The sequence below is a fragment of the Crinia signifera genome, chromosome 2 (assembly GCF_055691185.1).
Source record: "Crinia signifera chromosome 2, ASM5569118v1, whole genome shotgun sequence".
Lineage (NCBI taxonomy): Eukaryota > Metazoa > Chordata > Amphibia > Anura > Myobatrachidae > Crinia > Crinia signifera.
This window is the reverse complement of record NC_139218.1, coordinates 369,280,217-369,332,975: the sequence shown is the minus strand read 5'-3', so window position 1 is coordinate 369,332,975 and position 52,759 is coordinate 369,280,217. Positions and strand designations below refer to the sequence as shown.

Below are 52,759 nucleotides of genomic sequence, written 5' to 3'. Positions count from 1 at the left end.
TTGGAGACTCCCAGATTATATTCTAGACTCCCCCGAAGCCTTAACAACCATTTCAAAAACGATCTCCTCGTACCTAGAATTCAACTCCCCAGCTGATACTTCCATCCCTACTCACTGGTGTGCCCTAAAAGCGGTTATTAGGGGTGTTGTTATCCAAACGGGAGCCAGGATGAAGAAACAACGGTTAGCAATACAAGAGGACTTGGAGCTGAAGCTACTCCAGGCAGAGTCCCTTAATAGATCCCGCCCCTCACGAGCGTTGAAGCGGGAAATAGTAGCCATTCGGAATCAACTCCAAAAGCTTTTCTTAGATCGACTAAAATATACGTACGCGAAACTACAACAGAAATTCTATTCCCTGGGTAATAAAGCAAGCAAATTCCTAGCTCACAAAATCAGACTCCGCCAAACCAGGAATAGAATTAAATTTATTCACTCCCAAGATGGGAAAAAAATCTTAAACCCCCCTGACATAGCTGAAGCATTTGCTAAATTCTACAAAAATCTGTATAACCTTCATTCAGACTCTGCCACCCCCCAACCTTCCCCCGCATTGATTACTTCCTTTTTGGAAACCCTACCCTTTCCCAAGGTGTCCTCAGCAGACTTAGATGCACTTAATACAAAATGGACAGAAAAGGAAATTTTACAAGTAATAAAATCCCTACCCCGAGCAAAAGCCCCCGGGCCAGATGGCTTCACCAACACATTTTACAAAAAATTTAATACCGAACTAGCCCCCTCCCTATCCTCTCTATTCAACTATGCCACCGAATCCGGCTCCCTCCCGGATGAAATGCTACAAGCCCGCATTATTACTGTCACGGCTAAAGGGCTGGATGGAGTCGTGTGGTGCACAGGAACTGGAGACGGACCAGGAGGAGTAGGATTGAAACGTGCCGGTTTAATAACGGATTTCATAAATGATAAACTTCACTCAAATACTTCTTTAAGTGACAGTTGGATAACTTAAATAGAGTCCAGCACAATACTAATAACGGGCAGGTAAATCTGGAAACGTATACTTGATGAGCCAGAGTACATAGAGGAAGATCCGGAAAGAGGTTGATTTGATGATAGAAGAAATGGATCCGGATGACTGAAAGATGATGGAATGAATGAGTTGAATGAAGGAGGACAGCGGAAAGCTGAGCAGGGTAATTCTGGGACACAAGCAGGAACAAGCACTAGGTAGGACTTGCAGCATTGGTGTCAGGAGAAAACTTCCTTGTAGAAAGATGCAGGGAGCAAGGCACCAGAGTCAGGAGAGAAAGAGCCAGGATCCAGGAAACAGCTAGGAGTTGTGAATGACTCCAAAGACTCATTGCACTGACACTGAACAGCCTAGGCAGATCCCCTATATCCCCAGGGGGCGGCTGCCATTGGCTGACAGCGCAGGAAGAGGAGGGAACCTCCACTCTGGGCCAATCTGTCTCCTGCCCTCAACCAAGATGGCGACGCCGGCCTCCCCTGCTGCCATCCCTACCTGGAGCTGCCCCTACTCGCACGCCGCAGCCTGGGACCTGCACACGCTAGCCGGCGGCGGGCGCGGACGGGTGAGTACTGTACCCGCCGCGCTCCGTCGCGGCTACGTGTGACAGTACCCCCCCTTTTCAGGGTGACCCCAGGGCGCCTATGGGCCTTGTGAGGATTTCTCTGAAGAAATTGCTTTATCAGCTTCGGAGCGTGAAGATCAATGGAATCCACCCAAGAGTTCTCTTCGGGACCAAACCCAACCCATTCCACTAGATACTGGGTACGAGATTTGCGGCAGCGAGAGTCTATAATGCGTCTTACCTCGAATTCAGCCCCACTCTCGGAGTTAATCTTGGGCGGTTTGGGAATCCTATTTTGATAAGAGTTCAACCTTAAAGGCTTGAGGAGGGACACATGGAAGGAATTCGAAATCCTTAGGGAAGGAGGAAGTTGAAGTCTATAAGCGACCGGATTAATGACTTGGATGATAGGGTATGGCCCAATGAACCGAGGAGCCAGCTTCATAGAGGGCAGACGGAGGCGTATATGGCGGGTAGACAGCCATACCCGGTCTCCGACTTTCAATCGGGGCGCTGCCCTTCTTTTTCTGTCTGCCATCCTCTTGTATCGGGCGGAAGATTTAAGAAGAGCGGTGTGGACTTCTGACCAGATTTTAGCAAAGCGTTGTAATGAAGTGGTTGCTGCAGGAACTTCGGAAGAGGATAATTCTGAGAAATCCGGAGACCGTGGATGTTTGCCGAATACTGTAAAGAAGGGAGTGGTTCCGGAGGAAGAGTGATAGGAGTTGTTATGCATATATTCTGCCCACGGGAGAAGATCCACCCAGTCATCTTGGGAAGACGAGACAAACAGTCGGATAAAGGCCTCCAAGTCTTGATTCACCCGTTCTGTCTGGCCGTTGGTCTGGGGGTGAAAGGCAGTGGAAAACTTGAGTTTGACCTGTACCGCGGCACAGAGAGCTCTCCAGAACTTTGCAACGAACTGTACTCCGCGGTCGGATACAATCTCTTTGGGCAGTCCATGGAGTTTAAAAATGGTTGAGATAAACAGCTGGGCCAGTACTGGAGCAGAGGGGAGACCTTTTAGTGGGAAAAAATGGACCATTTTAGAGAATCGGTCAACCACTACCCAGATTGCAGTATGACCTTTTGAGGGAGGTAGTTCACAAATGAAGTCCATTGACAGATGGGTCCATGGTTCTGTGGGAATGGTTAGAGGGCGGAGAGGACCAGCGGGAGTTATTCTGGGCACCTTATGCTGAGCACATCTCACACAAGAGGCGACGAAGTTGGTTACGTCGTGGCGGATGGTTGGCCACCAATAAGAACGTGACAGGAACATCAAGGTCTTTTGTGCTCCTGCGTGCCCTGCGAAGCGGGAAGAATGTGCCCATGTCAATATTTTCTTGCGGAGTTCGGGGGGAACAAACGTTTTACCTGGAGGAGGAGATGGCTGTATGGTTACTTGGGCGAAGACCACCGGATCGAGGATTGGACGAGGAGGTGTCTCTAGGTCAGAAGTCGTCTCAAAGGAGCGGGATAGAGCGTCCGCCTTAGTATTCGTGGTTCCAGGTCGGAATTTAATTTGGAAATCAAAGCGTTCAAAAAACATCGCCCAACGGGCTTGGCGGGCAGTAAGGCACTGAGCCTGTTTAAGAAAGGACAGATTTTTGTGGTCTGAATACACGGTGATCTTATGCCGTGCCCCCTCCAGAAGGTATCGCCACTCCTCTAACGCAGCCTTGACTGCAAGCAACTCCTGTTCCCCGATGGGGTAATTCCTCTCTGCCGGAAGGAATTTTTTGGAGAGGAAGGCACAAGGGTGTAATTCTTGATCCTCACCTTTTTGTGACAAGATGGCCCCGATCCCTTCCGAGGATGCGTCCACCTCGAGAATGAAGGGCCTGTCGAGGTCTGGTTGGAGGAGGATTGGTGCCGTCACGAATGCTCTTTTTAACTGCTGGAAGGCAGAGGACGCTTCGGGCGACCATCGGCTTGGATCAGCTCCTTTGCAAGTGAGAGCAGTGAGGGGAGCAGCGATAGTAGAGAAGTTCCGGATAAATCGCCGGTAATAGTTTGAGAACCCTAGGAATCTCTGAATTCCTTTGAGCGTTGTGGGGGCTGCCCAGTCTTGGATGGCTCTCACCTTCTCTGGGTCCATCTCTATCCCAGTGGCGGAGAGAATGTGACCCAAGAATGGAATGGACGTGACCTCAAAAACGCACTTCTCCAACTTACAGAACAGTTGATTTTGGCGAAGACGTCGTAGGACTTCGGACACTGTCTGTCTGTGAAGTTGAAGATTTGGAGAGAAGATGAGTATATCGTCTAGATAGACTACGATGGAGTGGTACAGCAAGTCCCGAAAGATATCATTTACAAACTGTTGGAAGACGGCGGGGGCGTTACAAAGGCCGAAGGGCATCACCAGGTATTCATAGTGACCGTCGCGCGTATTAAAAGCCGTCTTCCACTCGTCACCTGGACGGATCCGGATCAAATTGTAGGCCCCTCGCAGGTCCAATTTAGTAAAGATTGCCGCCCCTCTGATCTTGTCGAATAGTTCTGCGATAAGGGGTAAGGGATAGCGGTTTTTAATGGTGATGTCGTTCAGGCCCCTATAGTCGATACATGGCCGAAGACCGCCATCCTTCTTTTTCACAAAGAAAAACCCGGCCCCGGCCGGAGAAGTAGATGGTCGAATGAAACCTTTGTTTAAGTTCTCTTGAATGTACGAGGACATGGCCTCAGTCTCGGGTAGCGACAGAGGATAGATGCGGCCACGAGGAGGGAATTTCCCGGCCACCAGTTCTATCGGGCAGTCCCAAGGACGGTGAGGAGGCAGGGTGTCGGCACCTCCTTTACTGAAGACATCTGTAAATGAACGGTATGGTGCGGGTATAGACAAGGGTGGAGCTGAAGAGGATGAAGGACAGTTATCCTCATGTTGTGGATGGGTCTGGTAGACAGGAAGGATCTGAGGAATGCAGGTAGACTGGCAATCTGTTCCCCAGGCCTTGACCTCCATATTGGTCCAATCGATGTGTGGGTTATGTTTAGAGAGCCAGGGAAGGCCCAGGACCATTGGATGTGAGGACTGTGGAAGAATGAAGAATTCGAGGGTCTCTTGATGTAGAGCTCCTATGAGCAGTGTCACCGGGGTGGTCTGATGGGTGATTTGTCCACTACGAATTCGACTCCCATCCACTGCAGTGAGGACCAGCGAATGATCCAGGGGTTGCACCGGCAGGGCATGTTGGGTGACAAAAGAAGACGAAAGGAAATTTCCCGCTGCCCCAGAGTCCAATAGGGCCTGAACTCTTTTTCTCCCTTGGGGACACACAAGGGTAACCGGAATGGTGGAATCAGAAGAAGAGGGAGATGGAAGCAAGACTCCTAATCGGGCCTCCCTCGTGGAGATTAGGAGCGGTCGTTTCCCGGCCGCAGCGGGCAGGAAGCCAACAGGTGAGCTGAGGAGCCACAGTACATGCACAGATTCTCTCGCCGTCTTCGGGACTTCTCTTCGAGAGAAAGACGAGAGCGGTTGATTTGCATGGGCTCATCTGTTGACACCGCAGGAGGCGGGGTTGGTCTGGAAGCGGGTGCGACATTGGAAGGGAATCGAGGGCGAAGGCGATCAGAGCGATTCCTCTCAAGTTGGCGTTCTTGGAGTCGCAGATCGACCTTGTTACATAATGAAATGAGTTCAGCCAGGGTGGAAGGAGAATCGCGAGTTGCTAACTCGTCCTTGATGCGGCCCGCTAGGCCGTTCCAGAAGGCAGAGACGAGAGCCTCTTCGTTCCATCTGAGTTCGGAAGCCAGGGTTTGAAATTGCACAACATATTGTCCCACTGGGCGACTGCCCTGACGAATTCTTAGGATCTCCGTGGCTGCGGAGGACACTCTGCCAGGCTCGTCGAAGATGCGACGGAAGGAAGCCACAAATTCTTCATAGTTGTTGAGGATGGGATCCGCACGCTCCCAGAGGGGGGACACCCACTCCAGGGCTGGGCCCGCCAGTAGGGACACGATGTAAGCCACCCGAGTCTTGGGAGAGGGGAAATTGGAAGGCTGGAGGGTAAAATGGACGTCACATTGATTCAGGAATCCTCGACACCCCCTTGGGGACCCGTCATATTTACTGGGGGTTGACAGCTGCAGATGGTGAGGAGCAGCTGGCCCCGGAGAAGCAGCAGAGGCCGAAGCTCCGGAGGTAGGTGCTGCCGAAACTGAGGGAGCCGCCTGAGGTGGTGACAAGGTCTGGAGGAATTGAGCCACTTGACGCTGGGTAGCCTCTACTTGTTCCAAGCGAGCCATGATGCCTTGAAGAACATCCGTCATGGAGGCCTGTGCTTCACCCGATTCCATCGGGTCAGTGCAAACTGTCACGGCTAAAGGGCTGGATGGAGTCGTGTGGTGCACAGGAACTGGAGACGGACCAGGAGGAGTAGGATTGAAACGTGCCGGTTTAATAACAGATTTCATAAATGATAAACTTCACTCAAATACTTCTTTAAGTGACAGTTGGATAACTTAAATAGAGTCCAGCACAATACTAATAACGGGCAGGTAAATCTGGAAACGTATACTTGATGAGCCAGAGTACATAGAGGAAGATCCGGAAAGAGGTTGATTTGATGATAGAAGAAATGGATCCGGATGACTGAAAGATGATGGAATGAATGAGTTGAATGAAGGAGGACAGCGGAAAGCTGAGCAGGGTAATTCTGGGACACAAGCAGGAACAAGCACTAGGTAGGACTTGCAGCATTGGTGTCAGGAGAAAACTTCCTTGTAGAAAGATGCAGGGAGCAAGGCACCAGAGTCAGGAGAGAAAGAGCCAGGATCCAGGAAACAGCTAGGAGTTGTGAATGACTCCAAAGACTCATTGCACTGACACTGAACAGCCTAGGCAGATCCCCTATATCCCCAGGGGGCGGCTGCCATTGGCTGACAGCGCAGGAAGAGGAGGGAACCTCCACTCTGGGCCAATCTGTCTCCTGCCCTCAACCAAGATGGCGACGCCGGCCTCCCCTGCTGCCATCCCTACCTGGAGCTGCCCCTACTCGCACGCCGCAGCCTGGGACCTGCACACGCTAGCCGGCGGCGGGCGCGGACGGGTGAGTACTGTACCCGCCGCGCTCCGTCGCGGCTACGTGTGACAATTACGATCCATAAACAAGGGAAAGACCCCTCACTCTGCCAAAATTATAGGCCAATAGCCCTTCTCAACACTGATCTCAAACTCTACTCAAAATTAATTGCGAATAGATTAGCCCCCCTTGTACCCAGCCTGGTCCACCCAGACCAGGTTGGCTTTGTGCAAGGTCGCCAAGCATCTGACAATACTAGAAGAGTATTTGACCTTGCAGAATATGTTTCCCAGTCAGGACAGGAAGTCATTTTCCTAGCCCTAGACGCCGAAAAGGCCTTTGACAGGCTACACTGGGGTTTTCTCACGGACACATTAACAAGGTTTGGCCTCAGTGGACCGATCCTGTCGTCTATTTTAGCCCTATATAGCTCCCCCAACGCAGTAGTGTTCAGTAATAGCTTCACTTCATCCCCATTCAAAATCTCTAATGGGACTAGACAGGGTTGCCCCCTATCTCCTATTATGTATGTACTAGCCATAGAACCCCTTGCTATGGCAATTCGCCAATCACCAGCATTTCCTGGAATTAGGGTTGGCTCGTCCCTTCATAAGATCAGCATGTTTGCGGATGACATTCTCCTTTTGGCATCAAAGCCTGATTCCTCCCTTCCGGCCCTCCATGAGATTCTTGATCGCTTTAGCGCGGCTTCTTTCTATAAACTAAATACCACGAAGACAGAAACTCTGCCATTTAACCTGTGTGAAGCAAAATTATCCTCTTTTAAACAGAGATACAAATATAACTGGAAGAGAGATTACATAGTTTACCTCGGAGTTAACATTCCCAATACATTATCCACAATCTATGAAATTAACTTTAACCCACTAATATCCCAAATAGAAGCATTATTGAAAACCTGGTTTAGCCTAGAAATATCTTGGCTGGGACGAATAGCAGCTTTTAAAATGTCAATCCTCCCAAGACTGATGTACCTCTTCCGGGCTATTCCATACTTAGTCCCACAGAAAATCATTACCCAAATCCACTCTTTAATTCGGAAATACATTTGGAAGAATAAACCCCCTCGTATAGCATATAAGAAACTGACAAGACCGCGAAAACACGGAGGACTCGCCGTGCCAGACCTTAAAAAATACCAACATGCATGCTTAGTGGCCCAAATAAACGATTGGTCCCTCTCCGGAGGCAAAAAACAGTGGGTGGATTTGGAGAGCCAACTAGTCCCCCAGATGCCCCTACTAGATCTCCTGTGGACCCCTGCCCAACAGAGACCCCCAATTCAATCTTCCTCGCGGGCGATATCTGACTCCCTTCTTGCGTGGGACATGTTGGTTGTATCGACCAAAACAGTCTCTCTACCAGCTCGCAACCTATCCACACATGCACTATTAAAAGTATTAACCAATATGAACCTCTCCTCCTGGACAAATTGCGGCATTGACTCCATAGCAGCCTTGATAGATGGTGTCTCCATTACCCCGTTTAGCTCCCTACAGGACCAATTTTTCTTACCAGATAAAGAGCTCTTCAATTATCACCGAATTGTCCACTGGTTAAAGAGCGTGGTGAGAACCTCAGGACCTATCCTTCTACCCCCCCCCCCCCTAGAATACTAACAAAACTATCCCTTGGTAATTCAAAAGGCTCAATAAGCTTCTGGTACTCAGAGAGCCAGACTGTCACCTTAGAGGATAAGCCCCCCTCTCAGCTCAAATGGGAAGCTGCCCTGGAGTGTTCTTTCTCCCAACAACAATGGGAAAGAATTTATCTTACTTCACATAAGATATCTAAGTGTAGTAATCACCTCGAAATGCACTTCAAACTCCTACATGATTTATACTTCACCCCTGCTAAACTCCATAGAATCTGGCCTTCATCTTCGGATAAATGCTGGAGAAACTGTGGTGAGATAGGAGATACCTATCACATTTTCTGGGCATGCCCCAAACTAAGACGAATATGGGGAGAGGTATTTAGTCTAGCCTCCAAAGTCATGGGAGCCACGATTGAGGAGTCCCCTCTCTCTGCGCTGTTACACCTATACCCTCCGACTCTCCCAAAGACTAAATGCTATGTATTAGGACATTTATTTATAGCCTCAAGAGCAGCAATAGCCCAAGAATGGAAAAATCCATCTCCCCCGTCTATTAGCAAAATTATTAAGAAACTACATCACTCGTTCCAAATGGAAACCATGGGGCTTCCCTCCTCACCTAAAGCCTCCTCTCCTCTAGCGATATGGTCCTGTTGGCAAGAATATGTGGCCTCCCCAGATGGGGCAACAATACTCTATGACATGGCCTAAGTCATTACTATATCCATCTAGCCTACTCCACTCTTATCACTAGTCAATCCCTGGTATGTTGTGACACCTCTATACTCACACAGTAGGATTTGAATGTACTGTAATTGATCTTTGGAATGATATATATTGTCGTATGTTGGAATGTAACCCCCCTCCCTCCCTATCCCACCCGTCTTCTTCTTTCTGTACCCCCCTTCCCCTTCCGTATAATGCGGAACAAAAAACTTTAATAAAAACCATATTGTTAAAAAAAAGAAGGAGTCGATAAGATCTATACTTCCAAACCTAAAAAAAAGGGGCATGCGTGACATCCATAGATTTAAAGGATGCCTATCTGCATGTCCCAATTTTTCCAGGTCACCAAAGGTTCCTTCGTGTGGTATGGTTTTTTTTTTTGTGGCAGGAAAAGATTACCATTCGGCCTCTCCGAGGACTTTCTCCAAGATCCTTATCATAGTAATAGCAAAACTAAGACAGGAGGGAATTGCTATCTGGATGACCTCCTAGTAGTAGCGGACACCGAGGAACAGGTCAAAAGGCATACCGACAGAGTAATTGTCTCAAACATCACGGGTGGCTGGTCAACATTGGCAAAACTCATCTGACTCCCACAAGTATCTGGGGTGTATGATAGATTCTCAGAAAATGAGATTGAGTTTAACCAGCGAGAGCAATGTCCCGAAAGACAGTGGTGTCAGACAACTGCATGAAGATGCTGGGACTGATGGCAGCCGTGTTAGACACGGCTCCCTGTGCCAGGTTTCATACCAGGAAACTACAAAGGTGCTTTCTTGAACAATGGAACGGGGATTCCAAGGACTTGTTCCAGAAAATAATGCTGTCAAAAAGAGACTTGGTGTGGTGGCAAAACAGAAAGACTGGTGGAAGGGAAGTCTTTTTCGCCAGGCAAGCAGATAACAAGAACCACGGACGCAAGCAGCTGGGGAGCGGTATGTGGCTCTCGAACCACCTAAGGCACGTCAGAAGGGTGGAGCAAAAAACACTCAAACATAAGGGAAATGGCGGCAGTGGTGTTGGCGTGCCAACATTTCCAGGAAATACTGTGCAGAAAAGAGGTACAGTGATACGATTGGACAATCATTCGGTCGTGTCCTATGTAAATCGACAAGGAGGAACAAAAGGTCGGACTCTGATGGAAGAGGCAACAAAGCTGTTCAATTGGGCCAAACAGTGCATCACAAGCATCGGAGCAGTGTTCTTGGCCAGGAAAGACAATCAATGGGCAGATGGACTCAGCCGAGGAGCTTGCATTCCAACCGAATGGGTTCTCAACAAACAGGTATTTATGGAGCTGGTGCAAAGATGGGGTATGCCACAAGTAGACCTCCATGGCCACCTCAAGAAACAATCAGGTGCCGGTATTCTTCTCAAGGTACCAGGATTGCAGAGCAGCTCAGGTGGATGCACTGTCAACTCCATGGGACATGCAACTGGCATATGTGTTCCCTCCTTTCACAGTGATTCCAAAGGTTCTGCTGAAAATTCAGAGAGAAAAGGCTCTAGTCATAGCAGTGTTGCCATATTGGCCAAGGAGGGCCTGGTTCACAAAAGTTCTGCAAATGGCGATAGATGGAACAATGAGACTTCCCGACTTACCAGGTCTACTGTTCCAAGGGAAAGTCTGGCGGCCTCAGCCAGAATCCTCGAACCTGACCGCATGGCTGCTGAGTCCAGGAATCTGAAAGATCAAGGGTTTTCAGATAAGTTAGTAGAAACATTATTGAGGGCAAGGAAAGTGTCAACGTCTAGCTCATACTACAGAATTTGGAAGAAATTCAGTTTTTGGTGCAAGGAGGAAGGAAGCAATACGGAGGAAAAATGTACCATATTGTCTTTTTTACAAGCAGGGTTGGACAAGGGTCTGGCTTCATTAAAGGTACAGATCTCAGCGATAGGAGCCATCTTAGATAGAGACTTGGCGGTACTTATGTAATATCTGGGCTCCCATTTTTCTTATGGGACCGCGTCCCCTTGCGGAGCTCGCTGCGCTCGCCATGCTTCGGGCACGGTGGCTCGCTGCGCTCGCCACACTATATAAAATCAACTCCATGCGTAGTTGGATAGTAGGGGTATGAAAAAATGGGGTACATTTAACATGGGAGCCCAGATAATACATAAGTACCGACTTGGCTAATCGATATGTGAGAAGATTCGTACAGGCGGCTGGGAAGATCAGGCCCAGGACTAGGCAACCATTAGCCCCATGGCATCTAAATCTAGTACTCAAAGCATTGACAGAACCTCCTTTTGAACCATTGCAGGAAGTTCCAATTAAGTTTTTGATATGGAAAGTGGTTATTTTAGTTGCGGTGACCTCAGCAAGGAGAGTTTCAGAACTGCAGGCGCTGTGGGTGGAAGAACCCTTCCTTAATTTTTTTGAGGACAAAGTAGTAATGTGTACAAATCCTCTTTTTCTTCCGAAAGTAGTGTCCATTTTCCATATCAATCAAGAGATAGTTTTACCTTCCTTGTGTGCAAAGCCGAGAAATGGGAAGGAGGAGAGGCTACATACACTGGATGTAGTTTGGGTGCTGAAGATTTACGTTCAAAGGTCACAGGAAGACAAAAAGCTTGTTTGACCTATATTTCTACCCTCATTTAACACAGAGGGCCTCAAAGGATACCATTGCAAGATGGATAAATAGTTGTATCTAAAAAGCCTACGAACTGAAAGGCGAAGAGCACCCGAAAGGTTTGAAAGCTCATTCGACAAGAGCAATAGCTATGTCGTGGGCAGAGAAAGGATCTGTCACGGTGGAAGAACTGTGCAAAGCAGCAGGATGGGCGTTGGTACATACTTTTACAAGGCATTATCGAGTAGACGTCTTGTCCTCGGCAGATGCAAGTTTCGGGAGACGGGTGCTCAGAGCAGTTATCTGAGGCATTGCTCAAGAGAGACAAGATTTGTTTTTTTTTCAAATGGGAAATCTTTTTCGTTTTTGAAACATCATTATTTTTCATGGTTTGTATGAATTATCCCTCCCTATATTATTACTGCTGGGGTAACACCCAGTGTGTGGCTGCCATGGGGGGAGGTAGAGGAAATATCAGATTATTACCTGATAATGTTTTCCTCTACTCCTCCATGGCAGCATATATTCCGGCCCTTATGTGGGTTGGGGGAGTGAAGTGACTAATGAACTGTGATTTGTTTTAAAGCTGGAATACGGAAGACACAGACCAAGGGAGGAGTGACCCTTATATAGGGGATGTGTCTTTTTTTCCCTTAGAGTACTGCCCAGTGGGGAGGAACCCAGTGTGTGGCTGCCATGGAGGAGTAGAGGAAAACATATCGGGTAAGAATCTGATATTTTAAAAACTACACTTTATGGTGCCTTATAAATAAACTAACTAACTACTGGTTCCCCCGGCCAAAGCATTTGACCCCTGACTGGTCAGCCTGGGCAGGGACCCTGGATGAGGGCGGACCCCCCAATGAACAGTGGTGTAGCTACGTGCCAAGGTGCCCGGAGCAAGGGCATTTTTCGCGTCCCACCCATATTTATTTATACGTGCACCTGTGTGTGTGTATGTGTGTATATATATATATATATTTGTAGTTCGGTCCGGCACTCACTCTACACAGACAGCTGCCCCGGTGCCTGTCTCGGTAGACAGTGTAGATGAAGGAAATGACTGGCACTCGTAGGTCTTTTAAAGTTTGTATTTAGCAAACAGTGGAAAACAACCAACGTTTCGGGGCTGCGCCCCTTTGTCAAGGTGTGTGTGAACAAATTCAAAAAGAATGTGCTTACCTTAAATAGGGGTGAGTGAATAGGAGGCAGCGTGACATGCTGGGCCTGCTCCATCTGCGGGTCATAGCGCCGCAAGTGTCTCACAGGAAGTGGTCACTAAGCCGCATTGGGACGTAGTGTGGAGCGCAAGCTCTAACGGCGCCGGAAGTGACGCGGCAGGGGAAGTGTAGACGTTGGAACGCATGCTGAATTGATGCCATGGTTACTGTAGTAGTCCAATGGGACCCGGTGGGCGGCACTATGGCTCCAGTATCGCACGCTGCCTGGGGTGACAACATAAGTAAAAAAAACGTAATTACAAAGAAATGTAGATAAAAATCTAAAATTACATTTAAAATCGAGCACAATTTATCTATGGTATAGTGCTAACATTGTGTTTATAATGAAACGTGAAAACACGTGGAACACGTGGTGTACTAGGTTCAGCCAACAACTGGATCAGCATGAGTGCTGGGAACTTTATATGTTAAAGGGTGATTACCCTGGAGACCAAAGTCGTCACTATATGTGTCGACCCATGCGGGCTGTCAGTATGAGGTCTGTATAAGGAAAAAATTCAAAGGGACAGTGAGAAAGAGCGGAGAGGAAAGAAAGCACACTATATCAGCGTGATTGCACTGGTACCAAGAGATCATTGTATCACATAATATTTTGTACACTGGGAAGAAAATCAAAGGGACAGTAAGAGCAAAGCGGAGAGAAAGAAAAGCACACTCTAGGCGTGGGTACGCCTGGGGATCCTCTAAGGGTGAAAGCACACTGCTATAAACCCTTGCTGGTGGAGGTCCATATATCATAATACAGGTTGAGTATCCCGTATCCAAAATGCTCGGGACCAGGAGAATTTTGGATAACGGATTATTCTGTATTTTGGAATATTTTAATATTTCAATGATGTATTTTGAAGTATCTTGCATTTATGCTGTATAAACACATAAAATAAACACAAATATATTTTATTACCACATAAAATACACACAAATATATTTTATTTGTTCAAAAAACAAGGTTTCAAAACATGAAACAAAATTTGTGTACTATCTCAGATATTGAATTTGAATGCCAAGCAATCATTTTCTTTTACATATATAGTGCCAGTTACATATCATGTCCTCAGTAGTGCTGTAACATATGTCCCCAGTGAGTTTTTAGCTAAACCAATTTTTTTTTCCACTTTCTGGAAAGTATGGTTTTCGGAATAATTCGGATAACGGATATTCGGATACGGGATACTCAACCTGTATTCATATATAATCTTACACTGAGAAGAAAATCAAAGGGACAGTAAGAAGAAGCGGAGGGAAGAAAAAAAGCACACTCTGAGCGTAAATACGCCTATTAAGACTTCTAATGTTTGGACAAGCGATACTTAGTAGAGGTCCAGGTTCCATAAATGCATATATAATCAATGTAGAGGAAAATCAAAAGGGCAGTAAGAAGAAGCGGAGAGAAAGAAAAGCACACTATATAGGCGTGTATAAGCCAATAGGGTTACCTGAGGCCAGTGTCATAAGGCCTGTCTCATACAATTTATATCTACAATGGAAGAAAATCACAGGGATAGAAAGAAGTAGCGGAGAGAAAGAAAAGCACACAATATGGGGGCCCAGTCACCTGACAGTGGACTATGGCTCATGAATCAGATTATAGGCCTACTGTGTGGTCCCTGCCTTCTGTGTGGGATAAAGTCCATCCTGTCATCCACACGGGGACAGGGTGGTTCGGGGTGGCAAGGGCAACTTTCTAGGAGATTTTAGCCTAAAACATTGCTTATAGAAAGACATTTAGTGGCAGTCTATCATTGAATCCCCATGGTTTCACTGATTTTAGACGATGAATCCATCTGGTTTCAAGGCGTAGTAGTTTACCGCCTCTGTCACCTCTTCGCAGGCTCTCCGGGATGTGATCCACTGCCATATGTCTCAAATCGCATAGTTTGTGTTTCTCCTGTGCGAAATGCTTCGCCACGGGTTGCTCGTTGCCTTTACCCGTTAGGGCTTGGCTGATGGCCAAGCGATGTGGGGCCATGCGTTTCCTCATAGTCCTGATGGTTTTCCCCACATATGTCAACTTGCAAGGGCAAGTGATCACATATATAATGTGAGTTGAGGTGCACGTTAGTACCTGTCTGATGGGGAATTTCTGCTGGGTCTTCGGGTGTGTGAAATGGGTTCCAATGTCCATATGCTGACAGGTGGTGCATTTAATGCACCTGTAGCACCCCGGTGCTTTGCTGAGAAAATTACTCTTGATGTTGCCCGCAGTTAAGAAACCTGGGAGGCGGCAGTTTTATGAGAAGGGCAGTCTGGTCTCCTGATGCTCTCCAGCTCAGAAAGCCGGGGACGCGTCGGTCCGCACACAGTAATTGCAGTCCACTTACTTCTATGTACGGGCACATGCCCCCAAGCTCTTGAGACTGCTTCTGCAACAGCACCCACATGCCCACGCCTCACTGGTCCGTCTGGCTGGAAGTGGCAGGAGAACAAAGTGTGACTTGGATCACGCGCAGCGCCGGCGTCTCACAGCACCCGCCCAGCTGCTGAGCACTACAAATAGAGACTTGTGCCGTCTATCAATGTGCCTATATTCTCCCAGTTTATTGGGAAACACTGGTGAGCTCATCATCTCTTCTGCAAGACGGGGGAATGGAGACTGGGGACGGCCCCGATAGCCCCCACCAAAGCCATCGCCCTCATTCAATATATTTTTTAGGTGTCTTAGTATTCCTGTCAGTGACACGCCCCTTTTGGAATTGGGCACGCCCCATTTTGCCATTGGACACGCCCCCTTCGGAACATGTACCGATTTGGGTCTGTCAAAAGTTGGAGGGTATGTGTAGTGCACTAAATAGTAAAATAGACGTAGCGCTAATACGTACGTGGTCAGATTGCAAGTATGATCGGCCATGTCGGGTGCCGGATGGGATCACGACACTCGGCATCCCAACAGTCATTTACCCGACGTCGGGATCCCAACTGTTAAAATACCGACGGCCACCTCGTGGGGGGCCACTACCCCAATAGAGAGGGAATAGAATAGGTGGAGAGCGTAGTGAGCCACCGTACCCGCAAGGGGCTTTGTTGCGCTTGCCACGATGTCTGAGTCCGGCCAGTTGGGATTCCGACATCGGGCTAATGACTGTCGGGATCCTGACTGTCGGAACCCTGTACCACACCCGGCCAAAAAAAAAAAATACCCACTAAACCCCACAAATACTTTTTTTATTTTAGGGGTGGGGTAGATTGAATGGTTCTGGTTGATAGAGCTACAGTGTCTAGATAGACAGTGAATGGGCGGTATTCAATGCGAGCGGTGGCGAGGGGGGTTTGTATGGAGGGGATGGCTTTTTTAATGAGGAAGGGCCAGATGTACTAAGCTTCAAAAGTGATAAAATGGAAAGTGATAAACCACCAACCAATCATCTCTTAACTGCCATACTCCATGCTGTGTTTGAAAAATGATAGGCAGGAGCTGATTGGTTGGTGGTTTTTCACTCTCCATTTTATCACTTTTCAAGGCTTAGTACATCCCGCCCGAAAAGCCATCCTCGCCGACCAGCCCCCTCGCTGGTCACTCACCATATTCAACGTTCCGGGTAAATCCTCGCTGGATTGCCCGGGACGGTGAGGTTCGCCTCAAATGCACGGAACACGATGCATATAGTGGCGAGCCCTGCCGTTATGATGACCGCAGTCGCCATTTCCACCTCACCTCAGGGAGCAGGCGAGGTGGAATCAGCGAGTGAGGGGGGAGTGTTGAATACTGATGGCGCTGCTCGTCGCATAGCTCGCTGTCAGCCGCTCGCCCCCCGCGCATTGATTATACCCCAATATATCTACCCTAAAACGTCAACATGGAATCGTTCGACAGGGTCAAAATGCAGAAATGAAAAAGGTAGACACATGAGAATGACATGGTTTTTTAAAAACATTTTTTTTTAAAAGAATTGTTCTTCCTTCACCACCCATGTCGGCACAGAAGAAGAATAGTCTAGCGTGCTGAACGCAGCTAGGGACCGAGCCCGAAGCTTGCGGTCCATGGCCCTTATTCTGGTTGGCGCGTATATTTCCGAGTACTTTCGGATGGCGGTTTTTAGCCGACTGCGCATGCGTGGGGAGCGCTATGCGCATGTGCCACGCATGGTCTCCGTACTTGTACTCACTAATACCGCACAGAAATGTGCGCCGCAATCACTCGGGAAATATGGGCGTATTATGGGCGTCATTCGGAAATACACAGGGGCGTACTTTCAAAGTGGGCGAAACTGGGCGGAAACATGGGCAGACACGGGGGAGTGCACTTATTTTGGTAGGTGTGCATTTGGACAGCACACGGAATGCACGCGAACAAAAAGGCTAGAAATATGCGGTGTCCATAAGCAAGTATTGCTTTGCGGACACCACTCGTTCATGCGCTAGGCAATCGCTACGTCTAATCAGTACAACCAATGTCAGCTGAACACAACACAATACAATCCACTCCTTTACTCATTACTCATTAATTACACGCTTCTCACTGCTTCAATTGGAACCATTGCAGCTTAAATGGTCCATGACTAAACACACACATATGCTGCACTTTTCACACACTTTTACATTGCAAATAGTGGACACAACTTAATATTACTAAGAGAAATACACATGTCACTTCGACATGTATCAATTGAACCACACATTTGGGGGTGAAATAAAATATTTTATTACCAGAAGTTATAAAATAAAATGGAAAGCGGCCAAAAATAAAATGTACCATGCCAGGAATAAAATTAAATAATATATAATGAAGACATGATTTTTGCCCATACATAGCCACAGCAGAATCATTAGGAACACATCTGGTGGCTTCACAACAAAAGTATAGCACCAACACTTCAAGCACAGCAGACAGTAATGGTAGCCGAAAGAGGCCAACAGGGGAACCAAACATGACATTTGAAACGAGGGCAAATGTGGGTACCCTCGGCACGGAATTGGACACAGGAAGCTGACACACACAGCTCAATGAAAGATTTGGGAAGACATAAGGGTGGAGATTAATGCGGACACAAGTTCATTTGCGGGCACGTTTTCCCCTGGCAGGCTCCTTGCCACGTGCAGCAGCTCTTCGGCCACGGCCACGGTCAGATGCTGGCCCAGGTGGAGCAGATGCTGGTGAGGGGGTGGATGGTCTTCCCCCTCTGGCAGCAGGGAGTGCTGATGGTGGGAATGCACCAGAAACGGATGACATTAGGACCCTATTGCTGGCAACTAGCTCCACCATAAGCTCATTATGGTGGAGGAGGAGGTCGTTTTGCCGCAGGGCTTGATCAGACAGCACCTGCAGGCTAGCAGCAATTGATTGCTGGGTGGCAGCCATAGCCTGCAGGCTCCCAGCGATACTCTGGTGGCTGCTGACCAAACCCTGCAAGACCTCCTCGGTCCTACGCACCCGCTCTGATGCCGACTCTCCCTGCTGCTGAATATGGCCAAGCACCTGCCCCCAGCTGCTACATTCAGCCGCGGTCAGTGGCTGCTGCTGCTGCACGGGCCTGGTACTGGGGGCAGGTGGCACAGACTCCTCAACCTCCTTAAGAGATTCTTGACCAAGCGGTGGGGATGCTGGTGAAAGAGAACATTACAATTACCACACATTCAATGCAAAATTAGAACCAGCTACTTATGGCATGCCAAATAATTACCTTCAAGCAAAAAAGCCATGACTTCCGCTGGGGCCTCGCTGTCCATGGTGCTCATTGCCCGGACCTCCTCGACTGCAATGCAGCACTCGGCCATCTCTTCCAGGGGGGTGATGACAGCTTTGATGGCATGGGGCCAGCCCCAGAGGTGTGGCTGTGTTTTCACCGCCGGGTCAATTTCTTCTTGAGGTTCGTTTTGAAGTCGTGCCACCTGCAATCAAAGTTTATATATTAATACATGTCACTCCTCATGTTTGCTGTAGCACCCATTGCAATCTGCCACAGATTACAACATGTGCTTCATGACACCAAACTTACATGATATTAAATTTGAAAACCAACCCTTAGAAGATACACTCACAGTCACCCTACAATAACTATCAATTAAATGACATGGCAAACATGTCTGTGCCTCCAAGCAACGTGCCCGGCCATTGACCAACTCCATCTAACATCTAATGTAAACATTACTGGTCTTGTAGTGGTCAAATATAACACATATGAACTTGCCTCTTCTTAACGTGTTCCGCCTCACGAACTTGTGGAGCCACCGTATTAATCTCCGCCGTTATGTCCTCCCAGATCTTCCATCTCCTTGTGTGTGTCAGCCGGTCCTGTGGACACTCGATCCAATCCCGTGCCCGGGGCACCAGGATGGCAAGCTCCTGTGCTTCAAATGCCATGTTCCTGCTGCTTGGTTCCTCTGTTGGCCTCTTTCGCCCACGGCCACGGCCACCTGTCGCTGTACTCGAAGTGCTGGCCAGGCTACTCTGTTGGGAAGCCACCTGGTGTGATCCCAAAGATTCTGCTGAGGCTGAAGATGGCCCAGCTGGCGATTGGCCTGATGTAGATGGCCCAGCTGGCTGCTCTTCTCCCACTGGCTGGTCTGGGTTGAGGGGGACATAGGTGGTGTTGGACTCCATGCGGGCCAAGAGGTTCTGCAACACCTGTTCTTCCTCTGATTCTGAGCCAGCCATGTTTGCAATAACTTTTTGCCTTTCTAGCACAACTTTAAATACTATTTTTGTAATTGACGTAAATTAGCTACAACCTGCGTTCCGTGCGGCAGCGTCACGTACGGCAGCGTACGCCGTGGTGTGTGTGCGGCGCATAGGCCACGCCCATAGTAGCGGCAACTCGCTTGTGCAAAACCTGGCCTAACATCAAACTATAATTTAGGTGACCTGTTTAAAGATTTTTTGTAATTGACACCTGTAACGTTATGCAATCCTAAATGCTATCTGTAAATGTTCAGTAGTACTGTGCTATTGTTGAGATTGTCCATAAAAAGTAAGTAACCCAATCCATTTTGAAATCCGGCCCAGAAGTCATGCAATAGTGATCACTGATGTCATGCACAACACATGTTCTAGGCCTATAAATAGTGCCTTGCTGCTAGGTGCATTTGTCTCCAGAGCTGTATTGGGCCAGGTTCTAAGGTAAGCACTCGCATGGTCCAGATTGTTGGTACAGCAAAGTCTTGTTAGCATTACAGAAACATGTTACCTGCCCACCATTTAACTGACAGATGTTAAACCGGTGTGGCCCCATATAATGGTGAGCTACATGTCCCTGCATTGTTTGAAATGTTTCATTTTAGTTATTGATCAGTTGATCACACCTGTAATACTTACTTAGTGTTTAGTTGTTACATGTTTTAAATACATTTGTCTTTAAGAAGGTGTGTGGTGAGGTAATATTTCTGTAACTTCATTATAGATTACTATGGATCTGTGGGACTACACTGGGCGCCCAGGTATTGTACGTATAGTTGCATCAAATGTGACAAATGTTTGAGCATGACCAATCTTTGCATAGGTGTCTCCTTATTTATAAACCTTTTGTCATAGGTTGCTGAAGCAGTGATGCAGTATATGGGTGATAGGCTAAGGGCACTTGCGGCTCACCCCACTCGTCGGCCAAGGAGGCCAGGACGTGCTAGAATCTTCCGCACATGGGTGACACTCTTTGGGATGCCCGATGATGAGGTACTTACTAGGTACAGGTTACCCACAAATGTCATTCTAGATATACTCTCTTTAATTGAGAGTGATCTAGAACCTCTTCATGGGCTCACGACAGCAATTCCGCCTCACACTCAGCTGCTGGCGGTCTTGCATTTCTGTGCCTCGGGATCCTTCCAACAAGTAGTGGCAGTACTTGCTGTAATATCTCAGCCGGCTTTCAGCCGAATCTTGAGGCGTGTGACGTCAGCCATGTTTAGGCGCAAGGGGCACTTCATGGCCATGTCTTTTGCCCAAGAGACCCTTCACCGAAGCCAGCAGGCATTCCATCAAATTGCTGGCTTCCCTAATGTGATAGGGGCTGTGGATGGCACCCATGTACCATTTGTGCCTCCATCAAGAAGTGAGAAGATCTATAGGAACCGAAAATTGTTCCACTCACTGAACGTGATGGTGGTATGTGGCCCATCCATGGAAATTCTCGCCTTCAACTCAAAGTTTCCCGGAAGTGCCCATGACTCTCATGTTATCCGACAAACCGGGATTTGGCAAAGACTCCAAGAGCTTGAAGGCCGTGATGCGTGGGTTCTGGGTGACTCCGGTTACCCATGTACGCCCTGGCTACTTACGCCGTACAGCTCCCCAGAAACAGGCCCACAGGAGGCATTCAATAGGGCGCATGTTGCCACCAGGCAAGTGGTGGAGCGCTCAATTGGCCTGTTGAAGGGTCGATTTAGAGTGCTCCACCGCACTGGTGGTGACTTACAGTATGCGCCTGAAATGGTGTCGAGGATTGTGGGCCTGTGTGTTTGCTATCACAACATAGCTGTGCGGCGTGAGATACCCTTTGATGAGTGGGAGGTTCCATCTGAGCCTCAAGACCCGCCCCTGCGCCCATCCCGCTCACCCGAAAGCAGACATGGATACCAGCTGCGGGACTCTGTGGCCCTGAGATACTTCAGGTACATTTCTGAATGTTGTCCAGACCAAACCTCTTTCGGATCAATTATCCCCATCAAGGTTGACAATGATTTAAATTTAGTGTCCTCCTAAACATTAGGCAGCATGGCCTCTTAATGGCAATACCAATAGCACTACGTATTGGGTTTGAGGTGTATTCGTTTAAGCCCAATATTGCACGTATCGTCCATAGATTTGAAAATGTATTTTATGTTTAAATTTTTTTATCTGAGCTTATCATCCATGTCTGGTGAGTACATTGAATTTCATACTTTTTTCACCATGTATGTGTGGGATGTGGGTGTGATTATTTTATTTGGAGATGTAATTTTTATGATCACATATATATCTATATGTTTATTTGGGGGGTTTAGTTCAAAATATATAAGCAGTAGGAGGCAGGCAGGCAACCAGGCAGGTGTCCAATATAATGGTATAATCAGGAGAAGTGCCAGTATGTGTATGTGTTTTTTCTCATAAATGTACGCATACACATAAATGCATACAGTAAGTAATGCGAAGTACAGCTAAGCGATGCCAAGCTATAGCACGCGTTGCTTGGCGGTGCGATGTTATCGCCGATGGTTGGGCGCATACACAATGTCCATGTCAATATGGATAATAAAGTTAATACCAAATAGTGACCTTACCAACCAATCACAGGACATGCTAATTTCTCATACGCCACTCCTAAAATGGCAGCTTACCAAAGAGCCCAACCCTTCAGCACCGCGGAGCTGTTGTCTCTGGTGGCTGTGATGGAGAGGAGGCTGGGGCGTGCAGGCCCCTTCATCAGTAATGCAGACAAGCGCCGGGCGTACCTTGCTGCCCGGCGCCGGATACTCGCCCGCACCAATGTGCGGAGGACCGTCGCCCAATTGGAGCGGCGATGGTCCGACCTAAGGAGGCAGCAGCTGGAGCTGCTACAGCGGTTCAGACGCAGAATTGAACGGTGTAAGTTTTTTGCAATTCATTAATCATTAACATTAAGGGTCAGATGTATCAAGCTTCATAACGTGATAAAATGGAGAGTGATAAAAAAACAGCCAATCAGCTCCTGCCTGACATTTTTCAAACACAACCTGTAGCATGACAGGAAGGAGCTGATTGGCTGCCTGTTTATCACTCTCCATTGTATCACTTTTTAAGCTTAGTGCATCTAGCCCAGTGAGTGTGTTTATTTTCACATTATTGAATAATAAGATTACATGAGGTCAGTTGGGTGTTTATGACATAGAAATGCCATATACTATATGTGTGATATATAACACATATATAATGTGGTTAGGATATGTACTTGTTATAGTGATTACAATGTCAAATGACACTGACCCATTTTGTTTGGTTAACCCACAGCACGGGAGAGAGCCAGACAGGCCAGAGAGGAGGAGGGCCAGGAGGCCACAGAGGAGGGCCAGGAGGCCACAGAGGAGGGCCAGGAGGGCCAGGAGGCCACAGAGGAGGGCCAGGAGGCCACAGAGGAGGGCCAGGAGGTCCAGGAGGTCGCCCTGGAGGTGGAAGTGGAGGGCCAGGTTGAGGTGGAGGAGGAGGAGGCGGGACAGGTGGAGAGTGAGGAGGAGGTTGAGGGCCACCATGAGGTGGAATACCTCGCCTCCACCACCCCTACACACACCCCTCCCCCTAGCCAATCACCAACCTCCACTATCTACCTCCCCCCCCCCGTGTACCAAGAGGCCCTACCCCTCGAGGAGTTGCCACCGCCTCCAAGTCTGGAGGAAGAAGAGCCGGTGGAGGTGTCTGGCAGGGGTAAGTAGACGCAATGACTCATGACTAACTTAGGTACAGTTAGTTATGTGGCAAAGATGATGACATTTTGCTATAATAGAGTAAAGAGTAGTCCAAACAAATGGAAAACAACAGACACACTTTGGCCTTATAGGGCCATGCTGCAACCGTGCAATGTGGAGGCTCATGTAGGTGATGAGTGTTTCTTTAAGCAGGGTCTTTGTATAGAAGACAAACAAAACATCAATGGAATATGGGCAGGCCAGATTTCTAACGGAGTCTCAAGTGTCCAGTTCCCCGGGGCCCCCCTGTAGCCAGTGGTCCTGTGTTGTTGCCATGTATTTTTGAAAGGACTTATGTAGGATGTATTGAACTTAGAAATGGTTTGGTGTATGGAAGCAGATTAGTGCTGCACTTTCACCTGTCTGGCAATGTGACAAGGAATCATGAAGTAATAGGGTAGAGTGACTAGGGTAGCCTTTTAATGTGTCTGTCTATCTATCTATCTATCTATCTATCTATCTATCTATCTATCTATCTATCTATCATGCAGTTTAGCTATTAAGCACTAACATGCAGGTATATATGTATGGCTAAATGTGGCATGTTGTAGTGGGTGTAGGTTTCGAGTAGATTGGGGAGTGTTTGGCCAGGAGAAGTGTGAGTGATCCTCAAGTGTTGTTGTGATTTTGATATATACATTGTCAAGTGTATGTATGTGTGTGTGTGTGTGTGTGTGTGTTTGTGTGTGGTGGCAGCATCATGATCATATATTTTCTGCCATTAGATACAGGATTGGCTAAGTAATTGTTTGTATGTATGATTTCTCATGGTGTAGGTACTTAGGATTGACTGTACAAGGTGTACCTGAGTAGCATAATTAATGTTGTACCCCCTTTCTCATGCCCACAGATTACCTGGAAGCAGCCCAGGGTGTGAGAGGGGCCCTAATGAGGCTGCGGGAGGACCTCATGCATATGGCTGGCCATGTGCAGGACCTCTGCGACCTCCTGCTTGATTGATTTTTTATTTTTTTATTTTTTTTATATGTTCTGTTAATAAATTTTACCGTTTAAGTACGAAGTTGTCTGTGTGTTATTTTAGTATTTTACAGTATAAGTATAAATATAATGAAAATAGAAAAAATGTTGATGTTTACTTATGTACGCTGCAAAAGGGTAGACAGCTGTTTTTATTGCATAGGGAATGTTAGGGTTAATGTAAAGTGGTTGTAAGTGTTTAATGATCAATTAGATAAATAATAGATGACCAGGATAAACAATCCCTTTTCAATGAGGTTTGCTAATTGCCTAAGTGTGTCATGTGATCCATTTGGGAATTCAGATAAGAGTGGTGGTGATTTGTGTGTAAATACACCGCATCGGCGCGTACTGGCAGGTTCCCGTCCGTTCTGATGCGGTAAGGCCGAGTGTTTCCCCCGCACACGCATGGTTTGTATGTCGTCCGTAAACACGCCCTGCTCTTAAAGAGTGAGTCCGTCCGAATGCGGAGGACCGGTGGGCGTTTCTACGGACGATGTCCGCACGCCACCGCTCCGTAGGAATTCGGGAAAGTACGCACCGATCAGAATAAGGGCCCATGTGAGGATACGTGTTACACTAATTGGGGTCCATGATGACAGTTTTCGACATTGACACCAGAAAATGTGAAGAACGCATGTCGACCTTTTCATGTGTCTACCTTTTTCCTATTGACATTTTTGGCACTATACACCTACTGCATGTCGACCTTTTGGAGTAGACCTGTTGACTATCTGACCACACCTGGGTGTGAATGGCTTGGAGTGTATTATAATGCGCTAGGCAACAAGCACGAAAACACTGGCAAGGAGCACAAAACTCTTGGGACATGTAACCCCTGGCAACAAGCACGAAACTTCTGGCAACGAGCATGTAGGTAAGAAGAAATAAAAATGACTGTATGGTGGGCGGACACTTCTGTATTAGCTTAGAACCCCTATCAGCCTCCAGGTAAGCCATAGTCACCAGGTGGGGCAGCGAGGTCCAACATGGACCGTGACAGCCTCTGGGTGGGGGAGGGGGCGCATTCAGGGGGAGGGTAAGTTACTCTGACGGGTGGGAAAACAGGGAGGAGGCATGAACGCCATATGGAAGAGTAGGTGTGTGTGTGTGTGTGTGTGTGGGGGGGGTTGTTTCATGCACGGGGAGCCACAGCTGTCATGGAAGGGGTTCTGTGTTGTATACTAGAACACTTCGAGCACTGATTTCTTCTTTCTATGACAAATACCTTTGCATACCTTTTATTTTATACTGAGGCTTAAGCAGTAAGTATCTCTACTCACGCCAGCCATTTTCGAAATGAACCTCTATAGTAGAGGCCAACAGCAGCCTTTCTCCTCAAATGTCTAGAGCAGGTCCTTAAACTTGGTCCTCAGGATCCCACACAGGTCATGTTTTCCAGGTCACCTGTGGATTTATAAATTATGACACAGGCCCCTTTCATACCGCACCTCAGGTGCTGCTGGTTGCTGACATAACGACCTGGGTCAAGGTGCGTTTTGAAAGCACTAAACCTTAGGCCGGTTTCACACAGTCCGGCTCCTGCGAAATCCCGCACGGCCAGGGAGCCATGCCGCACACATTAGTTGTGAATGGACACTATTGTGTCCATTCACACGGGACGGCCCGGCCGCACGGTTGCAGCCGGATCCCGCCACTGGAAGGGAGGGCTGCCGGGCTGTGGCCATCCCCTCCATGATAAATTACTGTGTGCTGCACGGCTCCCTGGACGTGCGGGATTTCGCCGTCCGGCAGGAGCCGGACTGTGTGAAACCGGCCTTATAACCTTGGTCAAGCAAGCCGGACATTAGACCCGGAAGAAGGGTTAAAGCTATAACATACATGTGATCCCAGGTCCAACCCTGCTTTGTGTTGTGAAAGCGGTATATGTGATACACAGTGCTCCTTCTGGGTGACCTGGAAAACATGACTTGTGTGGGGTCCGGAGGGCCGAAATTGAGAACCTCTAGATCAATGGTTCTCAAACTCAGTCCTCAGGACCCCACACCAGTTCACGTTTTCTAGGTCCCCCGACAGCTGCACTCATTACTGACTGACACATTTTTAAATATTCATAGGTGGAGCTAATTACTTCACTTGATTTTGTGAGGAGACCTGCAAACCATGCACTGTGTGGGGTCCTAAGGGCTGACTTTGAGAACCAGTGCTCTAGACTCTAGAGCAGGGATGGCCAAACCTGTCCTCAAGATCTACCAGTTCACATTTTTGAGGCAACCTGTGGATCTATAGTAAGAATGAATGCAGCATGTTTGAAAATGTAACAGTTGATTTGGAAAACGTGGACCATTGGAAGATCTTGAGGACCAGTGTGGCCAGCCCTACTCTAGAGCATATTACTCCTTTGTTTATGAAAGGCCATGTCTAAAGAACAATCTGATTCTTGCCTCTTCAATATTGTTCTTCCAAAAATGATAGTGAATATTATCATACTGGAAAGAATTGGTGCAGTAAAAATACCATCCTTGTCTGAAAAAGCCACAACAAAATAGTCGATCTGTAATGGATATGTATGCAGTAGTCATAGTGGAAATTTAAATTTGAGTATTGTGGCAGAGACAGCACCTCTCCACATGAGAGAAATGTGGAGGATCCAGACCACGTTTTGGAGCAGTAGCAGCAACAAGCTTGTGTAATCAGCAGCACCTGTGCTCTCTTGATTTTAAGTGTTTGCAGGGCAGAAGGAAAATGCTCTTGATGGTGGATAAGCTGCCCAAGTGATAGGCAGAGGTGTGGGGTATGGTAGGAACCACTGCAGCTTCTTAAAGTGCTTATGCTATGCTGTGACCTATATGCTGAAAATGCTGTAACCTTTATTACGATACTGATTACGGGTTGAATATCGGTTTAAATGGCCGACAGTCGGGATCCAGACTGACAGGGGCTATTCTCCCTCAAGGGGCTTCTTTGCGCTTGCCCCCCTGTCAGAGCACCGGCAGTCGGGATACTGACCGTCAGGATACCGATTGTCGGACCGCCATACCACACCCACTGATTACGTGGTATGCTGTTTACCTGCTATGAAAAATAAAGACCAAGACTATATGATCCATTGTATGGGCTCAATTAATCAAATATACTACACAGCGTGACAAAATCAACAATAGAATCTTCATCACTGCTCTAAATTAATAATACATCATTTATTGTATTTCCCTGAAAGGACCTGTCCAATAGAATTCATATGGACAATACAATTCAAGACATGAGAATCTGGTAGCTAGGTCAGGCATAATCAGTAGATCACAGACACTAGTCATGTTATACAGAGACACTGTTCTCAACCACACTCGGGTTCAAGTAGGGATATGGCAAACGCATGTTCTTGTTCCTCTCTTTAATGGAATGGGAGATCTCAGCCAGCTTGTCCTGGAATTTCTTTATGTAGGTCTGTGGAACCTCCTCTGTAAAACGCACATCAGGGTACTGGCCCAGAGGTCTCTGCAAGGGAATGGGAAATCTTTTTAAATGGATGCCCTAAACACAATTGTTTTAAAAACTAGGTCCAAACATACATGTGAAGTTGTGTGTAATATTTGTGCTGGCAGTGTATCTGAGATCAGTGTTGCTATGTATCACAGCCACTGTGGAGAAACCAATCATCAGGCATTAGGATTCACTCTCCTAAGCCCGCCCCAGACTCTCATTGAATAGTTTCACAGGAGTCTGGAGGTGGGATTAGGAGAGTGAAGCCTAATGCACGTCCCAGGTTCTGCACTGTGGCTCTCTCTGATACACAGCGCCGATGCCACTCCCGGATACTATACCAGCACATATATTGCATACATTTTCACATGTATGTTTATATGTACTGCAGATGCCTCTGCTTGTTAGAAGCAGTAGAGGAACATAAAAGTACTAAACCTTAGTGCAATATTTATACTGGCCACCAGTACTTACCCGGTCCAGTGGCTCTCTACTGAGCAGCCACACAGTGGATATGCCCAAACTGGTAGTATTTACTTCAGGAAATGCAGCCAGAATACTCTGGATCGTGCTGACTCCTTTTACTGTGGGAGGGGGGCTTCTCATTGATGGGGGACCATTAGGCATCCAGGTATAGAAGTCAACCTGCAATGAGAAAACAGATCTTAAGGGCTTCATACTCCAGCAGGGGGCAATCCTCGGCCCCACTGGAAGCCGCGATCCACCAACCATACAGTATATGCCGTTTCTGCGATCCCACTTGGGACCAGGGTATCGGGCTTTTTTACACGTTTACGATCCCAAATCCGCACACGCAACCATCAGGGATTGGGAGATTGTTCCAATACACCACTGGTGTATGGGCAGCTTTAGACAGGAACAATTTACCCCAGATAGAAACAAACATTTTCATAATACAATACAAGACCATTGGATGTGTTCCCAATGGAGAAGATGAGTGACCACTTTATACATCTGAAATTGTGGACCCAGATCTTGGCCAGTAACCAGATTCATCAGAGTGTAGTACTATGAAATACATAAGCAAATGGTTTGTATAAAATAGGCTTGCAACATGTATGTTATAGTTGTCAGTGTAAAGTGGTGAATAGTATCATAATAAAACATTCAAAGGTAAAAAAAAATGTTGGCATTGAGGATGTGCAGCACAGTTATTCGTTTCAGCAATCCTGTAGGCCAATGTCTCCCATGGTTGATCTCATTCAGATTAGTCAATTTGGTCTCCAATTCTCCAAATCAAAGAGAGTATGAAAGACACCACATATGACAGCATATTGCAAAGCTCACCTGACCACTGTTGACAGCTGCGTGCTGAGCAGAACAAGTGAAGATCACCATGGTCAGGTACTTGATCAGAGAGGCCTTGGTCTGCAATGATGATGGTATTCCTAGCAAAGGGAATAGTCCATTAGTCATCTACACCTCTCCTATACCCTGATGGACCATCACAACTTATATAAAGCACCATATACTGACAACCAAACAGAATAACAAGGTTGAGAAAATTGGATTATAGTGGATTGGATTTTGTTATGTCCTTTGTAGCTGGTTTTAGATATCCAATGTTTACTGTATGTAAAAAAGCTGAAATTCTATCAAATACAATAGTCTATTAGTCATCTAGATCTCTCCAACGCACTGATGGAAAACCAGGATTACCAACATTTTAAAGATCAGGTTGGCTCATTGTGGACACCATTGGGGATTCAGTTAGTATCGCGGCGGTCGGAATCCCGGCGGTCGAAATCCCGACGCCGGAATCCCGACCACCGAAATCCAGACACTTTGTCCCTCTATGGGTGTCCACGACACCCATAGAGGGAGAATAAATGAGTGTGCCGAGTGTAGTGAGGCACCTGGCCCGCTGCGTGGCGAACCCAACAAGCCCGCAAGGGGGGGGGGGGGCGATCCACATCCCCCCTTTGTCGGGATTTCGGAAGTCGGGATTCCGGTGTCGGGATTTTGACCGCCGGGATTCTGACCACCGGGATTTAATACCGCTCCCCACCTTTGTTATCCGGCATCACAGAACAAGATGTAACTTACTTACCTGTAGATTTATACTCCAAGAATCCTTCTTTGAATATCTCGGCCACCCAGGCCTGAAGTTCAGGGTCTGTACTGACCACCGCATCACTCTCATAGTAGTAATTCACAATGTTGCACACAAAGCTCAAATGGATAAAGCAAGAGGGACAATCAGTGAAGTAATAAAGTATTGGTGATGTACATAAGAGAAAATTGGGATGTACTGTAACTTTAAGGTTTTCTATATCCCACAGCATATTCACACTAAAGCCCTGTACACAAGGGATGACAGGTGCCTCGTGCTAAATGAGGTGCCTTAGCACAGATCGCTCTGCACACATGCACTGTACCTACAATGTGTGCTGAGCCATCTGTGCAGAGCAGTGCAGACAGGATAGACAGTGCATGCAATTGTCATTGCTATAGGGTGTACACATGTAGCGACCAATGCTTCATTTCTACGCAATCTAGTCAGATCGCTTAAATCTGTGTATGCCTCTTAAGACCAGTGGAACACAGTTTTATTCAAAGGTGGAAAAGTAGTTACTCCCTCTGGGTGGGCAGCTGGGACAGAATAATGTTTCTCAGAACTACCTCTCTACAGCCAACCAGATCTTCATCCCATCCTCCTTGTACAGGTAATTGGGAATGGCCTCCACTCCTCTTTCCTTGATGTCATCAGGGAGACAGAGGCTGCTGTAAGTGACCTCTTCCATTGCTTTTCTTATCAGTATCGGCACCCCTCCTTTTCCAGTTGCTATAGCCTGGGGAAAAGGAAGGTGGTGGATGTGTGTTCTAGGTATTAACAGATTGTAACATTTAATATATCCCTAAAAAGTCTCCATTTCCTCTAAGCTGGAGCGCTTTTCTGTTGCCATTATATAGTACATGATCTTACCGTATCAAAGAGGCCCCCAGGACCAATAAGAACATCTCTAGCAAAGACATTGATCTCAAGGGTGTAACGAAGATGTGGAAGGATTAGCTGGGAAAGTAAAAAGATATTGTCATTATAATACTAATAAAAAATATTAATAAAGACCTTCATGAGTAAATGATGCATTTTAAATAATGTAATATAACAAAAGGGCCAAATGTATTAGCCTCCGAGTTCAGCGGCCATGCAGGATGCTGGTCGAACTCAATTTATTTTAAAAGGAGCAATCATTTACAAGGCAAACCCATGCCTTGTAAATGATTGCCCCTTTAAAAAAATCAGAAGTATGCTGGGTCTGTTAATAAAGGGAGGTTAGGTTAATGCACTAGGTCAGTGGTTCCCAACCCTGGTCCTCAAATACCCCCAACAGTGCATGTTTTCCAGGTCTCCACACAGAATCACAGGTGACATAATTAGCTCCACTTGTGGATCTTTTAAAATCTGTCTGAATAATGAGTGCACCTGCTGGGTGACCTGGAAAACGTGCACTGTTGGGGGTACTTGAGGACCAGGGTTGGGAACCACTGCACTAGGTTTAAGCTGGGAGGGGAGGGGTTTGGGTTGGGCTGCAGGGAGGGAGGGTTAGGCTTTGGCAGAAGGTGGAGTTAGGGGTAGGCTGTGGGGGAGGGTAAGTTTTAGGCTGAGGGGGAGGAGGGTAATAATATGTCTGTTTGACCTTTATAAGCAGATTAGTGTCTTCTGCTGGTTGCAGTGAACTATGTCCAGTTGTCACCTCTCCAGCCTCCATTTTAAAATATACCATTAGCCTTTTTCTAGAGCCCCTTATGTGGTATTCCCTGACGATAATTTAATAACAGATCTCACCTTGTACACTGGGTGGCCCATTGGAAGTTGTCTGGTGGTGGCAATGTTGAAGACCTCAGCAAAGAGATGAGTACAGAGAAGGTGAGTCACCACTTCATGCACCTGGAACTCAGAATTGCGGACCCAGATCTTGGCAAATAACCAGTCACATTCAGAATCACTTGGCAGGAAGATTGGAACGTTCTCTCCCGGAGTTTGTGCCAACTATAATAGAGACGGAACTGTCACAACAGTGCCATCTTGTACCACATAATCATCCTCCACCAATTAGGCCATAAAGCATATTATGTATCCCTGTATCTATGTACAGTATATCCATACACAAGTTTTTTTTTTAATCTTTACCTGGTGGGTGGAAAATGGCATAGGAATAATATGCTACAGTAACTTTAGGAGATGGTTGTAACCTAAGAAGAATAAAACAGTAGCTCGCTGTTGACCCTGGATAGGTGCCATGAATTTGTTCTATAGGAACATACATTTAAGGTGTCATTGTACGCCAGATGAACACCACGTACTAACAACTATGTTTCCTAGAAATGTTTGAAATCAAGTAGACATAACAACAAAGACTTGCCTGGATGGCTATTGGGACAAGTTGGTCTTGAGGGTTCTTCCACAGTAAACACATAGGGGCAGTCATGTATGATTGCTTTCCATTTATGGAGTTATTGGCTGGGACCCCCTGCAGAATCTTGTAATCTGACAAGAAAACGTTGCCTTTCTGCAAAACACAAGCACCAGTTTATTGCAGAGTTTCTGGGTTGTTAAAGAGGTGTTTTTTAGGCCAGTGCCCATATGAATAAATAGAATCTCATGGCCACATCTCACCTCTAGTTCTTTCTTAAGACTGGTGGTGGTCCCCAGAGATGCAGCCACCATGTTATCACTAACTGGGAAGTTCTCAGGAATTTTAGAGCATTTTCTGATTAGGGTAGGATTAATGCCATTGAGATATTGACTACCAAAGAAGTAGTCCTCTTTCCATAACTCAGCAACCACGTCTAGGGATTAAAGATATAAGGGACATTTTATACAATCATCTGTTATGAACCTTCGGCACTAGGCATGTCACTTCTATCCCGCAGTCCCCACTGGTCGCTAGGCAATGGGAATGTTGGGTGACCACAGGGAATTCTAGGGCTGCTTCTGACAGCCTGGACTTGTCTACGTGCAGCACTGAAGCTGCACCAAGTTACTCATTAAGGGGGCCTGTCCACTCTGGCTCTACTGAACTGTCTTAATATCTCTTAAAAGGCATTCTTTCCTGCTATTCCTTGATGGTTATATTTTGTGCTTGGATGTAAACTGCTTGTCCATGTTCTAGGTCCCCACCACCCGTGCTTATCCTGTTGATACTCTGATGGATTCTCTGCCTGACAGAAGTTGAGCCCAACCTTGCCTCATTTTTGTTTTGTGCCTGTTAACCCTTTGAGGTCCTCGGTGCTTATCTCCAAGTACTCAGCCAACAAGTTACCATCTGCACAGTGTTCCTCCAACTCACTGCATCTAACAGTCTGTGAATATCCTGACCTACATCTACACCATTCCCAGAGAACTCTTGTCTGTAACTCTTGTCTTAAGTACTTCAGCTAATATTATTTTGTGTAAGCACCAACAGCTAGAGTTATAAGCCCCTGCAGCCACCTCAGTATCAGTGGGCAGATCAAGAACTAAGGGAACAGGAGGTGGCTGTTAATGACCAAGACCCTCTCATGGCCTCAGGGTTCTAACACAACTGAGCTGGAGTTCACTAATGCATTCATGTGCTCCTTAACCACTGGCGTAACTAGAGCTCAGCAGACCCCGCGGTGGCTTGGAGGCACTGGGCAAGTTTGGGCAAGCTATTGTTACCGCCGCCGCATCTGGTGCTGCCGTGCCAGGACCACCAGATCCTTCTTTCTGCTGCATTCCCGGCGCTCCTCCTGATAGAAAATCACTTGCCAAATGGCCGCCCCCCCCCTCAGAGCAGACGGTTAGTAAGGATGCTAGAGGAGGCGGCAACCTCCTCTTGCATCCTCAATAACGGTCTGCTGTAAAGTGGCGGCCATTTTGCATGTGACATTCTATCAGGAGGAGGGCCAGGACTGCAGACAGGAGGATCTGCTGGTCCCGGCGGGACGTGAATGGACCGGGCGGCTGAAGAAAGTAAGTAGTGAGTGGACGGATGGGGGCTCAAATTGTAGTGGTGGGGGGCGCTGAAATTGAAGTTACGCCACTGCTCCTCACACGGTAGTACTCTATTGTCATATGATACACACAGCTTACATGATAAAGAGGTGACGTATGCAAAACTAACTTCTGTTCTGAGATATTCATCTTACTTCAAAATGTAAACATAAGTTGATAAAAAAAGAGTAGACATACCCAAGCTATTAAAACCTCTCCGACAGAAGACCAGTTCTATATCATCTAGAGCAGTCCATGGTTCTGGACTCGTAAAGCCTTGCGCTGCCATTTCAGTTACCCTGCAAAAGCAAGTAGGATAAAGGTTTCAAATAACATATACCAGATTTACTGACACATACTGTACCCAAAATAGAATTTGGTCTTGGTCCTACAGGTCCCTTACCCAATTACAAGGGACCTGCAAATTAATTTGCAGATTTGTTCTTATGACCCAAGCCCGAGTATATCCCTGAGAACAATGTTATTACTATACCAAGACATTATCACTAAGCTAACACAGTTAATATAATGGCCAATAATATAATATGTCTAAAGGATAGACTCTTTGAAACTGTTATGCTTGAACTCCTTTTATATCATCCTAAATACATAGTGGGGGAAATGTACGGTACTTGTGTAGTTTCACTGCGACACGCTACGTTATGGTGTCAGCATAGGCCAAGCTATGTTGTCAGCGTAGAACAATGGCAGCCCTACGTCGTCAGCGTAGTGTCCCCGTCAGGCAGCGTAGTCACCGTACTGTCCCCGTGAGCTGCAGCTCTGTCCCCGGCATCCTTGGCAAGCCTAGTGAGCGTCTCTCACACAGCGCCAGTAACCGCCAGATCCCTTGCGCCTCTGCGTTCCTGCGGGCGCTGGCAGAGACGCGCTCCATCTGCCTGGGATGCACGAGTGTCTCATAGGCAAGTGCGTCTCAGTAATTTATGTGGCAGGGTACGGCAACTCTGCCCATGTCCGCTTCACGCAGAGGGTCAGGGTTAGGGGTTCGGTAGCGCGTGCGTCTTGTGCACAATAAAGGATGCATTTGCCAGGTTCATTTTCCCTGTGCCCTTGCGGAGCTCGGTGACTCGCTGCACTCGCCATACTTTATAAAATCAACTCCACGCCGACGTGGATAGTGGGGGTATGAACAGGTCGGGGGGGACGCATACTGCGCCCCATTGCGGGGCGCGCTTTACTCGCCATGCTTCAGGCTGACGTGGATAGTGGGGGTGTTTCAGAAACACATTCCCACCTGTCATGTCGGGCAGGTTAAAAATGGTCAATGGTTCCCACGCAATGTAATATGCTCTGATACAAAGCTGACTGACTACACTATCTGGATAACGCTGACTGACTACTCTTACTGCTTAAGCTCCGGTTAGGCGCGAATGTACACACAGTCACAGACACAAGCTGCCGACTATGCTGTCTGCGGGAACACAATGCTGTTGCTGACAGAGATGCTGACTTCGCTGACTACACTGGCTGCAAGAACACGACGCTGGTGCTAACAGGGACACTACGCTGACTACGTAAGTGGCGCCGTGAAACTACACAAGTACCAAATGTACTAAGATCACCAATTAAGGCCGATCCGCGATATGAAAGGGTACAACCGCGATTGGCCATAATCAGCCAAAAATACAAATGGAGAATACAGCAGATAGACTGTAATGTATAATATATCTGCCGTATTCTCCTGATTTGTATTTTACGATGGTGAAGCCAAATAAGTCCGATGCGGCTGCGATCCCTTCGATGCTGCCCTGTGTAAAAAATTTAATAAATAAATCATTCAAAAAGAGCCTACAGTACGTTCCCTCCATCCGGCATTTACCAGCCCCGGGCTCTTTGAGCCAGTCCTGGTTGCAGAAATACAAGGGGGGAAAAGTTGGGGACCCCTGTATTTCTATAACCAGCACCCAGGTTCATAGCCTGGTCCTGGTTCTCTATGGGGGAGAATATGAGAAGGGGTTCCCCTTATTTTGTCAACTAGCACCGGGCTCAAACAGCCAGCGCTGCCATGTCACAGCCAGGGAAGACTTTTGACACAAGCTCCCCAGGCCAAAACATGACAGCCGTGGCTGATCAGCCTGGGCCAGGCTAAAGCCCAAGGCTGTCCCCAGTGCCCCTGGGTGGTGGGCACCGGGTTGATGGCATAAAAGTGTGTAAAATATAGAACAACCTATTGGATTTTGTTGTGGAACTACAAGTCCCAGCAAGCCTCCCCACATGCAGGGACTTGGAGATCCACGAGTCCCAGCATGCAGGGTATTAATGGGCCCACTGGGTCTTGTAGTTCTACAACAGAACCAATAGCCCAATAAAACACAAACACACCAAGAAAAAGAGGGATTTTGTACTTACCGTAAATCCTTTTCTCCGAGTCCACAGGTGTCACTGGAGTTACACTGGGGAATAGAAGGCGACCACAGGGAGCATGGGCACTTTAAATAAAAGATTAGAGTGGCTAACTCCTCCCCTTCTACTTCCCCTCACAGGTCAGTCGTAAAAGGTTGTGCCCGGAAGAGAGCAGGAAGATAAAACACACTTCTGAAGAGGAGGTTAACACCACATACATCATTCAATACAAGAAGTAAAGAAGAAAAACTGTGAGAAAAACACTGAAAGTTCAAACGTACATAGTCAACAGACATAATAACATAACCAACGTAACCCTAGCAGGGAAACTCCAAGGTAATGATCCTTGTAGGAACAAGCCCGAAGGCAACAGAAGAGAACAGCGCTGGATGGCCGTCCAGTGACACCTGTGGACTCGGAGAAAAGGATTTACGGTAAGTACAAAATCTCTCTTTCTCCTTCATCCACTAGATGTCACTGGAGTTACACTGGGGACGTCCCAGAGCCTTCAACCCAGGTGGGTGAGCGCTGAGAACCCCATAACACCCTGCGGCCAAACACTGAAGCAGGAGCCGCAAAGGTATCAAACCTGTAAAACTTAACAAAGGTTCTACAGCCTGACCAGGTGGCAGCTCGGCAGAGCTGCTGGAGAGAAACCCCTCGGGCAGCCGCCCAAGAAGAACCCACCGACCTGGTTGAGTGCGCCGTGATGTAAGCAGGAGGAGTCCAAGAAGAGGTGACATAGGCCTGACGGATAGTCAACCGAATCCACCTAGAAAGCGTTTGCTTTGAAGCTGGCCATCCACGACGTAAGGGGTCGTAGGTAACAAAAAGGGAGGCAGACTTCCTGATGGGGGCTGTGCGGGATACATAGATTCGCAGAGCCCTAACCACATCCAGGGATCTCGCTTCCGGCGAGTCCTCTGGAAGAGCTGGAACCACGATGGGCTGGTTCAAGTGAAAGGCAGATATTACCTTAGGAAGGAAAGCCAGACTAGTACGGAACTCCGCTCTGTCAGCATGGAACTGAAGAAAAGGGGAGCGACAAGAAAGAGCCCCCAGTTCAGATACCCATCTGGCAGATGCCAAAGCCAGCAACAGCACAACCTTCCACGTCAGATAGCGAAGGTCCACCTCCTCCAAGGGCTCAAACACAGAAGTCTGTAAGTACTGAAGGACCAAGTCCAGGTCCCAGGGAGCCGTTGGAGGATGAATGGGTGGCTGTAAACGGAGCACCCCCTGGAAAAAGGTTTGCACCTCCGGAAGAAAAGCCAACTTCTCCTGAAAAAAGTTGGAGAGAGCTGAGACCTGTACCTTTAGGGTATTCAGCCTCAGCCCCGAAGTCAAACCTTCCTGAAGAAAAAGGAGGAGTCTCGACTTCTTGAACAGGCATGTGGAAGCACCACGCCTCTCACACCAAACCACATATGAACGCCATATACGGTGATAGTGTGCTGTGTAACCTCTTTCCTGGCACGCAGCATAGTGGGTATAACCGCTCTAGGTATACCGGCCTTCCTCAGGATGGAATTTTCAGCAGCCACGCCGTCAAATGAAGACGACCTAAATCTGGGAATATGAAGGGTCCTTGGCTGAGAAGGTCGTCCTGAAGAGGCAGGGACCACGGCTCGTCTATCAGCAGTGCTGTCAGATTGGTGTACCAAGACCGACGTGGCCAGTCTGGTGCTACCAACAGAACTGTGACTCCCTCTCTCCAGATTAGTTGAAGCACTCGAGGTATCAATGGGAACGGTGGAAAGAGGTACACATACTGGAAGGGCCAAGGAGCAACCAGCGCGCCCACCCCTTCTGCTTGAGGGTCTCGCGTTCTCACGAAGAACCGGGGGAGCTGAAAGTTGTGGCGGGACGCCATCAGGTCCACTTGGGGACAGTCCCAGCGATGGATCAACTTCTTAAAAACCTGAGGGTGTAAGCACCACTCTCCCTGATGTACGTCCCGCCAACTTAGAAAGTCGGCCTCCCAGTTTTCCACTCCAGGAAAACGGCTGACAGGGCCAGAGCGTGGACCTGGGCCTAAAGCAGGATCCTGCTGACCTCCTTCATGGCCGCGCAACTGAGGGTGCCTCCCTGCTTGTTGATATACACCACGGTCGTGGAGTTGTCGGACTGGACGCGTACGGCCTTGCCTTGGAGGAGAGGTCTGGCCTGGAGAAGAGCGTAATAGACTGCTCGGAGTTCCAGAACATTGATCGAGAGGAGACTCTCCTGTCCATAACCCCTGGAACTGAGGGTCCAGGGTGACAGCTCCCCAACCACGGAGGCTGGCGTCTGTGGTGATGAGGGTCCAATCCCAAATCGCAATCCTTCTTCCTTGTTGAAGGTTGGAGGTGTTGAGCCACCAAAGCAAGGACAGGTGAGCACGAGGGGACAGGGTCACCATCTGCTGCAGGTGTAGGTAAGAGCCCTACCATTGATGGAGGAGCGACAGCTGGAGCGGCCGAGAGTGAAACTGGGCGTACTGTATCGCCTCAAATGTAGATACCATCTTCCCCAAAAGTCTGGTGCACAGGTGCACGGACACTTGCCTGCGACGCAGGACAAGCCTGACCAGGACCTGTAAGGACTGGATCTTGTCTGCTGGCAGAAACACCTGCATCTGGATGGTGTCCAGGATCATCCCTAGGAATAAGAGATGCTGAGTTGTGTGAAGCTGTGACTTGGCGAAGTTGAGAATCCACCCGTGGGATGTGAGGATCTTCTGTGTGAGAAGAATGTGCTCCAATAGGGTTTCCCGGGAACGACTCTTCAACAGAAGGTCATCCAAGTAGGGGATGATAGTAACTCCCTGCGTGCAGAGAACCTCCATCATGACCGCCATCACCTTGGTGAAAATCCGAGGTGCTGGTGAGAGGCCAAACGAGAGAGCCTGAAACTGCCAATGCTGTTCCTGCACTGTGAACCGAAGGTATGCTTGGTGGGGGGCCAGATGGGAATGTGCAAGTAAGCGTCCTTGATATTGATAGAACCAAGAACTCTCCTTCTTCCAAACCTTGAATCACGGACTGCAGGGACTCTATCTTGAATCTGACCACGTGCAAGTACGGGTTCAGATCCTTTAATTGAGATTAGGACGTACCGAGTCATCCGGCTTTGGCACGAGGAACAGACTGGCGTAGTAGGCCCGGGTACGCTGTTTTACAGGAACTGGAACCACCACTTCCATTTCTTGTAATTTGGCAATGGCTGCCAATAACTGTTGTCCTTTCTCTGGAGGAAGAGGAAGTCCAGTTGTGAAGAACCTGTTTGGGGGAGACAGACTGAAGCGAATCTTGTAACCTAGGGTCACAAGATCTCTTTCCCAGGCGTCCTGACAGGACTGGAGCCATAAGGGACTGAAATTCCGCAGGCGAGCTCCCACGCTGGGATCCCCCAGATGGGATGGAGGACCATCATGCAGTAGGCTTGGTTGCCTTGGGTCCAGTGTGGTTGTAGAGGCGCCTCTGCCGCGACCTCTGGAACCCCGGTGAGATGGAGCACCCCCTCTGGATCGACCTCTGAACCTGCTTGAAGGACGAAAGGCCCGAACAGAAGACATCTGGGCGGTTCTTCGAGACGGGGGTGGAGCTGCCGAAGGGAGGAAGTGTGACTTCCCGCCTGTAGCCCGGGATATCCATCTATCCAGTTCTGGTCCGAACAGGAGCTCACCATTGAAGGCCATGGATTCCACTGCCCACTTTGATTCAGCATCCGCTTGCCACTGGCAAAGAACTACAATTCTCAGCGGACCCATTAATGCCATGCATGCTGGGACTTGTGATTTTCCAATTCCCTGCATGCGGGCGAGGCTTGCTGGGACCTATAGTTCCAAATCACAACCTAATAGTTTATTATTCTATTTTTTTACACACTTTTATGCCATCAGCTCAATGTCCACCTCCCAGGGGCACTGGGGACAGCCCTGGGCTTCAGCCCAGGCTGGGGGTGCCCTGGAAGGGGAAACCCCTTTATTGGGGGGGTCCCCACTCCCTCAAGGATCCAACCTAGGCTAACCAGCCACAGCTGTCTTGTTTTGGCCGGGGGAGCTTGTGTCAAAAGTCTCCCCTGGTTGTGTCTTGACAGCGCTGCCTGTTTGAGCCCATTGCTGGTTGCCAAAATATGGGGAACCCCTACTTATTTTTTCCCCTGTATTTTGGGAACCAGGACTGGGCTATGAGCCTGACTATGGTTACAGAAATGCAGGGGAACCACAGCTGTTTTTCCCCCTGTATTTCTGCAACCAGGACCGGCTCAATGAGGGTGGACCGCACGTGTTTATTTATTTATTTCTACACATGGAAGCAGGGGCGTAGCTAGGGCGGAGCCGGTGGAGCTCAAGCTCCAGGCGCAGAATGTCACTTGGCGCCGGAGCTGTGCTCACTGCCGCCGGTTCCCCCGCCCTGTGCCTGGCATTGCGCGGAGACAGAGTGCACCGTCGGGCCACCCGCTCACCCCATGAGTCCTGCTGCCGCCCGCCCACCCGCGTATCGCATAACGAGCCTGCCTGCGAGACTCCGGCGGGATTAAGAGGGATTCCTGGTGTGTATGTGATACATGCCCAGTGACCGCTGTCTCTGTCTTCCAGCTGTGCGGTCCTAGTGCTGTACTGGGGCAGCAGCCGTCATGGACACTGCGTACATTTGTGAGTGGGACAGGAGACCCCGTTCCAGCCACTGCCCCTCCATCCCCCTGGCGTGTGCCTGGTCCTGCCGCAACCTCATCGCCTTCACCACAGACCAGCGCAATAAGGAGAGAGGTAACAGCGCAGCAACACCAGCTGTCATCCAGCCAGCCACCTGTCCCAGCATCTTTTTATCACACAGTTATCAATGATTCTCAAATTGTAGCACTGATGTCACACAGGAATTCAATGAGAGTCAGGGACAGCATGACATCACAGGGCTCAGGGCGTGCTAGTATCCTAGCTTGTATCCTAGTGGGAGAAAGGACCACTGACTTCAGATGGACAGTGTCCGGGAAGCGCTGAGTGAGCGTCGGACACTGCGGAGAGTGGCGACAGAATTTGATAATTCAAAAGATAGGCCGGCCACTGATTGGCCGCTCTCTCAATCAGCGGCCATCCTATCTTTTGAATTATCAAATTCTGCTGCCACTGTCCGCACTCCACAGTGTCCACCGCTCACTCAGCGCTTCTCGGACACTGCGGTCTGCAGACTACTACAACCTTCCCTCCGCCGCTGCCCAGATCCTTGCTACGGCGCTGACCGGATACCCGCTGTGGCATTGCTCGCCACCCACCACCCTCCACTGCAGCTCCCAGGGGAGATATAGCTACACACTGCTGGGTGGGCTACTGCGGACTACTACAAGCTCCAAGCCACCATCGCTGCCCCGATCCTTGCTGCGGCACTGACCCTTATCCCCGCTGTGGTGCTGCTCATCACCCGCCGCTGCAGCTCCCAAGGGAGATATGCCTGCACAGTGCAGGGCGGGTGTATAGGGTAACTACAGCCCAGACTGTCCTCACCTGCTACCCGGCTCAACTGCCACCAGCCACGTCCTCCCAGCCACTGCCCCCAGTGCTGTCTTTCCAATTGGGGTGGGCCCCTAGAACACTTGGGCCCCAAGGCAACTGCCCATTATGCCCAATGGGTAAGACGGCACTGAGGCTGCACCCCCTTTTTTCCGTGCAAGAGCCCCGCCTACTACAAATCGGGGGGGGGGCGCGAAACATGCCCTTGCTCCGGGCACCGTGGCACCTAGTTACACCACTGCATGGAAGCCTGCACATATCTAACTGATCCATGCAGGCTACAGCCCAATACATCTGGAAAATAAGGGTATTTTCCAGGCATATTTCCTGCTGATTTACCGGCCGTGTTCAGCATAGTCCTGATAGTAAATTTGGATTCAGCCGATGGTGTATTCATTCATAAAAATAAATAAAAATTAATACACCGGTCGTAAAACAGATTACACACAAATATTTTCGGTTTAGTAAATTATCAAAAGCTAATTTACAGATGTTAAATTACATTGATTTTGGATTTACTAACACTAAATACATACGTGGCCGTCTTGTAGACGTTGAAGCTGCTATGTTTTACAAAAGAGAACTGGTCGTTAATGGGCAGATCCTCAACCTTGTCTACCGCAATGCAGTGAGGGGCGCCTTCTGCATAAGATTTCCACCTGCAGGAAACAAAGGTTAATGCTATAGAAAATCTTCAAATATATTATTCTTACATGTACCATGTCTATCTATTCATACTCCTATTGATTACAGAGACATTAACTTTCTTAGGGATGGCCATTGGTGCATTCACCATCGATTGCCATTGATGGCTATACTGCTATACTGATAGTCCACACACTTAGGTTTGATCCGGACAAGCTCTAAGGTTTGAACCAGTCAGTCTCTCTGCAGCTCTTACCTTGAATCCTTCCTTAGGGTTAAAAAAATGACAAGAGCCTCAAATCGACATGTTTCGGGACATCAAGTCCCTTTTTCAAGAATTGAAAAAGGGACTTGATGTCCCGAAACATGTCGATTTGTAGACTATCATCCACCTCAGAACCCTGCCTTATCCTCCTTTGTATCTTAATGTAATCCATTTTTAAACCACCTGTATTTGTCAATAAATGTGATTTTTAACAAGAGGACTCTTAAAGATACCTTGATGAGAGCAGAAAACGACAGCACATCATGAGTACGGGTATGCCACCCATATTTCAGTAAAGAAACCATTATATGTATGACCGCATCTTACATGTGTAAGTGAGGTGAGCATTTACTGGCTACGTACCACAATTTAGAAAAAATAATATTTTTACAGATACCATTGCCATTTTTTTGCTTATATTTCATATCCACACATTGGAAAATCGACTCCATGAGAATTTTTCATCTGATCTTGAAGGGAATTTGACATCACAGATCGTAGAAAGGAAGTATAACACCGTACCTTTCACTTATATTCTTCTGGTGCCTGTACAAGGGAAGCGCTAAGCTTGGTTTACCACCCTCCTTTTTTCAAACCATGGCTTAGTGTAGACCGATTGATCCCACAGGAATGTGTTACTTCTTGAAAGAATTAGCTATTTTTCAGAATAAGGTCTACTTACTTTAGGAATGGAGTTTAGATAATATTTCAGACCTATTCAATGGAAATATAGATATTCGGCAAGAGTGTCTTTGGTCTTTTCCTGGTAGTTTAACAGTCAAGATAAATAGCTATGAAATTTGCCATTTGCTAATCATAAACATACGTTCATAAGGAAATGAAAGATATCCTGGCCACTAGGAAGACATTATTCCACAAGGAAATTACCAAATTAACTAAAAGGCAAAACTTTCTGTCCCCTAGAACAGGGGTTCCCAATCTTTTTCAAATCACGGCACCCTAGAGTATCCACGGGGTATCCACGGCACCCCTAGGCCCAATAAAATAAATATAAAATTAAGTAGATTGTGTTTAAATGTGCTTCTTAGGTTCAGTTATGTGGTAAAGGGCACACATTTTATGATTGGCAGCCACCAGCACTGGTTTTGTCCATAAATAATTGACCATAAATAATTTGAGTTGGTCCTGGTCCACCAAACCGTGGCACCCCTGCAAGTGTCCCGAGGCACCCCAGGGAGCCACGGCACACAGTTTGGGAACCACTGCCCTAGAAGAAACAATATATTCCTTAGAGACACAACGGCAAAAAAGTTGTACTAGATGTACAGTATATTGGCCACTCACTTGTGATTTTCTCTCTTTTTCTCCAGTTCCGCTGTCCGTTGTTCCTTTAGAAGAGGGTTAGTAGCCCCAGATAATATGATGCCTGAAACAGAACAGAGTACTGCATTGTAGTTAGCTTGGTTATTATTGATGGTTATTGATCATGGACACAGAAGAATCAGGTGTCTCCATAAGGTGAAGGAAGGTCCATTAGTGGAAACCTTGCCACATACTGTATAAAGATATGTATGCTGGTTCTCTTCACTAATCCCAGCTATAGTTCTGTACACCAACATGAAGATGAAGCTCATGTTGTGGTTTATGATAATGTGATGTATTGGAGTGAGAACATTTATCTATCCCACAATGATGACCACCCACTTAGACCAGGTGATAAGATCCCCCAGGGAGCATAATACAAGTCTGGATAGAATCTCACCCTTTCCCTCTGGTATTGCCACAGTTATTCCAGTAGGTAGCCATTGATAAAAAGGGAACTGGTAGAGCCGACCATTAGGGCAGGTCACATTGACATATCGGCAATACCAAGCTAGTGACTTAAAAACCTTGTAGGTCACTGTGGACAACCGAACCAGCAGGAGCTCTCCAAGATCTTTCTTTGTGTCAACTTCAAACTCAGTCACCTGTAAAAGCAGAGCGATGTCTGAGAAAAATGCACCAAGGAACCACAGAATGTTACTAGGACACATACTGTACTATGGATCGGGGAAATTGTAGACAGATAATACTTTATCAATGTACATAGCATTTTACAGAAAAATATAGCTTTTTATTGACCACACGTTTTGCATTATTTTTTGGGGAATACACGGAACCCCATTGCTTTAAAGTTAAATACCAAAAAATTCTCATTTGTTCATATACGTAGTGTTACACTGAGAAAAAGTCTAGTGGAATTTTTAAACTGACGAATAAAAACCTGAGGTTATAGGCTTTCACTTTTTGTTGGATCCACCACTAACTTAATGCTAGTGAAGCTCTACTTTGACCAGGCAACAGTCCATGGATGAAAGATTATGCGTCACTGACGAATTTCCATGGTAATGCCCAGCGTTTTCATGTGAACACCCATGAAAAGCTGGGTGTTCCCATGGGCGTGTCAACCCACTGCCGCCCCGTGCCCCACCCCGCCCGCACTGGTGGGTGCGAATGGGACGGTGAATTTGCTGAAGACCAATCTCACGAAGACCAAGTTTCACAGCGGACTCTATGAAGACATCTTGCTGCTGGAGATTTAATCAAGCAGAAGCTACTTATTATCTAGGTTATATCAATTGCAGGGTATGGAATTCTAATCCAGATAATGGCCCTTATTCTGATCGATGCGGATATTCCCGCTTGCGTACGGGCCGCCGATGTTTTTCTTCTGCGCATGTGCAGAGGTCACTCTGCGCATGTGCAGGCGATTTCGCCGCAAGGATTCTTTATACGCCGCACAGGGGGCGTAGAGGGGCGTTAGGGGCTACTTATCCTCATTACCCTATGCATACGCCCCGCGTTTCATGGGCGTTCCCATGCAAACGCGGGGCGTATGCATGGTAATGAGGCCGTGACGCGTGGGTACGGGGCGGGCATCTGACATCGCCGGATGTCAGCTGCCCGCCCCCATACAAGATTTCACACGGACAAGTGTCCGTGTGGTCTTGTGTTGCGGGACCTGGTGGAGCGTGCGGCCCTGCATTCGATGTTCGGCGACCATCGAATGCAGGGGCTGCTCCCACCATGGAGGAGGCGTATCCCCGTCCAATTTCATGCGGATCGCCACATATCCGCGTACGGACGGCAGGTGGCGATCCGTATGGAAGGCGGGGATTCGCCTGCACGGTCGTGGCCGCATATTCTGATCGGGCCGCACCGATCAGAATAAGGGCCAATGAGAGGTATAGTTAGTGTATATTGTCTATATACTGTAGGCCAAAGGAACAAATCAGACCACTACTTTTTACTGTATAACCAGTATCAATTATTTTGTTGTTACACAATAAACTGTATGTACATTTTTATTATTCAGAACATGTTAAGGCTCCCATTTTAGGAAACATTCAGTAGGTTATTCACATTGACTAGAATATTACTACTAGCGGTGGCTCCTACCTGTTTTGGGTAGGGTGTCTACCACTATTCATTCATGGAGAGGAGGAGAAGAGAAGACGGTTGGGTCCAAGCACCTGTGCAATAGTTCTGGCAGGTGCTTGTCTACAAATTTTTTATACCCCAGCTTCTATGGACTGCATCGGCTGCAGCCCATAGAAGCCGGATCTGGCTGCCGGGAAAGCAGGAAGTGGCTTCCCATAGGTAGCATACTCTCTGATAAATGCAGCCTGATCTGGCAGTAGCAGAGTGCCTCCCACAGGGACTGGCTGACAGTGGTTGGATAGAAGGTAGCACTTCCAATAGGAATTCACTGCCAGTCATGGTAAAGCCAGTGCAGCCATGGACTACAACAAGTTTACTGCAGTGCTGTCTTTTACTGGGGCGACTGCAGTCCTGCAGTTTTTTCTATAAACGAGAATGCTACGCTCAGTATTTGCCAATAAAACATGTTACAGTACCTATGCCCTGTAATTTAGATTGCAAAGTATATTATCTCTGGAATATTGTGTAATGTGATATCAACCAATCCAGTTACCAGCTCTAAGAAGTCCGCCAAGCAACTGTGTTACTACAATAGGAGTATCAGGGCAGTTTAGTTCATACCCAACCAACACTGTTACTTCTGTGCACAGTACATTTCCTGTAGGTCTAAAGATGATACCTATCTGAAATATCCATCCATAGTATACATACACAGCTTCTACTTCCTATAATGATTAGCCTGCAATAGTCATACCTCCCAACAGTCCCGATTTTATCGGGACAGTCCCGATAATCAGGGCCTGTCCCGCTGTCCCACCCGCGGGCGGCAGTGTCCCGCTGTGTGGGGGGGCTGTTGGGAGTCCCCCCTGTCAGCTGCTAAGCAGCGGGGAATAGACGCTGTGCGCATGCGCACAGCGTCTATTCCCATAGCCAGGGGGCTGGGGGCATGGCTAGAGGCTCACAGAGCCTCTGGGTCATGCCCCCATAGAGGCAAAATGGGGACGTGGCCTCGCGGGGGGGAGCCGCGAGTATAGGCCATGCCCCCAAATTAGGCCACGCCCCCCGAACATTTCGACGCGCCTCCGGCGCGCAGCAGCATCTCGACTGCTGAACTGCAAAAGTTGGGAGGTATGAATACTGATAATATTGTTCATTCCATTAGACACCTACTGCTCCAGGTCTGAAGTTACTCCACTTATGATTCAGTTGATGCTTATCACTTTCTGCCAGGGTGCCCACAAGGACAATGGAGACTTGATCACAGGTCCCAGCACCCAGGTCAATCCCTGTTGAAATCTTTAGCTTGTAGGTCCTCATGTCTTCCGGTAACGATGCCTGATGGAGCAGCGCTGGATGAAGTGGACCAGTTAGAAATGTCTCAGACCTGAGGGTTAAGCATCAACTTAGATAAGTTCATTATTTTGTGTGATTATCTATCAATACTGCAAATTTACTAAAGGCAAATTCAAAGGAAACATCCACATACATTCAGACTTAGCAGTAGACCATTGGAATCAAACAGCCATTTTTATAAGTAGACAGCAAAAGCAACCTCGAGATTTAGTGACCATTGGGTTCATAAACCCAATAGCACCCTCAGAATAGTGCAAACAAATATACCTACAGGTGGTCGGCGTATTTGACTAAAACACTACACGACCCGGTATGATCTGTCCAGACTGTATGATGTTGTCCTCTCAGCCTGGGCTGGTTTTGAAAAATAGTGGAAAAACTCGGCTTGAGGCTTCTTATATTTTTTAAAAACCAACACTGGACTGAGCCAGCAGGGGGATGTGGTGATGGTGGGGTAACACTATAGCAGGGAGGGGTGTGGATCGTATTGTCGACCCGACTTAGGTCGACAGTCATTAGGTCAACACCGTTGGGTCGACAGGCAACAAGGTCGACAGGGTTCTAGGTTGACATAGATGAAGGTCAACATGTGTCTAGGTCAACATCTGACAAGGTCGACATGGTTTTAGGTCAGCAAATGTGTTAGGTCGACATGGGTTAGGTCGACAGGTCGCGAGGTCGACATGGGTTTTTTCACTGGTTTTTGACCCGAATGTTGACACAGTCGACATGGACACAGTTGGAAGTCAACCACAGCTCCTCACATCACTCGCTTCGCTCGCAATGCTTCGGGCACGGTGCCTCGCTGCGCTATTTTATTCTCCCACCATGCCCTAGTGGAGGGTAGGGCATGAAATACCGCCTGTCAGCACATATCGGCTCAAAAAACTGTGAAAAAAACCCATGTCGACCTCGCGACCTGTAGACCTAACGCAGACATGAAGAGGCTGCTGGTGCTTGTAGTACACCTTTAAAAACAATATTAGGAACTCTTAAATAATGATTAACACCATATCCCCCACCACTAGGGGTTCCGGGAGTAGTCAAGATCTGGTTATCTCTTGTCCATTTTTCCAAATGATTCCAGCACTGGGCTGAGCAGTTTGGGACTGGTTTACATTTTCAGGGAGACTCCATGTTTCAGTCTCCCTGCTACAGCTTTACACACTCCCTGCCTCTCAGCAGTTTTTTGGAAAATAAGGGGAACCTTATGTTGTTTTGTCCCCCTATTTTCCTATACCTGGACTGGTTATTGAATTGGAGAGGGGCTGAATACATTTAGTTATTACAAAATTAACCAATTGTGTCCTTGCTCCCCCCCCCCTGTGTATCTTCTACCTCTTTTCACTTTCAGCAAATTCAGTTATTTATTTTGCACAGAACATATTTGATGCCAGTCCCATTGGTGAGGTTTGGTGGCAGAGCCTCCAATAGCTGCCCCAAATGTAGGCCAGCCTTCTGGTACCTTTTGGCACTTAACTTGCGAATGTCTGAAGGCACAATACTTTGGGGTTTGGGTTCTTCAAGTAGGGATTGGTATGCAATCCCGGCGGTCGGAATCCCGGCGTTCAAAATCCCGACGCCGGAATCCCGACCTCCGAAATCCCAACAAGGGGGGGCATGGATCGCCCCCCCCCCCTTGCGGGCTGGCTGCGCTCGCAGTGGGCCCGGTGCCTCGCTACGCTCGGCACACTAATTTATTCTCCCTCTATGGGTGTCGTGGACACCCACGGTGGGAGAAAGTGTCGGGATTTCGGCGGTCGGGATTCCGTCGTCGGGATTTTGAACGCTGGGATTCCGACCACCAGGATTTCAACTGCATCCCCTTCAAGTATTATCTGACTCAACGCTATTCCCAACACTATTTCCGACTGGGGAAATAGCGGTGGGCGTCTATTCAATTCGGTCTTGTCTGACAGCATTGAAGAAGAAGATGGACAGAACGGGCCCGACTTTGAAAACTGTCTGGCCCGTTTTGTTGATTACGGCCGTGAATTGTTGTGATCACGTCCGAATCTCGACAAACCACAGGCGATTACGCAGACTTGACCCCTTTTCACCGATCACGAAGCGGGACATTGAATCCCCCCTGGCAACATGCTGTCGAGCAAAACAAAAATGGGCTGGCTGTCAGGACAGAGCAACAGTTGTGACCCAGGATTGAATACCCCCTTACTCTGAAAATCTGTTATCTTGGGGCATAGCTGAGGATGCTCTAGATAACTGCAGTTTGCAATTTGCTGTAAATATGTATTTATTGGCCAAGGTCTGCATAGCAGGACTTTAAACGGCTGCAGAATGTCCTGATTTTCATGCTTGGCTGTCTTTGATGAATGTAATGGTGGAGTATGGCCCTCATTCTGGTTGATTCGCAGCGGCCGCTTGTCCGATATTTTGCGTATGCACATTCACAGCAGCATTTCTGCACATGTGTATACGCTGGGTGCTTGTGTACTCTGCGAAAAGTCTGTTCGCCGGGTGCACGCACCCAGCCTTGTGAGTGTGTGGTGGAGAGAGGCATGGGGTGCCGGGCTGGTCATTAGCATATGTGAATGCGTTCTCATGAAAACGCAGGGTGTACACATGCTAATGCCTCCAGGACGCACGTGCGGAGCACGGAGAGCTGACACAATGATGTCTGGACCACCATTACATATGCCATCATTCAATGGTTGCCAACCATGGAAAGATGGGGGAGGTTCCCACTGGCATGCGAATGGATGTTCATGTAAAACATCCATTCGCAAGCCTAGCGAATGAATCCTGCTTGTGAATAGGTGGCGCCGACTAACCATTTGCAAGGTGGGGTTAGGGTGACTTGCAGGATGCAAATTTGCATCTGAGCGAGTCAACCAGAATAAGGGCCAATGAACATTATTTGTGTATCTCAGTCTGGAGTTGTTTTATATATGTAGTTGCTCCAAGTCGTCTCCACTGAAAAATGTACTTTATGTTTTGGGATGTGTGACTTTAATATATATGTGCACTATTTTAGTTATAATTACAATTACAATCATTTGGGGCCTATTTTGACCAATTTGGTCGGGTCCAAATTCAGCGCCTACTCCGATGTTTGGGACATGCGCATGCTCGTGTCTGTGCATGTGCAAACTCAGGGAGCTAACAGCTTTGGCGAATTTCACACTAGCCGGGTCATTCGCTCCAGAGGGGGCGAGCTGGGTATGGAGCAGGGGAATGCGATGCCTGCTTGGGGCGGGCGGCTAATGTCACATGATGTTAGCGCCCGCCCCCGTTTCTGCGATCTTCGTCAGTTCAGACTGACTTTTATTACCGAATTGGAGAGTCTGAATCAGGCCCTTTATGTACCCATCAGTGACTGCTAAATCCTGTAATGATGGCCACCAAACCTCACCAATGACCAGCTTTTTGTAATAGAAACCCACACAAATCCCCCTCAGTAAATGTACCACTAGGGAAAGATTTAGAGGTGAATTATCTAAGTTAAACAGCAATGCCCCATCGGAATAAATATTGAATAAATTAAGACCATTTTAATCATCTATAAAGGCAAGGAAAGTTGTATTCTCTTCTCAATCCCATTACAACAACAAGGGCCACGGAAATACCATAAGTAATACCAGGGCCGGATTATGCCTTCGGGGGGTCCAGGTCACTTTAGACAGGTGCCCCGCTCCCACTTGTCTGTACTGGCTGCAAAGTGCATGGGAGAATATTACACTGTCAAAACACATATTAAAGATAGTATAAACTTGGTCAATGGGTAACTGCAGGGGCGGAGGATTAACCGCTTCGGTGGTATGCCCGGAAGTTCTCCGGGCTCTGCTGTGCTGTCACAGCGGGCTGTCCCGGAAAATTTCCGGGCATACCACAATACAGTAAGTAGATGTGCGCCAGTGCTGCCTCCAGCACTGGCGCACTATGCGCCTACATAATGTCCATTCGTCTTTCCCCCGGGCACTCCTCATCGCCGCTGCTGCAGGTCAGTCCCCTCCGCGCCGCCACAGATTACTCCCCTCCCCTCACTTGTCCATCCGTCGGTCCCCGGGCACTCCTCACCGCCACTGCTGAAGGTCACTCCATGCCACCGCAGGTCACTCCCCTCTGCGCCGCCACAGATCACTCCCCTCCGCCCCCATCCATCATCGCTGTGCACTCGAGCCAAACACCGGAGCACACTCCATGCTGATGCCAGGCACTCCTCCTCCTCCTCCCTGAGTGGCTGCTTGGGGCCGCTGCTACTGCTGCTGCTTCTAGATGCAGCGCACTACAGTTGAGTGGTGGGTTTTCTTGGGGCAGGACAAACCTGCCCTGTTAGGTTTGTCCTGTCCCATGAAAACCCACCACTCAAGGGGTTAATATAAACATAAACTTATATATATATAAAATACCATATGAAAAGCCTGTGTTTGTCCCTCTGTACCTTACTCTGTAGGAGCCCTGACAGGCTCAGCACTGCCTCTGATTAAAAACCCTCCCATGCCTCCCATGATGAGGCCGCTGCTGCTGTTCTCCATGGGCATGAGAAGCATATGATGAGCTCCACCAAGCAGAGCTAAGCACAAACCTCTCAGTGTGTGCAAAATGTCATGGAACATGTCAACTCGCAGTAATGCACTGCACACTTGTGACGTTGGTGTGCCTTGGCTCCCGATGCTCAGCACCATTAATCATTGTCACATTGGCAGATCGACGAAGCTGCAGCACTTCCCCACCCCATGCACAAAAACTTTAGCTTAAAAAAAAAAAAAAACTTTTAAACAACATGCAAATCACAGGGCACCCCTACATAGAGGGGTACTGATCCCCTGAGTAATATACATGCAGTTAAATCCGGCCCTGAGTAATATGCATACAGTTAAATTTTGCTCCTTATCCACTAGTTCAGTGTAGCATCACAATCACCAATAAATGAACAACAAATGTATTTCGCCGTTACATACTTAAAGGTAAGTTACAAGCAGCACCTTACTTTTGTTGTTGCGCCCACTGGCCATCAGTAGAGAGACACCTGGTTTTTCTTTTTCGACACCTCTGGATCGGGTGATAAAAGCCACAGCACCAACTGATTTGGAAATATCTATTTAACCAATTACAACTGTCGGTGCGAAAAGTAAAGTATTATTAAAAAGATTTGCAATTACAGTGCATGCAAGGATGGCAGCAGGCAGGGATGGCAGTTCAAAAAGACTGACACACCCAATGGCTGTTACACTAACTTTTATACTGAAGCATACCTGTCACATGACAACCTTCTCATCATGGCTTTATGCCAAGTATTACCATAATAGATATGGTTAGGTGACAAGTCATTGCTGCATCATACATTGGGTAACATTTTCTCTGTAAGTACAGATTCTGCTTTAATATATGAATCATTTTTTTTGACTATAGTGAAGCCACTTTGCTACTCTGTAAAAACTGTATAAAATGTATCAATTCTCTCAAACTCTCTCTGCACATGTTACATTTGCCCCCCCCCCCCCCCTCCACCCGCAGTGCACATGGTATTGCCCATTTTGAGAACAAACTTAACCTGTGATCAGGTCTTAATTGGGCTCTGTATCCAGACCACATTGTATCCTGCACTGTATCCCAATTTGTGTCCAACCCACAATGTATCCTGAACTGTATCTAATATGTACTGTACCCGACACACACTCTATCCTGCACGGTATCTGACGTGCATTGTAACCGACACTGTATCTGACCCACACTGTATCTTGCACTGTATCTGATACATCCTGTATCCTGCACTGTATCTGTCCTACACTGTATCCTG

The 52,759-nt window shown here is 47.7% G+C and overlaps 1 protein-coding gene across 1 annotated transcript; it reads right to left on the bottom strand.

Moving 5' to 3' along the window:
* Positions 1-27,163: 27,163 nt before the first annotated feature.
* Positions 27,164-52,147, bottom strand: LOC146059215 (polyunsaturated fatty acid lipoxygenase ALOX15B-like). The gene is made up of 15 exons (XM_083171332.1): positions 51,950-52,147; positions 46,816-47,029; positions 43,988-44,192; positions 43,570-43,651; positions 41,891-42,013; positions 33,701-33,801; positions 32,165-32,337; positions 31,911-32,057; positions 31,334-31,537; positions 30,470-30,556; positions 30,166-30,335; positions 29,594-29,715; positions 28,831-28,931; positions 27,997-28,167; positions 27,164-27,537 (listed from the first exon to the last, which is right to left on the bottom strand). Exons 2-15 carry the CDS (start codon positions 46,960-46,962, stop codon positions 27,358-27,360), a joined length of 2,013 nt encoding a protein of 670 aa, XP_083027458.1. The 5' UTR covers positions 46,963-47,029; positions 51,950-52,147; the 3' UTR covers positions 27,164-27,357.
* Positions 52,148-52,759: the final 612 nt, after the last annotated feature.

Excerpts from the sequence above, each read along its gene's own strand:
- LOC146059215 (XM_083171332.1), bottom strand. The coding sequence starts at position 46,962 with ATGAGGACCTACAAGCTAAAGATTTCAACAGGGATTGACCTGGGTGCT. Across the intron at positions 30,557-31,333 it reads TGGGCCACCCAGTGTACAAG|CTAATCCTTCCACATCTTCG; the intron begins GTGAGATCTGTT and ends TTACTTTCCCAG. Across the intron at positions 27,538-27,996 it reads GTAGAGAGCCACTGGACCGG|AGACCTCTGGGCCAGTACCC; the intron begins GTAAGTACTGGT and ends ATTCCCTTGCAG.